Source organism: Pelobates fuscus, chromosome 2 (assembly GCF_036172605.1).
Source record: "Pelobates fuscus isolate aPelFus1 chromosome 2, aPelFus1.pri, whole genome shotgun sequence".
Lineage (NCBI taxonomy): Eukaryota > Metazoa > Chordata > Amphibia > Anura > Pelobatidae > Pelobates > Pelobates fuscus.
This window is the reverse complement of record NC_086318.1, coordinates 370,000,784-370,061,731: the sequence shown is the minus strand read 5'-3', so window position 1 is coordinate 370,061,731 and position 60,948 is coordinate 370,000,784. Positions and strand designations below refer to the sequence as shown.

General features: G+C 41.0%; 1 protein-coding gene across 1 annotated transcript; it reads right to left on the bottom strand.

The window, feature by feature from the left end:
* Positions 1-10,943: 10,943 nt before the first annotated feature.
* On the bottom strand, positions 10,944-43,795 carry ENTPD6 (ectonucleoside triphosphate diphosphohydrolase 6). The gene is made up of 14 exons (XM_063443704.1): positions 43,659-43,795; positions 36,320-36,553; positions 34,034-34,110; positions 30,543-30,686; positions 28,341-28,416; positions 27,968-28,003; positions 25,113-25,201; positions 24,372-24,451; positions 21,300-21,364; positions 21,104-21,205; positions 20,129-20,272; positions 19,335-19,391; positions 15,527-15,639; positions 10,944-14,967 (listed from the first exon to the last, which is right to left on the bottom strand). The coding sequence occupies exons 2-14, from the start codon at positions 36,540-36,542 to the stop codon at positions 14,887-14,889; spliced, it is 1,287 nt and encodes a 428-aa protein (XP_063299774.1). The 5' UTR covers positions 36,543-36,553; positions 43,659-43,795; the 3' UTR covers positions 10,944-14,886.
* Between the last annotated feature and the right edge of the window lie 17,153 nt (positions 43,796-60,948).

Here is a 60,948-nt window from a genome sequence, read left to right as displayed (position 1 = left end):
GAAGTGAGATTTTTCTGTTTCGATGTATCCCTTTATTTATTGTGGGTTTAAATGTCCATGAAGTTAATATACTACATTGACCCCTCCTTTCCTTCTCTTCTATGTCTAGTGATGTACCGAACTGTCCGCCGGCGAACAGTTCCCGGCGAACTTAGCGTGTTCGCGTTCGCCGCCGCGGGCGAACACATGGGCGGTTCGATCCGCCCCCTATTCGTCATCATTGGGCAAACTTTGACCCTGTGCCTCTCGGTCAGCAGACACATTCCAGCCAATCAGCAGCACTCCCTCCCTTCCACACCCTCCAACCTCCCTCCCAGCATCCATTTTCGATTCATTCTGAAGCTGCATGCTTAGTGAGAGGAGGGAAAGTTTAGCTGCTGCTGATGAGATAGGGAAATTGATAGCTAGGCTAGGGTATTGAGTGTCCACTACAATCCTGAAGGACTCATCTGATCTCTGCTGTAAGGACAGCACCCCAAAAAGCCCTTTTTAGGGCTATAACATCAGGCTGCTTTTTTTTTTTTTCCTGTGTAATGTAATTGCAGGTGCCTGCCTGCCAGCTTCTGTGTGAGGTTCACATTGGATACTGTGCCTACTTGCCCAGTGCCACCACTCATATCTGTTTTAACAATTGGTTAAGCTTTAGATTTAAAATAAATAATTTGTTTTCACTGTAATAGAAGAGCAGTTGCCTGCCTCCCAGCTTCTGTGTCAGGTTGGATGCCTTGCCCATTTGCACAGTCAGTGCCACCACTCATATCTGTTTTAACAATTGGTTAAGCTTTAGATTTTAAATAAATAATTTGTTTTCACTGTAATAGAAGAGCAGTTGCCTGCCTGCCAGCTTCTGTGTCAGGTTGGATGCCTTGCCCATTTGCACAGTCAGTGCCACCACTCATATCTGTTTTAACAATAGCTTAAGCTTTAGATTTTAAAGAAATGTTTTTTTTCACTGTAATAGAAGAGCAGTTGCCTGCCTGCCTGCCAGCTTCTGTGTCAGGTTGGATGCCTTGCCCATTTGCACAGTCAGTGCCACCACTCATATCTGTTTTAACAATAGCTTAAGCTTTAGATTTTAAAGAAATCATTTTTTTTCACTGTAATAGAAGAGCAGTTGCCTGCCTGCCAGCTTCTGTGTCAGGTTGGATGCCTTGCCCATTTGCACAGTCAGTGCCACCACTCATATCTGTTTTAACAATAGCTTAAGCTTTAGATTTTAAAGAAATAATTTATTTTCACTGTAATAGAAGAGCAGTTGCCTGCCTGCCAGCTTCTGTGTCAGGTTGGATGCCTTGCCCATTTGCACAGTCAGTGCCACCACTCATATCTGTTTTAACAATAGCTTAAGCTTTAGATTTTAAAGAAATCATTTTTTTTCACTGTAATAGAAGAGCAGTTGCCTGCCTGCCAGCTTCTGTGTCAGGTTGGATGCCTTGCCCATTTGCACAGTCAGTGCCACCACTCATATCTGTTTTAACAATAGCTTAAGCTTTAGATTTTAAAGAAATCATTTTTTTCACTGTAATAGAAGAGCAGTTGCCTGCCTGCCAGCTTCTGTGTCAGGTTGGATGCCTTGCCCATTTGCACAGTCAGTGCCACCACTCATATCTGTTTTAACAATAGCTTAAGCTTTAGATTTTAAAGAAATTATTTTTTTTCACTGTAATAGAAGAGCAGTTGCCTGCCTGCCAGCTTCTGTGTCAGGTTGGATGCCTTGCCCATTTGCACAGTCAGTGCCACCACTCATATCTGTTTTAACAATAGCTTAAGCTTTAGATTTTAAAGAAATCATTTTTTTTCACTGTAATAGAAGAGCAGTTGCCTGCCTGCCAGCTTCTGTGTCAGGTTGGATGCCTTGCCCATTTGCACAGTCAGTGCCACCACTCATATCTGTTTTAACAATAGCTTAAGCTTTAGATTTTAAAGAAATAATTTTTTTTCACTGTAATAGAAGAGCAGTTGCCTGCCTGCCAGCTTCTGTGTCAGGTTGGATGCCTTGCCCATTTGCACAGTCAGTGCCACCACTCATATCTGTTTTAACAATAGCTTAAGCTTTAGATTTAAAAGAAATCATTTTTTTCACTGTAATAGAAGAGCAGTTGCCTGCCTGCCAGCTTCTGTGTCAGGTTGGATGCCTTGCCCATTTGCACAGTCAGTGCCACCACACATATCTGTTTTAACAATAGCTTAAGCTTTAGATTTTAAAGAAATCATTTTTTTTCACTGTAATAGAAGATCAGTTAGTTGTCTGCAAGCGTCTGGATGTCAGGCCTACTTCAGCGTGTGCTCTGCAGACCTGTGCCAGCGTGCTTTGACAGTTGCCAATCATATCTGGTGTCTCTTTAGCGTGCTTTTACAAAGAAAAAAGGTTTCCAGTGTAAGCTAATAGCAGCCAGTCAGTGTCCTTCAAGTGGCTCTGTCAGGCCTTCCTTCAGCGTGTGCCCTGCACAACCCTGCCAGCGTACTTTGACAATTGCCACTCATATCTGGTATCTCTATAGCGTGCTTTTACAAAGAAAAAAGGTTTCCAGTGTAAGCTAATAGCAGCCAGTCAGTGTCCTTCAAGCGGCTCTGTCAGGCCTTCCTTCAGCGTGTGCCCTGCACAACCCTGCCAGCGTACTTTGACAGTTGCCACTCATATCTGGTGTCTCTATAGCGTGCTTTTACAACCAAAATTGTGTTTCCACTGTAATAGAAGAGCAGTTGCCTGCCTGCCAGCTTCTGTGTGAGGTTCACAGTGGATACTGTGCCCTCTTGCCCAGTGCCACCACTCATATCTGTTTTTACAATAGCTTAAGCTTTAGATTTAAAAGAAATCATTTTTTTTCACTGTAATAGAAGAGCAGTTGCCTGCCTGCCAGCTTCTGTGTCAGGTTGGATGCCTTGCCCATTTGCACAGTCAGTGCCACCACTCATATCTGTTTTAACAATAGCTTAAGCTTTAGATTTTAAAGAAATTATTTTTTTTTCACTGTAATAGAAGATCAGTTAGTTGTCTGCAAGCGTCTGGGTGTCAGGCCTACTTCAGCGTGTGCTCTGCAGACCTGTGCCAGCGTGCTTTGACAGTTGCAATCATATCTGGTGTCTCTTTAGCGTGCTTTTACAAAGAAAAAAGGTTTCCAGTGTAAGCTAATAGCAGCCAGTCAGTGTCCTTCAAGCGGCTCTGTCAGGCCTTCCTTCAGCGTGTGCTCTCCAGAAGTGTTCCAGTGCACATTGCCAATCATATCTGGTGTCTCTATAGCGTGCTTTTAGAAACAAATTGTTTTTTTCACTGTTATAGATTGAATAGCAGTTTGAGGCTTTACAGGACAGAGTGCTTCTCCACGGGACATGTTAACTCACGGACAGCTGGCTCATCAAGGAACCAGAGCAGCTTGAACGAGGTGACCTTGCTCGGGTCCCAGGTGTGCGGTTCCTAAAATAGCTGCCATATACACGTCCACTGATAGGAGACGCGGAAGGTATTAAACTGATATGAACAATACTCCACTCCTATCAGTAGGTCCGTCCCATTGTGATTTATGCCCCCCACCCACCGCGCAGGGATGGGGGCCGGGGGGGAGGAAAGTAGGCCCCTCCATTGTGATTTATGGCCCCCACCCACCGCGCAGGGGTGGGGGCCGAGGGGGGGAGGACAGTAGGTCCCCCCATTGTGATTTATTGCCCCCACCCACCGCGCAGGGGTTGGGGAGGACAGTAGCTCCCCCCAGTGTGTATCATGGGCTTTGAGGACAGGTGTCAATCCATACCTGCCAAGTGACCCTATGTAGGGGTAACAGTCCCTATTCTGCTCTGTGTCAGTGTGTATCATGGGTTTTGAGGACAGGTGTCAATCCATATCTGCCAAGTGACCCTATGTAGGGGGAACAGTCCCTATTCTGCTCTGTGTCAGTGTGTATCAGGGGCTTTGAGGACAGGTGTCAATCCATACCTGCCAAGTGACCCTATGTAGGGGGGACAGTCTCTATTCTGCTCTGTGTCAGTGTGTATCATGGTCTCTGTGGACGGTGAACAGTCTCTATTCTGCTCTGTGTCAGTGTGTATCATGGTCTCTGTGGACAGGGAACAGTCTCTATTCTGCTCTGTGTCAGTGTGTATCATGGTCTCTGTGGACAGGGAACAGTCTCTATTCTGCTCTGTGTCAGTGTGTATCAGGGGCTTTGAGGACAGGTGTCAATCCATACCTGCCAAGTGACCCTATGTAGGGGGGACAGTCTCTATTCTGCTCTGTGTCAGTGTGTATCATGGTCTCTGTGGACAGGGAACAGTCTCTATTCTGCTCTGTGTCAGTGTGTATCAGGGGTTTTGAGGACAGGTGTCAATCCATATCTGCCAAGTGACCCTATGTAGGAGGAACAGTCCCTATTCTGCTCTGTGTCAGTGTGTATCAGGGGTTTTGAGGACAGGTGTCAATCCATATCTGCCAAGTGACCCTATGTAGGGGGAACAGTCCCTATTCTGCTCTGTGTCAGTGTGTATCAGGGGTTTTGAGGACAGGTGTCAATCCATATCTGCCAAGTGACCCTATGTAGGGGGAACAGTCTCTATTCTGCTCTGTGTCAGTGTGTATCAGGGATCATTAGGATAGGTGTCAATCCATATCTGCCAAGTGACCCTATGTAGGGGGAACAGTCCCTATTCTGCTCTGTGTCAGTGTGTATCAGGGATTTGACTATCTTTATTCAGATTCAAAAATTACAATTCCAGGAAAAATTTAACAAACATTTACAAGAACATGTTATGCACATCATAGAAACAACGTAAACCTCTTTAAAGCCACAAACTTAAGACAAAAAATACGTACACACAATGTGTAAGGGTTTGAAAGAATATTCTGAATCCTTACATGTTTACTTTATCGTTTGTTTGATTTTTGTGAACCATATATAAACTACAAGCAGCGTGAAAACTATAAAAACTCAAGTGGCCATGCTGATCAAATTAAATAGTATGCTTTACACAGCGTATAAGGGTGATGTCACAGCACAACGGGAATGTAACAGGGGAAGAGGTGAAAGTCATCCTCCCCCTCCCACGACCCCGCCATATCTGCCAAGTGACCCTATGTAGGGGTAACAGTCTCTATTCTGCTCTGTGTCAGTGTGTATCATGGTCTCTGAGGACGGGGAACAGTCTCTATTCTGCTCTGTGTCAGTGTGTATCAGGGGCTTTGAGGACAGGTGTCAATGTTAGGTGATTTCTGCCCTTCATGGATTAAAAGCAGACTCTGCATCAACTGTGCAATTTTCCATGGGAGTTTTGCCATGGATCCCCCTCCGGCATGCCACAGTCCAGGTGTTAGTCCCCTTGAAACAACTTTTCCATCACTTTTGTGGCCAGAAAGAGTCCCTGTTGGTTTTAAAATTCGCCTGCCCATTGAAGTCAATGGCGGTTCGCGCGGTTCGCCGGTTCGCGAACATTTGCGGAAGTTCGCGTTCGCCGTTCGCGAACCGAAAATTTCGGGTTCGCGACAACACTATCGATGTCCATATTTTGTATGGAATACCGAGCATGCAAATGCTATACAAGTACACTTGAAGACTATATGTTTGCCTTTCTATAAGGCCTTTCTATAAGGCGAAGCGCGTTTCGGACGAGAACTCATCTCTTCACCATTATTTTATGGGACTTTTACTTTGTATTTTATGTAAGTGTTTTACAATCAATTAATTTTAGATTGTTCATATGAGCCTACGTCCTGCATCTATTCTCCTGCAAACAAAGAAGAGCAGTGCCCTCTTAAAGGCACATTACCTATCACACTGAGAGCCCAGTTTGGATTGGCTCTCTTAAAGGTGAGCAAGCACTTGTACTTGTTTTACTGCTACATTGGGTTGAAGATAATACACTAGGACTCTGGTCCATTGTTCCCTTTCTCTCCCTTTCTTTGAGGATTACCATACAGTTATTGAAGAAGCTTGGTATTTGCTTTAAAATACCTCTGCGTTTATGACCTGAGCCTATCCCTGTCAGGCTCTGAACCATGTGAGTTTGTTACATACACAGCTCTTTTCTCTAAGAATATCAAGTCCAGATATACTACACCATTGTTTCCATTATATTTTTTCCTTTTAGATTTTCTCGTATTGCATACCCCTTAATACAAGGGTGAGTCAAGTAATTTAGATTAGCGCTCCACTGGGTTTTGTTTGTTGTGACCCTTCTGTTCCACTTTCATTACCCCACTTTCTTGCATGCTATTGTGTTATGGTTTGGAGGTAACTACACGTATGTGAGCTGCTTAGTGGAATCAGGTTCTTCACTATACTATTTTTGAAGCGCCTATACAGCACCGTTTATTTGTTATTACTTTTCAATTGTGACTCTAAAATAAAAATGAAAATTGATAGATAAATATTAAGTACACAGAAATATATTCCGCTATATAATACGTAGAGGTTAGTTCCCTATTCATTTTGAAAATTTGTAGTGATTTGCGTTAGGTGCTAAGTGCTAAAATGTATTTTATAAATGGATTGCTTAGGCATAATGCTAAAATAAGATGTGTAAATATATTGCTTAATTGCATTAATTCAAAGAGAGGAAAAAAATAAAAAACCTGAGAAAGTTATTTCTGTTCTTTTCAGATTTTCTTATCTTCCTTGTCCTCTTCTCTTATATATTTATGATTCATAAGTAATGTTGCTGGAGAAATTATGTTAATTTATTTTTAATGAGCCAATCTTTGGTACTGTCCAGGTCTTTAAAGAATGTTGTTTAGCCATTCCAGATGATCTTCAATTTGTTATGGAAATTCCAGGAGTATTTTATTTGATGTTGTCTTAATATGGAAAGATTGGGACTAAAGCTTTTCCTCCATGTTCGGGTATAGCTTGAGAGATCTTGAAATATTAAAATATCTTTACATTTTTCATCTTTATTCAGTTTTGCGCTGAAGGCTGCCAATATTTTTCTTTAAACTGATAGGAGTGGAATTGCACTATCACGTCTCTAGGAGCTTTTCCTAGGGCGTTTTTTTTTTCGGTTTAAAGGCGCGATGGAATCTTTCTACTATGTAATATGTTTTTGGGAGGGTTACTTCAAAAGATCTAAATAGATCATAGAGATATTCTTCTAATTTTTCATGTTATTTCTTCTGAAATGCCATGGAATGTCAGGTTTAGTCTTCTTGATCTTCCATGTTTGCTATATTTGATTCGATCATACCAGTTCTTTGAGTAAGAGTTATCACATTATTTAATGGGGAGTATTGTGAACTGATTCTTATAACTTTTTCTTCAACGGTTTGCAGTTTTATCTGAGATTATTTTTATTTATGATTGTAAGTTAGTTGTATTTTTGTTTAGCTCTAATTTGAATTTATCAAATAGTTTAGTAAAGCATTTTTGGAAAAAATTCTTGGGTGGCATTGGTTACCTCAGTACTGCTAAAGGATGTTTGTGAATTTGTCATGGTTTGTTCCATGTTGATTAAGTTTGTGTCTCCCTGAGACTTTGTGATCACCCTTTTTGCTTTTTGCTGATGGAAAAAAGCCAGATACCCTTCTTTCTTGTGGTCTCTTCCCCCCCCCCCTTTTCTTTATCCTTTTTAAGTTGAGTTGTTTTTTTTAGTAGCCGTATCATAGAATGGCTTTCTTAAGTGTTTTCAGTATTTTTGTCAGTGGTAAGTTTGTAAAAATGTTAACACAGGTCTAATCTAAATGAGAAAAAATAAAAAGAGTAGTACTTAGCTTGTTTAATTCCAGCTGTCTGTTAGTTATCTGAAGGTGTGAGCTTGTTTTACATGCCCTATGGTTTCAGGAATCTATCTTTAATTTATTAGTCTATGTTGTATCCTTGTTTGCCCCTCTCTCAGGGGAGATTGCTTCTGTCCGCTCTCGCTTCCCTTCACTCTCCAAACCAACCAATGTTTTTTCAGCCACTGCAATAAATCTTTTTTATATTTATATACTCTCTATTACTTTTTCACAGGAGGGGTGAGGGGCCAATAAAAGGTACAGGAGGTGAGGTTGGTCTATGAAAGGTTCAGGAGGGGAGAGGGGAGATAATGAAAGGTTCTGGAGGGGAGGGCGGCATTAGAAGGTACATGAGAGGAGGGAGTACAATGAAAGGTACAGGAGGGGAGGAGACACAATGAAAAGTACAGAAGGTGAGTGTTGACTATGAAAGGTTCAGGAGGGGGGAGATAATGAAAGGTTTGAGAGGGGAGGAGAAACCCTCCCCTAATTGGTCTTCCCAAAAGCCGTATTGCCCCGCTACAGTCTGTAATGAATGCTGCCGCCAGACTGATTTTTCTCTCTAGTCGGTCCTCTCACACCTCACCCCTCTGTCAGTCCTTACACTGGCTTCCTGTATCCTATAGGAGTCAATTCAAAGTGCTAACCCATACCTATAAAGCATTGTCCAATTCTAGCCCCTCATATCTCTTTATTGATGTATAAGTATTCCCCTTCTCAGTCTCTAGGCTCTGCCCGTGACCTTCTACTGTCCGCTGCTCGCACCTGTACAGCCAACTCACGCTTGCAGGACTTCTCGTGGGCAGCTCCCTTCCTATGGAATAGCCTGCCTACCACCATCAGACTTTCCCCTAGTCTTCAATCGTTTAAGAAGTGCCTTAAAACCCATCTCTTTAGGAAAGCTTATTGCCTCCCAGAGTAACCTCTACCTCACATACCTGTCTCTTGCTCTCTCCTAAAGGGCAGCACTTTAATCTCTCCTCCAGCTCTGCTTTATTCCCACTTTATTTGATTGATATCTCCTGTCCGATTGTGTTTTATACCCCACCTTCTATAGACTGTAAGCTCGTTTGAGCAGGGTCCTCTTCAACCTATCGGTCCTGTAAGTTTTCTTGTAATTGTCCTATCTATAGTTAAATCCCCCCTCTCATAATATTGTAAAACGCTATATAAATGGCAATAATAATAAAAGGTACAGGAGGGGAGGGTGGCACTATGAAAGGGGCTGGGGGGTTCAGAGAGGCGCACAGAGGGGCAGCGGGCACAAAGAGGAAGAGAGACTGATGGGGCACAAAGAGAAACTAAGAAGGGGCTGAAGGAGGACAAAGAGGGGGAGAAAGGGACACGCTACGGAGCTGGGGGAGAAAGGGACACGCTACGGAGCTGGGGGAGAAAGGGACACGCTACGGAGCTGGGGGAGAAAGGGACACGCTACGGAGCTGGAGGGGAGAAAGACACACAGAAAAGTGTTATTGGGTGGGGGAAGCAAAATGCATCTTTGCCTGTGTAGTCAAAAATCCTTGCATCGGCCCTGGATATATGGGTGGTGGAATGCATTTTGAAACGCAAGTGAGTGAATGGAGCGGTGGAATGCATATATGAACATAAGATGGTGGACAGAATTTGAGGCACGATCATATGCCACATAAATAGGATTCGATCCACCGTGGAACACAAGCCAAACTAATTGAATGATTAAAGGAGACTCGTGCTTTTATAATGGGAGACAGAGGAAGCCTAAATTGAAGGTGGAACATGTATCTTCAAATTTTTATTGGATTTATAATAAAGCCTTGCCAAATTTGATGCTACACAGAGTCTCCGTTTTTATTACAAGGATATTGCTGCATGATTACAGTTGGAGTGCACTGAAGATGCAATATGCACACAGTTTAGAGCCAAATATATTATTTTGTTGCAAGTATATAAAACAAAGAGAAAAGGTGTATTCGGTTAGAGAGGAGTGGCCGCCATAATGTCCCCAAAAGAACAAATAAAATTGGCTAACTTTTGTTTAGCAGCAGTTCATGTAAGTAGTCATTTTGGACTTTGTATATATTATGATTTAGCTTTGACATACAACTACACTAAAATGTTGTACTCGTTTCTCAGCTGAATCTTCTCTATGACAATTTTGTTAGAGATTCTTGTTCTAAAGAGAAGTATTTGCGCTTGAGTGATTTACATTATGACTGGTTGTAATCGAGCTCCACTATAGCTCAAATTTTTTTTTACTTGTTGGGTGGTAGTAGGGAGACACATGAAGTGTGGTAGCAGCTTGAATTACACAAGTACACATGTCCACTAAATATATAAATATATATTATATAAATAATAGTCTTTATTAGCACAATTTATTGATCTGTAAGAAAAAACATGTGTGCCATAATTGCATTGGCAGTTTACATTCTCCCCTTTATTAATGACTAGAGATGCATCTGGTTGTTAACAGGGCATGGCATTTCGTGGGGTTTAATAGGTAGAGCCCAAAAAGTCAGTGGGAGCAGTGCCCCACCATCTTTAACCCCTTAAGGACACATGACATGTGTGACATGTCAGGATTCCCTTTTATTCCAGAAGTTTGGTCCTTAAGGGGTTAAACTTGACCGGCTGCCACTGCTGGGGACCTTCTTCAGATACTGGTATTTCATCTGACAGAAGCCACATCAGTGCTGTACTCTCGTTCATGTGCAAGAGTACAATACTGAGGTTTTGTACTCTTGCATCCCATGATACCCTCCATAAATGAGTGGGGCTTCCTGCCTCTCTGCAACCTGCAGGAGAGCTGGAACCTCCTGAGAGGAGCTTCCAGTAGCTTTCCTTTGCTAAGCCCTGCTGAGAGCAAAAGATGAACACTATTAGGGTTTACACTGCCAGGATTAACTCAGAGCAGAGAGGCGCTGTAGTGGTTAGGGTGCTTGTAATCTTGAAAATGGGTCATTTGTATTTTAGTTTATCTTATGTATTATATATAAAAACTCTGATACACATAATTAAATTAACAGTCTTTATTAGAATGAAATATTTCAGACACACATTAGCCATTGTTTTAAAACATTTTTGCATCAAAAAATTGTTATCACATTATATATTACTTGGTTTAATGTGACCAATTTACCAGTAAATTTAAAAATAAAATGAAAAAAAGTCTATGGGATTGGACTTTTAACCCCTTAAGGACCAAACTTCTGGAATAAAAGGGAATCATGACATGTCACACATGTCATGTGTCCTTAAGGGGTTAAACAACATTGCAGTACACATTAAACTAATGAAAATGTGCACACTACAAAATGAATATAGCAGTTAGAATATTAAGACAAACAAATTAACCCCCTCCCCCCCCACACAAAAAATAAAACCATTAGCATAGTGGAACCTGTACGTTTGACTGCAATGTTGCCTCAAATTAATCAATAAGCAAGTCCTAATAAGGTTCAATTAATATTGATGTAGTTCTATTTATATTGTGTTCAACCTTGCATTGACCTTAGAGTCACATCTTAAAAATGATAACCCTACAACTTCTGTTTAAAAGATATTCTCAGTAGCACTCACAATAAATTGTGGACATTTCTGGAATTTAAATATTTTGGAGGTCCCTATACTTTCTAAATTTTAAAATTGTGGTTAGTGTGGGTTGCAATATATTTGCAGTGAGATTTAGCCGATGGCTGATGTCTATTACTGTACGATAAACGGTATTGGTATGCAACCTAACACACAAACCAACTCAAATCATTGTTAATGATGATCAGCAAAGAAGCAAATATGGAGAGATCAGATTCATAGGACACACAGATCTATTGGAGAGCAAACTGTAAGGAAGCCATTGCTCTGCCATGAATGCAAAATGTCTTGTGTAGGGAAGACGTAACTGCTGGCTCTACAGCTGCAACACATATCAAGGGCGACTGATCAACCATAGTTCAATGAATGTTATAAAAAATAGTGGCTATTCATTTGCATATGGTCATTTTTCCCCCCCAATTGCATAAGATTCCTCCCATAATTACATAGTTGACCTGGACTTATAGAATGGGGATTTTTTTCCCCTCTGGTTTTCAAAGTAACATACAACTATTTGCTGCTAGGAATCACTAGCTAATGTTAAAAAAAAATTACAAAAAAAAACTCAATGGCATTCTTTCCATCACATTATGCAATCTAGTATCGAGGGATGTGGCTCATTTTCTTGCATAATGCATGGTTTGAGGTTTTGTTCCGGGAGAATCACTTTAAAATAACATTATCAAAACCCATTAAATAATCGATGGGTGCTATGTAGCTGTTTACTGTAGAAAGAAAGAGTCAATAGAGCACTATTAAAATATTTTTTTCTTTTTAATTTTATTGAGGTAGCGCAAGTTATCTAAAAATGCATTAATTTTAGAATTCGAGTGAAATCATTTTATTCTACAATATAAAATAAATAACTGGCACATGTTATTTACATTACACTAAGTATAGGATTACATATAATCATTTGTTCTAAATGCAGCAAGCATATAAATATAAGGAAATCACCAATTTCATTTATTGTGCCTTCATATATGAAGTTGTTAAAAAATGCTCCAATGTGACTTTGTCAAATCTATAAGCGCTTCCAATGTCACAAATTACTGCGGCTGGCAAACATTTACCACGCAACAGATTTGCTCTAAAAATATGCAGAGTTAGGAACACTATAGTGTCAGGAACAAACATATATTCCAGACACTAGTGATAAAATAACAGTATAGTTTTTCGGACCACTTTTCTGTTTTTTAATAACATGTTTTACTCACCTTTTCTTCTAGTCCTGCCCTGCTCCACCTCCGTGGCTGAGATTAATCAATCAATCAATCTTGATGATCTCAGCCAATCCAATGCTTTCCAGGAAAGCATTAGGAGGCTGTTGTGCACGGAAAAAAGCTGCACTGCACCAATCAGCATCAATTCAAAATGATGCATTGAATAAATTAATTTCTATGGGAAGCATTCAGCTTCTCCATGCTTTGTGTGGAGAAACTGAACACCAGTGCTGCATACTGTGCACTGACCTAGCAAGCACCTCTAATGGCCGTCTTTGTGGCTTCCACTAGAGGTGTTACTAGGCAGGAATGTAAACACTTTCTTTTCTATAAAATGGCAGTGTTTACATTTAAAAGCCTGCAGAGAAAAGCGATAGACACCAGAACAACTGCATTAAGCTGTAGTTGTTCTGGTGGCTATAGTGTCCCTTAAATGCAAACCATTTTGCATTTGTAGAACAATATAAAAAGGTTTTCCAAAATGTGATCTTTATAAGAATACTCAAACCATACACAGGGCATTTGCACCAACTGTATTTATCAAAGGTATAATTTGGGTAACATTTTCAACCTCAAAAACAAATACATTGCACAGTATATAAAGTACTTTTCTTGCTTTGTACATGGTTTGCATTTAAAAAAAAAATGTGAAAAACATTTGAGCTGTTTAGAGGCAAAACGTGTAGTGGTGTATTGTTATCGAGAGGTGTAATGCTATGTTACAAGCCCCCAATTAACGGTATGTCAAAAGCGTGTGGTTCTAGGGCTGGTTGTTGCCTTCAGTACATGTCAGAACTGCCTGCAACTTGCAAATCAAGGTTTTGGTCCAGTTACGTTTAGTATGCACCGTGTATCTGATGCACACCCATAAATGTTAAATTTGACAAGTTCACAGTGAAATGTTCTCCGGTTTACAATGGTGTGTCATTTTATCCAGATAGAACTAGAGTACACGCTATAGAAACCAGTGGAATGCCTCTAAAGATCACAATTCTGGGTTACATTCCAAACAGTTCTGCCTAGTTACAATGGGGTGGTAGTGGTGGTCTAAAATTAACAGGTTTGTATTCTGACAAACGGCATCGTCATCTGAGCTAATTGTGCATGTTCTAGGACCCCAATTATAACATTAGTCTAGTAGTAGGAGTAGTAGGAAAAAGTGTGTGATTGCGAGTGAGGTTCAACTTTAGAATTAAAGGGACACTCCAGACCACTTCTGCCCATTAGAGTGGTCTGGGTGCCAACTCCCATCACCCTTAACCCTGCAAGTGTAATTATTGCAGTTTTTACAAACTGCAATAATTACCTTCCAGGGTTAAGTCCTCCTCCAGTGGCTGTCTATCAGACAGCCACTAGAGGGACTTCCGGCTTCTTAAAACACGAAAAGTGTTTAAAATGAGGCTGGACGTCCTCACGCTCATGCATGAGGACCTCCAGCGTCGCCGGAATTCCCATAGGAAAGCATTGAATAATGCTTTGCTATGGAGAGGTCTAATGCGCGCACGGCTATTGTCGCGCATGCACATTAGGTCTCCCCCGCCGGCTGACGGCAGGGGAGGAGCGTGGGCAGAGCCTGACCCAGCGCCAAGGGATATCAGTGCTGGATTTAGGTAAGTCACTGAAGGGATTTTAAACCCCTTCAGCAACATGGGGTGGGGGAAAACAGATTTGTTTTTCTGGCACTGGAGAGTCCCTTTAACCTAAATCAGTTTGTAAAAACAGTGTCCTAATCAAGACACTTTTCAAAATGCATTACACAAACTAGGGGACTTGCACTTGGTAATCATCTAATTCCAGTTTAATGTTCTGTGGCAGTCCTAAGCTTATCCCATAAATACATCTGTACAGCATGGCTTTACTACGAGAGAGGTTTCTGGGAATTAAATTTCAGTTGTTTCAGTGTTTTACTACATCTTAACTACAAGTCGTGGATGCGCCACGTGGTGGACCACACAAGCTGTGTTATTGGAGCAAAAAAGTGAATTACTCCAGGTTGGCAGTGGCATGAACGGAGGGCTTGTTGAACTATATCATTTTTTAACCAAGATTAATAAAAAAAAAATAAACACACATATGTACTTTTCATAATATGTTACCAAAGGCGCAGAAGCTTCGGAGCCATACATTATACCAAAAAGTGAAGGTGGAAAAGTGTAAAAGAACATTTTAAAGTAGTAACTATTACATATATCATAGAGCTTTCTAAGAGGTAAATTGTCTGAACACATACATTAATGAGAAGACTTATTAACTGATCACCTTTCCCTAAAAGTAAACACTGCCACCATGTAAACATGAATTGTGGTGCTGTAGTAAGGAACTCCAGGACGGAAGTCTTGAAGCTGTGTCCTAGAAACCTCAGTTACTTCCAGTTTATTTTGATAATAAAAGTGAGATTCATCTGTTCAAGATATTCATGTAATAAAATGTCGCTCCCAGGGCCCAGCTGGTCTCAACATCGTTTATTTTACTAAACAACTGCAGAAAAGAAAAAAAGGACAAGTTTTATAATTAATCAAAAGTAAATAACATTTGTTTTTTAAAATTGCAATATAATAAAAAGCTATAAGGTTCACTTTTAAGCCAATTTCAATTTATAATTGTAATGAATTATATTAATTTGTTCAATAAACCAACCTTTTAAAGGGAAACAGTAAAGTTAACATAAATAAAAATTCCTTATTTTATTCCTTGCTTTCCCTCTGCCCCCTCACATCAGCTCAGAGTGCACACATGCACTCAAAACCAGTTAAATGGTCCAATCAAAGGATTATCTATGAGAATCCATTTTTTGGACCTCTGCGCAGCTAATGTGATAGACAGGGCGAACAGAGCGATAGATTAAACCCTTAAAATGCCTGAAGCGCACCCACACGCATCTAAATGATGAATATATTTTATTTCCTAGTTTGTAGATGTAACCTTAATTTTTTAATTTTAATATCTTTCATACTTGGGTGTGCATATACAAAGAGACACCTCTCCACTCTCCACATGTTCATGAACACACAAAGTTCCTTAATATCGGCACATTTACCTTCAGGTCTTTGTCCATTGGAAAGCCCAATTTCTTAAGAAGGGATGTTATATATGCAAGATCCATACAGAGGAATGGATTTTGCCCTGGAGTCTTTTTTATACCATCACATGCTAAGGAGAAAAGACATCATAAAATAATTTCTATTAGCTTAGAAACATAGTTTGACTTCGCCACAAAAAAAATAAAAAAAATCTACTATTTGACCCCTTTTATACACAAGCACATCAATGAAAATGGTTGTGGATATGACGGAAAGGCATTGAAGGCAAACCAGTGGTATGGCTCTGACAGATGAGCTCAATTTCAATGGTGTCCTTATTTCGAAGAATACTAGGGCCTGTTTTAAGAAAGTGACAAACTACATGATGTGATCTGCAGCACAATTAATTTGAAAAATACAGTGGGTCACCTGCAATCCTGTAGTTTTAGATGTAGATAATTGCAAAGATCTAACTTGGGGTGGTGGTCTGTACTCAACATGGTGAAATTTAAAAGGCTGAAAGCAAAAAGTTAGAAAGACAATATGACAATAAAGACAATATGATGGAAGTCAAAACAAAAGCAAATGTATATAATATAACAATGATATGGCCATCTTTTTGCCATCTTTTCCCTGTCTGTCATATTGCAAGTTCACATTGTTGCATACAACAATTGAAGAATACCACATCGAAGCAACACACATTCCAAAATAATTACGTCAATACAGGAAAAACCCTGAAAGCCCCAACATAGTCCCCTTTCTAACAGTATGCGATCAGCAAGTGCTGACGTCTCCTTAAATTTCAGACTCTTAAATAGCATCTTTTGTTTCACAAAGTAGGTTTTTATATTAAACAGTATAAAGTTAGGAATACAAGAATATATTACATACAGCCCCCACCAGGGTTGTCACCTGGCTGTTATTTTACTGGCACAGCTGGTATTTGATGCTCTCTGGCAAATATACCAGCAATATTCTGTATTTTTCTTTGAGGAGAATGTTCTGCAATATCGGCACCAGCCACCAGGGTGTGCAGAGCGCTCAGGCCGAGCTAGGAAAACTCGTTTGTGAATGAGCTGTGGTTGAGAGGGTTGAGATGGGGTGTTGCAGCATGTCCCTACCCTCTCCACCAATAGAGTCCGTATGGGAGAAGTGGGAGATACAGGTCAAGGAAAAATAAGCATGGCAGTAGGACCTGAGAGGAAGTACATATGTTCGTGTGTGTGTGTATATATACATACATACATACATACAGGAGTCTCCGTGTGTGTTCAACAGAGTCTGTGTATGTATGCAGCAGTCTGATGAGAGAACGGTTAGAGAAATCAAACCAGAATGTCCATCTCTGTTATAAATGGTATGTTCATGCATTGATATATACTATATATACACACACACACACACTTACTTACACAGGCATAGTAGACGCACACTCACAGTATACAGACAAACTCCGACAACAGTATGCACACACGGTTATACACATTTAGAAAACAACACACTGCTATACACACACACACACACACACACACACACAGTGTTATGCACAGAGTCAGACAACATTGTAAGTAGTTTATTAGTGATTTAGGTAATTTTCTCCTTCCAAGTGTTCTTATTCTTTCCTGTGATGTCATGCATTTATTATTAACTATGCAAATTAGCACGGCATTATTTTCCAAAAAAGGTGGCAACCCTACACCCTTCCCCCCCCACCATCTGTGAGGGTTTGAACGGCAAGTTTTAGTTCCTTTCAGCCATGACCAAAGGGGAACATTGGGAGGATACTACGCATGTGGGGCAAAATTCCATGCTGCACCAAACGCTGCATTATGCAAAAAAATAAAAAAAAATAAAAGCAGATTCTCCAACTACGCCATTTGGTAGCTTGGCTATTTTAGCCTAAATTTTGCAATTCAGTTTTTGGTTCACTTCAATTTGGGGTTTAGGGGATAAAGAAAACTTTGCATGTCTATATATATTTTTTTATTATTTTTAAATCATTATCTACATATAAAAGTAATATAAACCTACTAAAATTGAATTCACAACAAAACAAATGTCCTCATAAACTTTAGCAGAGTTAACAAAATGCCTGGATTAAGTGTCAAAATGCCAAGTAAATTGGTTAGGGGGTCTTCTTCTTAAAAATATATACATTTTGTTTGTTATAGAACGTTTGGGTTCCATGCCAGTAAAACGTACAAACTAATCTCATTTACTTATAGCAAGGCAAAATCTATACTATAACTAAACCAAAAGCAACAACACAAAAGAATTGGTATAATTTTGTTTCAGTAAGGTTTCTTATTTATCAAAAAAAGCAGTCTGCAATAGCGTTTTCTACAGGAGGACATACCACTTAATTTGGCAAAATATTTTTCGATAATGTTATATATAGACGTCATATTCATTGAGACTAAGCACATGTTTAACAGACCAGGTGTTATCTATGCAATGTATTTTCATATGAAGAGTTAAAAAACTAAGCAAAAAAAAATAAAATTACCGACTCAACAACTCAACATACTAAACTTTAAAATATATATATTTTTTAAAATTTTATTTTTCAATTAGGTTTGTAGTAAAATTAACATTTTAGAGAGAGATGAACTTTAAAGGGACACTCCAGGCACCCAGACCACTTCTGCCCATTGGAGTGGTCTGGGTGCCAACTCCCACTACTCCTAACCCTGCAACTGTAATTATTGCAGTTTTTATAAACTGCAATAATTACATTGCAGGGTTAACTCCACCTCTAGTGGCTGTCTACCAGACAGCCACTAGAGGGAACTTCCTGATTTCTAGCAAGGATTTTCCTTGCTAGAGCGTCGCTGGACGTCCTCGCGCTGTGTGAGGAACTCCAGCATCGCTCATTTCCCCATAGGAAAGCATTGAATGCTTTCCTATGGGGAGACCTAATGCGCATGCGCTGCATTGCCGCGCATGCGCATTAGGTGTCCTCGGCCGGTGGGCGCGATCAGTCTCTCCCACCGGCTGACGGAATCAGAAGGAGGAGCGGCGCGGAGGAGGAGACAGCGACGAGTGACATCGTCGCTGCCTCAGGTAAGTGACTGAAGGGGTTTTCATCCCTTCAGTAACCGGGGATTGGGGGGTGGGAGGGAGAGGGTACCTCCAGTGCCAGGAAAACAGATTGTTTTCCTGGAACTGGAGTTTCCCTTTAATATATAATAAGCTATAATAAATGTATGGGGTTACCCCAACCAAAATTACCACTTCAATGATTTGAAGTGGTGATGGTGGTAGTCATCTGAACTTGTTTGCAGGGTGCTAGAAGCAACCCCGGCAAGCTTGCCTTCTGTTATGGTCTACCTAATGTCAATTCTGTGCATAAAATAGTTCTGGAAACCGATGTAGAGCTTGCAAGGGGAAGTGCTTTTCCTCCCCTCCCGGACTCATTTTTTTATTCTCACCACCTCCCAGTCTCCTTCACTCTCTCTCCCCACAGCACAAGCTCAAATTGCATGCTTGCACTCTGATCTGGCAAAATGGTCCCATCACAGGCTACTTATAGGGAAGCCTGTGTTTTCGACCACGCGAGTATCCTAGCTGTGTTTCCACTTCATCCAGCGCTGGATTCCAGGTAAGTAAAATAGGCCATTTTAACCTCTAAAAGTGTTGGAGTAAACATTTCATACAGTAATGCTGCAATATTAAAATAATAATCCTGAATATATGAGAATTTAAGACTCCGACTAAATAATTCTAGAATGAAGTAATTCAATGTTTCTGTGCATATCAATTAAAGCAAATAGATCCTTTATAAAATACCTGTCATAGAGGTTTTCTTTTTAAACGTCTTACCTTTTTTAGCTGCCATATCAAAATCCTTAACCTTGAGAATTCCGCCATGTTGTGAATCTGAAAACAAATGTAAAAAAGGCAATTTATCTCAATCCAATATTTTATCCTGTACATACCATTCTGAAATCATAGGTGTTTAAACATCCCAGCACTTTCTCCAGTCTGTACTTTTGTGTAGACAAGAAATGCATCCAATTAGCAGCCCCCTTCACTGTGTCTTTATCACAAACTAGCATCTGCCAAGTGCAGGGGTAGACCATCTTCGGCACTCCAAATGTTTTAGACTACATCTCCCCTGATGCTTTGCCAGCATTATTGCTATAAGGGCAACCTTTGGGCACTCCAGATGTAGTCCACAACATCTAGAGTGCCCAAGGTTGCCTATCCCTGGGCTATAGTATGTGCACGTTCCTTCACAGTCAGCTAGCTTTAGGGATAAACTGAAAAATCACAGTTTGGCAGCAAAATATTGTGAAAACCTGGGATCTCTGTCAGTATTACAGTGATTACAATTTGCAGATAAGTATTGCAAACATTAAAATATTTACTGGACACGTGGAGCCTGTGTGCACAAAAAGTCAAAGTCAAAATGCTAGGTTCTGGTTTGTAAGTTTTCTCATTAGCATTCATGTTTTCCAACACAATTTTGAGCTTTTGTGGACTTATTCACAGCTCATTTTCATGAGATATGACACCCACAACAGCTGGAGTGCTGAAAGGTTTGCTACAACCGACAGAGAGAGCACAGGTTTCCACTGCATGTATATTTCCAAGAGACAAATTAAACACCGTACCTAATAACTTAACATCCACAGCACGGTCAAAATAATATGAAAACGCATAAAAGGACTGTTTCATGATTTCTGGGATCTTGTGTATTTTATGTTTGTTGAGTATCTTTGATATCCTCTGCGAACATAATTCAAAAGGAGGTATATCTAGAGGTTGTACAAAAAAAAGAAAAGAAAATATTTGATGTTAAAAGGAAAACCGTGAATGCAGCTAATAATAATTTACCAATTTAAAACCATCAACCACATACATTAAGAATGATTCAAGAACAGCATACAATAGTCCTTACACAAGTGAAAAACAATTGGCACTTGTAATATGTATTAATATGTAGGTTTAGCGGTTCTGCAAACTAAGGCAGAATAATCTTTGTGATGGCGGCATAATTCATACTTTTAAAGGCGTTTGCCAAAAATTAAACCTACACTCAAGACTCAAAATGTCAATAGCAATTGAAAATCTAGACCCGGTAAACAGAAATTCACCCCTTGTGAGCATACTATGGCACGCAGTCGTGAGTACCTTTTAAGGCCTGGCTAGTAGCATATGACCGGTTGTGAACTCACTGTGTTTCACTACAGCATGTGTACAAATAGAGTGGGTGTGTGAGCATGTGTAATGGCTATATCTGAATATCATCCAGCTATTATGTGCCTTGTATTGTCCTTGTGGAACACTGTTTATGTGCTGTATGTAGTGTTTAATAGTGGGTGGGGACATTGTCCATTGTATATGTAGGGTAGCTTATCAATTGGACATTCTACCGGCCATCTGTATTAAATCAAAGCATGGGTTGAGGATATACTTATTGGTTTACATGGAAACGCCCCACTGAAAAAAAAAATATCTAATAAGAACCCATTACCCTTATTCCATATTGGTTAATACTGCCGTGGGTTGATCAGGAAATAGATTTTTCCTAAAGAAATAAGCCATGCAAACTGAATTTCAAATTGGTATAAATCTGTTTAAATTACCCGATTGTTGTCCTTTGACGTTGTAAGTAATGCCTGCTTGATAAAAGTCAGTCACGTATCCAGGTGTTAAACAGGGAGTCACCAATTGTTCTCCTTGTTTCACTGAAAAAAACATAAAACAGAGTAAAGCAGCCCTTATTATTGTACATCACCCACAACACAACACATCACACTACAGTTGGAAACAGGAACTTACAAGGTGTGCCCTCCTCTCCTCCCATGATAGCTAGCCTTGCAGACATCAATCCAAGTCCCAAATAGCTGTAGAGAATAAGCAAGCAAATAAAAGATTTTTTTAAAAATTGTAGAAAAACATTTACAAAACAAGTGAAAAGTGGATTAACTAGTCTCTCAGAAAATGAAGAGAGATTTGTGTAACTAATGCAGTTTGCACAATGGTGATGTGTGTTACTAAAATAAAATCACTTCTGCCACGCCCCCTATAGCCAATAATGTATAAGGATTTAGATCGCCTAAAAATGCACACATAAAGGACATTGACAAGTTTGGGTAAATTCATTAGAGCACCATGTGCCTTGTCAGCAATATTATTGTGAATGCTTGAGGTAAAACTGGAAATAATAGGAAACCTGTGACTTCTGTCTAGAATCTGATAACTAAAACAAAAATGTGTCCTGCAAGAGAAACATAGGTGTTTTTACAAAAGTCAAGGTCTCTGGAAATGCAAACACCTAAAAATCAGAAGGAATTTACACAAAAGCTTTTACGGTTACTGATAACATATGAACTCGGATCACATTTTTAAAAATATCTGCTGACTTCTTGTTACATTGGATTCACTTAGGGAAGACCCCAAAGATGACTGGAGTTTTGGAACACATTTTATTTTTCATATTGGTCAACAAATAAAAAAAATATATATATTTTATATATAGCGCTACACCTTCTTTGTGTTTGTAAAAAAAAAAAAAAAGGCTACCTTGTATATAGAATTAAATATGTTTTAGAAGGGAAAATAATTAATTTTGGTTGTTTGCAATATTTCTGGGATTAATCAATTCCTGCAACATACAAATACTGCACAGTGCAGGAGAGCACTTTTCTTTAGTTGCCCCCCCCCACGCCACCCCGGCACAAAATAAATAAATAAATAAATAAATAAATAATAGGTATATTCCGAGGAAAACATGGTGGATTTGGCCACAATTTATACAATAATTCTAACAATGTCTGATTTAAGAGTCACCATGGATTTTAGCTATTGGTGCATAGCTGTCAGACTGTCTACATTAGAGCTATTGATTGGGCAGCCAAAAACAACTTCACAGACCAAACCAGACTTCAGGAGGGTAAAGTATTAGTTGACGCAACCCCCCCTACCTTAGTTAAACGTTTTACATGATACAGAGTAAACAATAAACATAGCACACCAGTCAAAACAGAAAATAAGTGGTTGGCGGGTAATTGAATAGACTGTATCCGGAAGCTGTATCCTCACAAAAATGTATTTAATCTTAATTTTGAATCTAGATTCACAGAAATCTAAGAGGTCTGCTGTGATCTGAAATTCTACAGGGAAAGATTAATTCAATAGTCCGTTTAAAATGAACACCCATGTCAAAATGGCATAACAGAACATATGAACACGAGACTTAACAGATTCTACAGTTTGACCGATATTCAGTAAGGTAGCTTTGACCATTAATGTACAAGAGCAGTCAATGGGCACCTGTCGTGCCCTAAAACTACATTTGCTCTTTTTAAAGTGGATTAAATTTCATTTCTGCTAGCAAATATATAGATTGGGAGAAAAATCTATTAAAAAAATGTGTTTTTCTCTCAACATTCAATCAATATTTCAGCATCAACTCTATGCCGTGGAAATGACTTACAAAGGAGACCCGCAGACAGTTCTTTGGCTTTCCACCCAAAGCAATCACAGCGCATGCACTGTTTGCTATGGTAACTCCCTAGCTGGCGCTGCAAGCTTTGGATAGAGAGTATAGGAAAGGAGTCAATGCTGGAAACAATGCCAATCACATCGGTATCATCTAGGATGTTTTCCCTGTTTTGGAAAATGTCCTCAAGCATGGCAAATCAATAAAGTACCAGAGAAGAGCACAGGCAGATCAAAGCCGGGTCACAGAAGTGTGACACCAACTTCTGTAATGAAATTGCAGCGGAGAGAAGGGCAAGGTAAGAGGTGACATTCGGTTATCATTCAAAATATTTTTTAACACTATTAAACCTTTACTCTAAAAGTAAAAATAACGATCAAACTGATCCACTGCAATATGACCTCACTGTAGGATCTCAGAATACTCTTGAGACACTAATGATATAAGTAACACAGGAGAATGGATGAGGAAGGAAGTGTGGTTCGATGAGGAGTTTGGTACGAACATAAAAATCTTAGTAACTGGAAAGAAATCAAAAAAGCTCTGTCTACTTCTATAATGGTTATTGTCAGTACTTTGAAATCTGCTCTCCTAGGACACTTTGCATTTAGAACGCCTCATGTAAAGTGAATTATTGAGTAAAGCTGTCACAGACATTCTCAAATTGGAAACCCAACACTTGAGAACTAGTGAATGCATTCCAATATGCCACTTTACAGTTTAATTTATAGGAATAATCAAAATCTGATGGTTTCTACCATCCACAAAGTGGTAAGGATTACCTTACCCTACGGAAAACACATTGAGACAACGTCTCTATTAATACTTTACAGGAAAATATGTAATATCATAATTCTTCAAAATCTGATTGCTCGGTTGCAAGATAGTACTGAAATTCATGGCCATTTGACAACCAGGTCAGGAGAACTTAATTTGCTATAAAGAAGGCTGCACAACCTCTAATGTCAGCCAGTGATAGAACATACGCTCTTGTGCCACCATCCTAGCCTCACTCATTTTTCCTCTCTTTTCTAGTGGCTATATTTGGAGTTTAATGACTAAAATCCGAGTTGTAGGACACTGAAATCCAAATGGCAAATTCTAGGCAAAATCTAGGCAAAAATAGCAAACAGCAATTTGGAAAAAAATGAAATTTTTTTGCTTAAATTTTACTACAATTCAGATTAGTGAATGAACACCTATTTATTCTCAAAACCATCCTGTTAACGATCTGTTCACTTTTTTTTCTATATCCTTTTCCCCTAAGAAAATGTGGGAATGAAAACAAAATTGAAAAGGATATATATATCACGCAGACTTGTAATATCATTAAAAATCAACTTGTTACATTTCTCCATATTTTTACATTGGAATCTGAGATGTTAAAAAACAGGTAGTGAGCTACTCACCTGTGTGAATAAAGAGTGTATGTGTTATTGAACAGGTGAAAGGCAGTGATATATCCAGCAGGTGCACTGGGAAAGGTTTCCTAGCACATAAGAGAAAAGCAAGAATAAGCTGAAAGTTATATTCCTTCTATGTGTGTGTTACAGGCACAGGACAAACTATAAATATAATGAAAATACTGATGTCAACCAATATACTAACTCACAAGCTAGTTGTACAACATCAAGTCCTATCCACAATTCTAACACACAGCGTATTACATTTTTTCTTTTTAACATGAAACTTAGGGTTTCGAATATTAAAGGTGCAAGTACAGAATGAAGTGTGAGGGGTAAACACACCGGATGGAGGACAAGAAATAGTTAATAGCTTATTGTTGCATTTTATATTACTCATATTGTAGTAAACCTTCCAGTCTACTATACAGGGAGTTCCCATTGTTTGTATGCACCATATGTGTTGAGGGCATGTCATATATTATTGTAAAGGTGTACATGACTCAGACTGACAGCCATTGGATAATATATAATGAAGCCGCAACACCGGGAGTCTTAGTGAAGGACTCTTCACATTCAGTGTGTCAGTATGCAGGGGGGAGGGGTGTTATCATCTAAACATTGTAAGGAACACTCAAATTTTAATATTAAACATATTAACCTTAGAATGTTTCTTTAAGCTTAGAAGTCCAAAAATGTAATAATAATAAAAACAAAAAAATATATTTTAAATTGCTAAAAACATACCTTATCATAAGGGTAAAAGGTAATTTGTGTAGATCCTCCTCCAAGATCTAGCATTCCAGCAAGTTTACTTGCTCGCTTTGTTAGACTACCTGGGAAATTAAAACGAAACATCAACACATTTCCCAATGGCTATATGCATACAGTGTGTGTGTTAGATCTGCAAACATAGACTTCCCCCACACAACATGCAGCAGCCACCGGACTACACATACAACCTTCACACACAAACCTTTAACACACACAGATTGGTGGAAAGACATGGATAAATGTTTGTTAGCATGAAATATACAGAAAGGAAGTGAGACTGGCAGAGATAGAATATTGAGAATAGGGGGGCGGGGCCTGACAGCCGACCGAGGCAGCCACATGCAACTTGGGCTCCTCCACAAACTCACAATATTGACCAATATTAGGGGTATTTTACCCAAATTATCAGCAGCAAAGCTGCATCCTGACCCCACACAAAAGATTCCTGCACACAGACTGAAGCTAAGCTCCCGGGTAGCCACTACTGAAAGCCTCGGCGGCCTACCAACGCAACCGAGCCTGGGGGGACGGCCGCTCCTCTGGCTCCATAAGAACCACCTATCCAGGACCCTGTTTCACCCCCCCTTTGGACCGGGGGGGAACATCCCGGTCCCCATTACTGGGCAGATCCCACACAAAGCACCAGAAACCTAAAAATCCACAGATCGCTTGTCTCGTGGCGCGACCAAAATGGCCGCCATGATGGCGGCTCACCAATGCGACCCAGGTCAGCAATGAAGGATCCTCTTCGAAACCAGGTTCGATGCTATCTGCTGCAAATTCTGGCAACGTATCGCTCAACAAGCTACTTCGGACCCTCCGGGCACGGGTTTACCACAAGCTACCAACACAACAGCCCGTCCACCTCCTGAGCCGGGGACCCATCAAACACAGCAGCCAGCACAAAGCCAGCGTGCCCGAGAGGACACGCGTAAAGCGGAGACCCGCGGCCAACCTACCCCGAGTGCGGGGGCCACACAGAGGCAGCCTAAGGAGAAACTACGGAGGGGTGATGACCCGGGAGTGGAGGGTCCCCTAACCGGCTTGGGCACCGCCAGACAACCTGCCCAGCCTGGGCTCCACCTACCTAGGCCAAGGGCCTCAAGGGCATTAACCCCAAAGCAGCAAACCCACCGGTGGAGAGTTCCATGCCGCAGGCGGCGATTAAATACCGGGGCCCTGCGTCACCCACGTGGCAAGACAGACTTGGCCTCACTGAGCCTCCAGGTCCATGGTCTGAAGACACTGGCCCCCAAGTCAGCCTGGAGCAGGGGGGATGGAATATATCACTTACATCGGGCAAAAGCCTCTGCCTCCATAAGGAATATCCCACTCGTGGGCATCGGCTAAGACGGACCTAGCTATCAGGCGCACGCTACTGCCGGACGTTCCTATGCTCCAGATCCTTTACAAGTATACAAGATACAGTGGCTCTCCCTTCATATGACTCCAACATGTTGAACACTATTTTGATGGCTATTTCTTTTCTATGTATTTTTAGTTATGCACCACCTTGCTAGACACGATGGCACTATTAGAATAGCATGTCCAACATTTAATATACTCTTAAGTTGCACAGGCATAGTGCTTTCCTCTGTCAGTAACTCCTGCAACTCGCCTGTTATTGCCACTTAGTATATCTAGCCTGTCGGGCAGCATCCCATACATATAATCAGTATGGCAGTTCTGCTAGGTCAGCATAGCCTGTAAATTTAGGTCTGTTTATTTACTATAAAAATGAGGCAATGCCCAACATTATATATGCTCATCCTTGCGACCTTACAGTCACACTTGCCTTCTTGCCTAAGGTTACGCCGTGCACTTAATCCTGTACCTAAGCTTGTTAATGTTTTCATCTCCTAATGCTTTGATGCATGAACCTAGCTAGAAGTTTATAACAAACTTCTCTTATCTGACATACTCTACCAATAGAAAAGCTTTAATTTTGATCACATAGTCAGATAAGCATACCTAGTCGGTCTCTGATACATTCTGTTTACTAACCTTGTTTTATAAAAAAAAATGTGCAAAGTTCTTGATGCCACACTAATGTACTCATATGTTTAACACTGTTTGCACCAGCTATTGTGGCGGTGCAAAACTGCCTGTGTACCTTATGCACAAATAAAAAAGAATTACAAAAAGAATATTGAGAATAAAGACACATGCAGTGAGAATCTGAGGGAAGTCACAGAAGAAGAAGAAAAAAAGAATAGAAGACAAACATTGCGTGAGGGAGAAGCACCCTTTAAAGGAACACTATAGTCACCTAAATTCACCTAAATTACTTTAACTAAATAAAGCAGCTTTAGTGTATAGATCATTCCCCTGCAATTTCACTGCTCAATTCACTGTCATTTAGGAGTTAAATCACTTTGTTTCTGTTTATGCAGCCCTAGCCACATCTCCCCTGGCTATGATTGACAGAGCCTGCATGAAAAAAAAACTGGTTTCACTTTCAAACAGATGTAATTTACCGTAAATAATTGTATCTCAATCTCTAAATTTAATCACATACAGGAGGCTCTTGCAGGTTCTAGCAAGCTATTAACATAGCAGGGGATAAGAAAATCTTAATTAAACAGAACTTGCAATAAAGAAAGCCTAAATAGGGCTCTCTTTACAGGAAGTGTTTATGGAAGGCTGTGCAAGTCACATGCAGGGAGGTGTGACTAGGGTTCATAAACAAAGGGATTTAACTCCTAAATGGCAGAGGATTGAGCAGTGAGGCTGCAGGGGCATGTTCTATACACCAAAACTGCTTCATTAAGCTAAAGTTGTTCAGCTGACTATAGTGTCCCTTTAAGTAAAAACATAAACGTACCTACCAGTCAAGAAGTTCACAGTGATCCATGCGAATATTCCTAACGAGCAGCACAAAAAAAAAAAAAAAAACACAAACATACATTTAGTTGTGTTCATAAATATAGTTGCTCAGACATTACATATAAGACAGGGAATATCTGGTTCCTTTGCATTCAATGGTGTTTTACACGAAGAGCAAAACAAAGTATGTAGCAAAGGATTGTGACAGTTAATTATGGGTTGTTAATTTAAATTCGCTGTATTTAGGAGAAATGAAACCATTATAAATGTGGGACAAAGCAGTTATAAAATCAGAACAGCTTTCACTTATCTAATGCAGTTATATACAGATTTGTTATTCTCTAACGGTTTTAAAAATGACAGAGACTTGCTCACCTTCATCAGTTCCATCCATTATAGAAACTCTGTCCTTTCCTACAACAAAAGGGGATGCCTCAAATATCTCAGTAACCTTGTTAAAAAAAAGAAAAAAGAAAAAAGAAGAAAATGCACATGTAAATTTTCCCATAAGGAGATTGATATTATATACACACAATGTTAATATTAAAATGTATGTTAACAAGAGAATGTCCACATGAATACGCAGTGCAGGTAAGTTGCTTATAATTGTATTTACATTTTTATTACATTGATTAGTTAAAGTATATGCATGGAATAGCCTTTCAGCTGAAGTGGTAGAGGTTAACACAGTGAGGGAGTTTAAGCATGCCTGGGCTAGGCATAAGGCTATCCTAGACTTAAGATAAGGCCAGGGACTAATTAAAAGTATTTTGAAATATTGGGCAGACTAGATGGGCCAAATAGTTCTGATCTGCCGTCACATTCTAGGTTTCTATATAATATGCACAGGTTTTTTTTGTTTTTTTTAACACAACTTGAAAGATGTATTACATATATATTTGTTCCTTTTAATACTGCAGTAGTAAATGTGCTAGATTTTGTGGAACTATGTGTTTTGCTTTCATGTGTACTTCACAAATCACTTTTGGCTACAGCTTATTGTTTTATTATTTTCCATGGTAACTTTATGCTGAATAAATCCTTATACACATGTACATTTTAATATTTAAACATTAACATTTGTGTATGTTAGGCTAGACAAAGGCTCTTGTTAAAGTGGAAACAATGATTTTTGCGTCACAGTAAATCGTTGTTAGATGGTAACTGGAGTGCTTGGTCTCTGTCTACACATTGTCATGCGAACAGTGACTGTCCCAGAGTATGTGTGTGTCCAGTAATAATGGAGTAAAATATTTTATTTAAAAAAATATTAATTTAATAAAAAAAATAAATACACGCACAAAAATTAAAAATCAACATGCTTAATCAGACTGTTCCAGTTTCCTAGGAGAATGAAATAACCAAAAAATAAATAAATTGTAAACATGATACCTAAAATTGTATACTTTACTTTGTGCACGAAATAAAGGGAATAAAAAAGGAGCACTAAATAAATGAATTATCAGATTAATCCACTAGAGGTCTATTTTTGCTAAACAGAAGCTACTGCTGAGTACTTATTGTAAATGGAAGTAACTAGCAAGGGGTAACCAAATCTTCTGGTCTTGGCACAAAATAATTTCAGATTGGGGCCCCTGTCTAGAGCAATACTAACAGGTTATTCACTAAAGTCTGAATATTCACATATTGAATCCATAGGGAGAAAACAGAGGCAAAAAGCTGGAAAAATCATTCCTCTCTGCTATAGTCAGGACTTTCTGATTATAATTTACACATTAAACACATGTGTTGTGGGTGGGGGGATGAGGACTCATGGTTATTTATTTAAACTTGGAATTTTCACAAATAAATGTATAGTGTGTGTGTTGGCTGTATGTACGGTAGGTTCTGCCCCCACAACCAAAGTTTCCCTGTTGCTTGGAAGCACAGCATGCCCTGGGTGTTTGGCAATGGGACATTAACATCTCTAGTGGCAGATATATAAATAATGTCATATTCATTTTCTTAAAGCTTAATTGTAGAAAAATAGCAACAACCTGCATCTTCTGGATGATGACCAGCTGTTGCACAAATACAAATGATATGTTGCTATGAATATTGATATAACCTACTCATTACAGAAGAATTGTGTACTTCTATCACTGTATTAGTTATTCTTTGTTAAAGGAACACTATAGTCACCTAAATTACTTTAGCTAAATAAAGCAGTTTTAGTGTATAGATCATTCCCCTGCAATTTCACTGCTCAATTCTGTGCTATTTAGGAGTTAAATCACTTTGTTTCTGTTTATGCTGCCCTAGTCACACCTCCTCTGACTCTGATTGACAGAGCCTGCATGAAAAAATAAACTGGTTTCACTTTCAAACAGATGTAATTTACCTTAAATAATTGTATCTCAATCTCTAAATTGAACTTTAATCACATACAGGAGGCTCTTGCAGGGTCTAGAGTTCATAAACAAAAGGATTTAACTCCTAAATGGCAGAGGATTGAGCAGTGAGACTGCAGGGGCATGTTATATGCACCAAAACTGCTTCATTAAGCTAAAGTTGTTCAGGTGACTATAGTGTCCCTTTAAACGCAGGTAGACACAAATTCACAAATATATTCATTACCTTGTCCAGTAGTCTCTGTGCTTTGTTTCCTGGCAGTAGACGTAGACCAGCAGTGGCTTTGAGGACCAGTGGGGTAGATCTATGTAAGTGTTCAGGTATTTCCTTTCTTGCAATATCTAAAAGTTCATTTATTCCAGCAGCACTCTGCAAAAATGGGAAGAAGGAAGACGTTAAAGTTTTGACACAAGTTACATGTTCTTACAACAACCAGTATTATACACAGGCAGATAAGATTGAACCAAGATCACGGGTGCTTCAGAAAAAATAAGTAAATTTTTTGGGTGTAGAGTCAATTTTACAACTTACAATTAAAGGGAAACTCCAGTGCCAGGAAAAAAAAACAGTTTTCCTGGCACTGCAGGTTCTCTCTCCCTCCCACCTCCAAACCCCGGTTGCTGAAGGGGTGAAAACCCCTTCAGTAACTTACCTGAGGCAGCGACGATGTCCCACATCGCTGCTTCTCCCTCCGCGCTGTTCCTCCTTCTGACTGCGTCGGCCGGTGGGCGAGACTGATCCCACCCACCGGCCGGGGAGACCTAATGCGCATGCAATAATTACACTAGTAGGGTTAAGAGTAGTGGGAGTTGGCACCCAGACCACTCCAATGGGCAGAAGTGGTCTGGGTGCCTGGAGTGTCCCTTTAATACACATCATACATTTCCACCTATGGAGCGATGTATGAAAGTAGTGCAAAGTTTTTCTTGTCCCTTAAAAATAAAAAATAATTAAAAACCCATTGAAAAAAAGAAAACAAACGTAAGTTTGTAAACTTAGAATTTATATTATTTTGTGCTATGATTAGTATTACCATTTGTACATTTTCATTCATTTTTCTTTAGCCGTTTTACTATTATTTTTTAGTGTTTAAAAAAAAAAAAAACACATTGTTCAAGAAATAAAATATTGTTATAAACCTGCTTATAACCTCTCTTACACTCATACAGTGTTATATACAATAACACTGTATCCACCCAAAAACACAAAATGAAAACCTATAAATATCCACAACAACTTAACTAACTTTAAAAACAAAACACGTAAATTGAATTTAAAGCTATAAAACTGAATCCATCTTCTTTGAAATGGCATCTCAAAATTAATACGTCTGTGGGCATAAACTGATCAGAGTTTATGTATATCACTGCTTAAACATGTGAGAGGCTGTTCTTTTCAGTGACTTATCTTTGCTTAAAGGGACACTATAGTCATCATAACAACTACAGCTAAATTTAGTTTTTCTGCTGTCTACTGCCTGTTCCTGCAGGCTTTTTAATATAAGACACTGCCATTTCAGAGAAGAGGCAGTGTTTACATTAGTGCCTAGGAACACCTCTAATGGCAGCCATTCGGATGGTCACTAGAGGTGCTTCCTGGGTCAGTGTTACACAATGTATATTGCGATATATATATTGCATAGAACATACCGCTCTGTTTGCTTTGAACAGTATGATGTACATCAATATTTTCCAGGATATGCCTAACAACGTAAATAGAGAGACACAGAACAATACTATACTTGTTACTGGATTTAACTCCATTATAACCTATCATCACCACCAGAAGGATTAACATGTACTGTGATCATGCACACCCTTTTCTTCTTGAGTCAGTCCTGAAGGCCCACCAATGGTCCAGGAGTTTGATAGCTACAAGAAAGGTTCTGGGCCAGAAGCAAAACAGATTCACAATTTATTAAATCTTTTATTTAAAAAAAAAAAAAAAGTTTCCATCTGCTGCTTTTTGCACCCTGACATTTTCAAATATACACAATTTTATTTTTTTGGCAGCAGAGCGAATTTAATGTTTTCAACCACTTTTATGTCATAGATGTGGAGAATATTTTTTGGCAATGTAAATTTGGCAGTCTACAGAAAAGGTCATTTATGCCAAAAAATAAAAAATTTACCATAATGAAAATAGTAACTGTTTAGATCACTTTAATACCTACAATCAAAATAATAGTGGGAAAATCAAAATACATGGCTAAGATTATCCATAGGAATGCATTGAAAATACATTGCGCATGCGCAGCAAAACGTCACACTGCTCCAATCAGCATTTCCTGCTTTTTATGCATTGAATCAATGCATCTCTATGGGGAGGATTCAGCGTCTCCATAGGAAAATGGGAAGCACAACTATTGTCCGTCTAAGTAAATGCCATTAAAAAGCAATGTAAACACTGATTTTTCTCTGAAAAAGCAGCATTTTCATTGCTCTGCCTGCAGGAACAGGAGACACACCAGAACCACTGCATTAAACTGTAGTGCTTTTGGTGACTATATTGTCCCTGTAAGAACTAGGGAAATTACTTATTTGAGCCGCGTGTAGGACTAATTTAGCATATATACAGAGCCAAGGCATTCAACTTGCCCTAGGCAGAACTGTGTTTATTGATCTCACAGTTGTATATAGCTTGAAAAGTTACAATTCATGGCATCTTGCAAAACTGCAACATAAGATGCAAAGGAGCTGTGCTGTCCGCAAATAGTTTAAGCATAGCTATGTGCAGCTGCTTCATATTACTGAACGCTATGGATGAGGCCTTCTCCTTCAGTAGAGGTAAAAAAGCAGAAGGAGACCTCAGAATATTTAGAGAAATACAAATGGAGCAACAATACTGGCATTGGTGGGAGATTGCAGAAGAAGGGCATAACATAGCAATGGGATTGAGTAAGCTCGTAACACGGAGAAGGAAAGCGAGTGGAGATACGTAAATTACATTAGAATGCTGTGTGCCAATAAAATGTAGGGCTTAAGTGACCTCGGGAGAGAAGGGGTGTAGATATTCTTTGCACACTCAGACTTTTAAGTTATTATATTAAAGTACATATATATATGTACTTTAATATAATAACTTAAAAGTCTGAGTGTGCAAAGAATATCTACACCCCTTCTCTCCCGAGGTCACTTAAGCCCTACATTTTATTGGCACACAGCATTCTAATGTAATTTACGTATCTCCACTCGCTTTCCTTCTCCGTGTTACATATTATTATATATATAATTGGATTAGCTGTATTAGTCCAGTAGACAATATGCCAAAATACCAGAGTATTGCAGTATGCAATGATACCTTTCTTTATTGAACTAACATAATATTTCAAAGACAAGCTTTCGAGAGTCAATTAGCTAGTTGGAGAAAAACAAAAAAAAATTATATATACATACACACACAAGAACCAAAATGGTTATGGTGGGGAAAAAATTGTGAATGAAAACCCCCTTCCACCTGAAGTCTGTGGATAGTTAATAAAGAATAATATATTATATATAAAATTATATATTATCTTGGCACAGATAACAAGAGGGCAGCTGGAATTACCAATACCATGTCAATAGAATACAAAAACATTTTTTAGATATAACATATTAAATAAATGACAGTTGATTGACCTGAGTGGAATAATTTGTGGTTTGTTTATACATACTATAGTCTGCCTAAATACATTTTTAGTCTGATTAGAAGCAGGAAACAAGCACAGTTTGCACCTTTTCTGGATCCTCTGCATATGCCGATAGTCCTGGTTTTATAGCTTTGAATGTTTCATGTTCCAGGTGAGGGATACCTTGGAAGAAAAGAAAAATGACAAACTAAATTCACATGGCAAAACAGAGGCAAAGGTAGCCAAGTTGGGACTATGACTAAGTTAAAGTTTTCCTGAATTCTGCTATGTGAGAGAAACTTTCCCAAATTTTGTTTCCATTCAGATTTAATTCCTAAAAACAAAATTAAATTATGATTTTGTCAAAGTAACCATGTGAATTCAGACAATTCATGAACATGCTTTCTAATAGATAGTTCCCCATATGAAATTAAAGAATATAGGAATATGTACACAAAGAACTGCATTGCCTTGGTTAGCAGTTTAATAACAAGTGAAACATGTTTGATACATGTAAAATGTCTTTTTTAGATGATTTGCAAGATTTATTTTTTTGATTTTTTTTTACATTTGCCAAAGAAATAGGAATGAAATCATTCTACAGCAGAGCATTCTTAAAAAATTTATTTTTTTTTTTTTTTTGAATAACTCACATCTTTTACATTCTCTGATGGTTAATGCTTGACCAATTTATTGAATATAAAAAAAACTGAACATTTCTCCTTTATAATTTCCACTGTATGCTTGCCTATTATAGAAGAGCTAGTGCATAGCATACAAATTTACTTAACCCTCATGATGCTGGGTGGTTGCATACAAAGGTCTGTACCTCTACAGCACTACTATCCTCAGTAAGACTTCATAGCCTTTTATAGGATAAAGGGTAGAGGAACGGCCACTTCCAGATGCCAAGTCAAGCCAACTGACAACTGCCTTAATTCTCAGCCAGCATAGAGGGAATGTACTTCAGTAGCAGACAAAATAGCAGTCAATATATATATATATACACACACACACACACACACACACGTCTTCCTCAAAAACGCAGTGGGCATGTGGAGAACAACTCTAGAAGTAAATTCTAAGGTAATTACACAAGTGAACACCAAATGTATCATATACCAAGGTGAAGTGCTATGTCTGGTGCTGCTCTGCATAGGCCTTAACTCCCTCAGCCAGACCATCACAAAAAGTGGAAACGGGTAGATGCTCAAGTGTAAACCTACCATCAGCCACCTACACAACATGGGCAACACCAAGCTATATGTCAATACAAAGTGACCCATTGACTCACTAATCAACCTAACCAGGATATACAGATAGGACACTGGAATGTTGTCCGGACTAGATGGGGGAACATGATAGCAAAAAGAGGGAACATGCTCAGGATTGAAAGAGCTGAAGTACCAGAATCCAAAATAGGAGATATAGAGAATAACTACAAGTACTAGGGGATACCACAAACACATGGCAACCACGAGGCAAGGAGGATAGCAACATCCAAGTATATTCAGAGAGTCAGACAAGACCTGAAGTCCCAGCTCAATGGCAAGAACAAGATTTACTCCATCAACACATATGCCCTACCAGTCACCAAGGACCCAGTTGGAAAGAAGGAAGTTGGACCTGATAAATCCCAAGGCCGCAGTTCTTGATGAAACACAGAGCATTTGCAAGTATATCACAAAGATGGCTCGCGAAGATTAACTGCTATTGACATGTCTGAGACAACAACACAGAGAATGCATAAGAGGAGTTTCCATGACAAGACAGGCTTCTGATTGGGATGTACCACACATTACAAAATCTTACCAGTGGTTTAAAAAAAAAAAGGAAGACATTTAACAGCAGTCGAGGTCTACCACACCAGACAGGTCAAAGGTGCAGACTGTGCAAAAAGGCAATCCAGCACATAGCAGCCAAGTGCAAGATGTTAGCATGGACAGCATACACTGAGAGGAACAACCAGATGCTATGATTGTGTACCAAACAAAATCTGCACAGACTATCAGCTGAACCTGCCAAAGTCCAGAAGTGAGGTACCACAAAGGGTACTTGAGAATGACAGGGCTAGGATCCTGTATGGCTTTCTGATCCAAAAAGACAAGCAAGTACTGGCCAACCTACCCAACATGGTGGTGGTAAGACAAGGAATGGAAGACTGCAAAGGTGGTGGATGTGGCAATACCCAGTGACCATAACATCAATAAGAACAGGAGAAGTTGGAGAAGCTAAAAGATGAGCTAGAAAGGATGTAGAAATTAAAGGCAGTAGTACTGTACTCTTAGTTGCACGGCTCAGATCTTGTTATCCGTTCCGGTGTGCAGTATTCCCTAAATGCCCTGTGCATACATATCAATCACCATAGGATACACAGTTACACAAGACTTACCAGTGGAGGTGTCACTAAACCTATAAATGTGGATGCGTGTTCCAGTACTCCCAGCGTCCAACATTATGCCATAGAAGACTTTGTTCTCCAATTTGTATTCAGCTCGATTGGTGGAATCCGAATTAAAAAGTACTACCTCTGAAGCTGGATGCCAGCTAATATAGGAAATTAACAGCGTTATACACAGAGCAGAAAAGAAAATGCAGGGCTTTGAGATCTCCATGGTTGCAGTGTCTGTAAAATAACATTTAAAAAAAAAAAAAAAAAAAACGTTTATTGATCGAAATAAGGGTATATATTTAACTAAAAAAAAAAAAAAAAAAAAAAAAAAACCAAAAAAATACACAACCACACACAAAATAAAACAGCATAAGTTTAGAAGATATGTAGCTAATACTTAGCATCAATTCCTTTCACCAAATAATCATTATGGCATGTCTGAAGAGACAAAGGTTCTGTCTGACCCCTCTAATTCTATACAAATACTCTATAATGAGCTAACGCGAGGTCCAAAACGGAGGGTTGGTTTTGGGTAACAATGAATCATCCTATATCTGTTGAACCACTTGGAAAAATTTTTTTAAAAAAGGAGGGACCGTAACCAGGTTGTCCTTGCACTAAAAATCCGAGGAATATTCAACATGTAAAAAGAACACACTGGGCAACATAACAGCTCTTTCTTAATCAAGTTATTATGGTGCCAGGAGGTCCTGGGTGCTCTCTTACCAAACGGGTTAAACAGCTTACAACAGCTTTACCCACAAAATGGCCCAACACGGTGCAGCAGCTAGGCTGAGAGTGTCAGCTGATACTCTCAGCCAGGCCTGGACATTGGGCAAACCGGGCAAATGCCTGGTGGGCCACGATGGCCATTGGCTGAGGCAGACAGGGAAGATCAGAGGTTCTCCCCTGCCAGGTCATGCAGTGCCCACGTTATCCAATCGTCAGCCCTGCTGTGTGCCATGAGGGTCGCTGGCGCTTAATTGAGGCAGCCAGCAGGGGTGGAAGAATGGGGAGGACCCAAGAGCTCTAACTTGCAGCTTCGCTGGGTTCTTCCTCTCGTGAGGTCAGAGCATTGTCATGGTCACCATGGCAATGCTCCGATTTAGTGAGAGTGAACTCTAGCCAGAGGAGCTGCAGGCTAGAGTTCACTCCCCACTAGGACCATCAGTGCTTGGAAGCGGTATTCCCCCCTCTCAGGTAAAAAGGTAAGAAAGGGGGGGGGGGGGAGGGGAGGGGAATAAAAAGTGTATATAGATTTAAAAAAAAACACACACACTTATTGCTTTAATCTGCCCCTGCCACACAAACTAAACACCACACATGATGCACCCGCACACATAACATTCCAGACACACAAACTAAATTCCCCTTTACATACAATCTCCTACACACACAATATATACCCTATAGCAGTGTTTCCCAACTGGTGTTCCGCAGAACACCAATTGAGGTTCCGCCAAAAGTTTAAAAAATAAAATGGGCGTGGGCGGCAAGGGAGCAGTAATCTCCCTGCTCAGCTACCTCGTGCGCACAGCAGTGATGCTGGAGCCGGAATATGACGTCACTCCGGCATCACTAAGAGGCGCGCGACGGAGCTGAGCAAGGAAATCACTGCTCCCTCGCCGCCCACACGCCAGCAGCCCCACTGGACCCCAGGGACTGCCCGCTCAGCAGCCCCACTGGACCCCAGGGACACCATGCTAGCACTCCTAAAGGTAGGGGGGCTGTGTGGGGTAAAATTTAAAAAAACTAAATTGTATGTGTGTCTGTTAGGAAGTTTGTATGTGTTTGTGTGTCTGTCAGAGTATATGTGTATTTGTCAGTGAGAGTGAATGTGTGCTTGTCAGTGAGTGTGTGAGAGTGTATGTGTGTCTGTCAAAGAGTATGTATGTCGGAGTGTGTGTCAAAGTTTGTATCTAAGTGTGTGTGTATGTGTATATCAGTGTGTTTGTATGTGCATGTCAGTGTGTATCTGTGGGTGCAAGTGTGTGTATATGTCACTGTGTGTATCTGAGTGTGTGTGTATTTGAGAGTCAAGATGTGTGTGTATCGGTGTGTCAGATACATATACACACTGACACAGAGATACACACACTGGCGCATACAAACAAAGATACACCACGATGTTGATACAATATATCAAAGGGAAAATTAGAACAAGAGTCTGGAAGCAAGGGAATGCACTCAGAGAGGGGGAGAGAGGGGGAGAGAGGGGGAGAGAGGGGGAGAGAGGGGGAGAGAGGGGGAGAGAGGGGGAGAGAGGGGGAGAGAGGGGGAGAGAGGGGGAGAGAGGGGGAGAGAGGGGGAGAGAGGGGGAGAGAGGGGGAGAGAGGGGGAGAGAGGGGGAGAGAGGGGGAGAGAGGGGGAGAGAGGGGGAGAGAGGGGGAGAGAGGGGGAGAGAGGGGGAGAGAGGGGGAGAGAGGGGGAGAGAGGGGGAGAGAGGGGGAGAGAGGGGGAGAGAGCCTAAATATAAAATATAGCTTTCAATAGTATAGTTAAAATTATGATATGCTAGCTATACATAGATAAGGAAAACAATAAAGCTTGTCACAAATGTGACGTTATATGTGAAATAAACCGTGAAGGTGAAGAAATCCTGAGGAAAAACTAACTCACACTGATAAATAAACTGCCACCAAAGTCTAAATAAAGGAGTCCTGTTCAAAAGTTTTCAGGATCCTTCTCCTAGCTAGATGCAAAAACCATAAGGTTTTAGCGATAATAGAACAGTATAAATAAAAAAATATATAAGGTGAGTTCCAAAGGAACCCGATAAGCTATATATAATAGTAGTTGGATCAATAAGCCATGTTAGGATGAACACTGAGATGCCTGCATCTAATGCAAATATAGCAATAGGATGCCAAAAAGAAACATTTAGTTACATGTGACAGTGTATAGTGTTCATTGTCACTCTGTATGTCAACAAGCATGGAATATATATGTGGCTAGTACAGATACAAAAGTGTCAGAGCAGTTCAATCTTAACACTCACAGTGCTTATTGGTCAAAGAAAAGCACTGGGGTGTATTATGCAGACAGAAATGTATCTGTGCAATTAAATATCCACACTTACAGTGCTTAAAGGACCACTCTAGGCACCCAGACCACTTCAGCTTAATGAAGTGGTCTGGGTGCCAGGTCCAGCTAGGGTTAACTAATTGTTTTATAAACATAGCAGTTTCAGAGAAACTGCTATGTTTATCAATTAGTTAAGCCTTCCCCCTAATCCTCTAGTGGCTGTCTCACTGACAGCCGCTAGAGGCGCTTGCGTGATTCTCACTGTGAAAATCACAGTGAGAGCACGCAAGCGTCCATAGGAAAGCATTATGAATGCTTTCCTATGTGACCGGCTGAATGCGCGCGCAGCTCTTGCCGAGCGTGCGCATTCAGCCGACGGGGAGGATCGGAGGCGGAGAGGAGGAGGAGAGCTCCCCGCCCAGCGCTGGAAAAAGGTAAGTTTAACCCCTTTTCCCCTTTCCAGAGCCGGGCGGGAGGGGGTCCCTGAGGGTGGGGGCACCCTCAGGGCACTCTAGTGCCAGGAAAACGAGTATGCTTTCCTGGCACTAGAGTGGTCCTTTAAAGTCAAAAAGAAGCACTGGAGTGTGTTTAATTAGTGCACTGTAAAAGATGTATCGGCACTAATTAGAAAAGACTCTATACGAACGGGGGAATAATACCTGATTGAATACAGTATATGGTCGAAAAAAGCCCCCACTATGGTAGTCGGAGTTGGGCTCAGGATCCCAGGGTTAGTGCACAAATAGGTTTAGATATTAGCACCAACCGACGCTATTCTCATCAAAGGATCACCCGTGAGCCCTTAGCCCCTATTATTATTCCCCCGTTCGTATAGAGTCTTTTCTAATTAGTGCCGATACATCTTTTACAGTGCACTTATTAAACACACTCCAGTGCTACTTTTTGACTTTAAAGGGAAACTCCAGTGCCAGGAAAACGATCCGTTTTCCTGGCACTGGAAGGTCCCTCTCCCTCCCACCCACCAATCCCCAGTTACTGAAGGGGTGAAAACCCCTTCAGTGACTTACCTGAGGCAGCGGCGATGTCCCTCGCCGCTGTCTCCTCCTCCGCGCCGCTCCTCCTACTGGCTCCGTCGGGCGAGACTGATCCCGCCCACCGGGCGAGGAGACCTAATGCGCATGCGCGGCAATTCCGCGCATGCGCATTAGGTCTCCCCATAGGAAAGCATTGAAAACGAATTTCAATGCTTCCCTATGGCAATTTGAACGACGCTGGAGGTCCTCACACAGCGTGAGGACGTCCAGCGACGCTCTAGCACAGGTTTCCTGTGCTATGGACCAGGAAGTTCCCTCTAGTGGCTGTCTAGTAGACAGCCACTAGAGGTGGAGTTAACCCTGCAAGGTAATTATTGCAGTTTATAAAAAAAACTGCAATAATTACACTTAATGGGAGTTGGCACCCAGACCACTCCAATGAGCAGAAGTGGTCTGGGTGCCTACAGTGTCCCTTTAAGCACTCTACTCACCTTATATATTTTTTATTTATACTGTTCTATTATCGCTAAAACCTTATGGTTTTTGCATCTAACTAGGAGAAGGATCCTGAAAACTTTTGAACAGGACTCCTTTATTTAGACTTTGGTGGCAGTTTATTTATTAGTGTGAGTTAGTTTTTCCTCAGGATTTCTTCACCTTCGCGGTTTATTTCACATATAACGTCACATTTGTGACAAGCTTTATTGTTTTCCTTATCTATGTATAGCTAGCATATCATAATTTTAACTATACTATTAAAAGCTATATTTTATATTTAGGGGCAATTTATCAAAGGATACGCACTCTGGATCCCCTGTAAGCAAACACATACTACATTCCCTAAATACACACATATTTTTTAACCCCTACACACAATACATCACCTATACACACACACACACACACATACACTACAGCCCCTTTGCACAATATTCCACACACACACACACACACACACACACTGAAACCCATACTGAAACCCACTTATTTGCACAAGGCACCACACAAAAATCCATTCACTCTACACACACACTCACAACCCAAAAGCAGCCTCCAAACACATGTGCTTTCCTGGCCCTTTTGTCCTCTGGTATATCACCTATAGAAACACCAGAGATAGGTCACGAGCAAACACAGTGCAAGCATGTTGGTATATTTACTTCTGCTGCGCAACAAATGTATTGTCCTTTTCTCATTCAAGAGCTCTTCTGCAGGGCTTTGCAGCATTGACTGCCCTGGAAGACCAACACGCTCACTTTGAGAGGGGGCATGCTTGTCATTGCTGATGACAAACCCCCCCTCAGCCTAAATTCAAACATGTTATTTTTAATTTTTTTTTTCAAGTCCGGCCCTGCACTCGGCCGACTATCACTAGCTCCTCAAAGTGTTGGAGAAAACCTGTTTTCCTGGCACTGCAGAATCCTGCCATGCCCTCCTCCCTCCCGCCCTCCATCCCATGTCGCTTAAGGGGGTTAAAATCCCTTCAGACAATTACCTGAATCTAGCGCCGATGTCCCTTGGCGCTGTCAGGCTCCACCAACACTCCTCCCCTGCCGACGTCAGCCAGTGAGGGAGACCTAATGCGCATTAGACCTCCCGATAGGAAAGCATTATTCCTGTGGGGATTCCGGTTACACTGAAAATCCTCATGCATAGCGTGAAGATGTCCAGCATAGTTTAGACGACCAAAAGTTGTCTAAGAAGCTGGAAGTCCCTCTAGTGGCTGTTTGGTAGACAGCCACTAGAGGAGGACTCAACCCTGAAAGTTTATAAGTACTGCAATAATTACTTTCGCGGGTTAAGGGTGATGGGAGTTGGCACCCAAACCACTTCAATGGGCACGAGGACCTCCAGCATCAGATTTTTCCCAATAGGAAAGCATTGAATAATGCTTTCCTATGAGGAAATCCTAAAGCGAGTGCGCATGCGCATTAGGTCTCCCACGTTGGGTGACATTGGCAGGGGAGGAGCGTGGGCGGAGTCTGACCCAGCACCGAGTGACATCGGCGAGGATTCAGGCAAGTGACTGAATGGCTTTCAGCACCGCGGGAGGAGGGGGCGTGAGGGAGGGGGGCACTACAGGAGCCTATAGTGCAAGGAAAACAGGTTTGTTTTCTTGGCACTGTAGAATCCATTTAACCCCCTTAAGGACCAAACTTCTGGAATAAAAGGGAATCATGACATGTCACACATGTCATGTGTCCTTAAGGGGTTAAGGTAAAATGATTCCCAGGGCCTCCTGACAGCATAACAACTGAATTGAGATTAATATATTATGCCTGGAGTGTTATTTTAAAAATAGCCTATAGTGCATCCAGTAGTACTGCAAAGGTCAGTAAATACAATGCAAAGTAAGCTACCCAATTCCTCATTTTTAAAAATGGTTTATTCACAAAACAGCCTTTTTTAGTAAACTGAAAAATAAAGTGTAACATTTAGCCCAAACCAACGAAGCTGTGATTATAGAGTACTGTAGTTCGAGAGATGTTTTAAATCAGGATTATGTCCTTAAGTTTGTCAATTAGGTTTTCACTTCACCCCAATCTGCCGGTTGGTAATTAAACCACATATTGTTTGACACATACTGAATCCTCATTTAGCAACTGAAACTAAACCTATTATTTCAAGCTATTACACAAAGTGATTCAAGCATAGTTCAATGAATACTGGACTATTATGCATTGTATTGCGATTTTGTTGCATATCTTGATGCAATTTACATTATTCCACGAATAGTCATTCATTAGAAAAAGCAACTCCTACATACCACATCCCACAGTATGCGAAAACACAAAACTGCCCTTCATTCGTTGGCCTAAAAGAGGTTAGACCAATATATTACACTAAAAATATACACTTAGGCTAATATATTACATTAGAAATACACTTCTTTTTTTACCCATGCACACTCATGATCAATTATGTGTACAATATGTAATTCTGTAATGACAACAGGTTTATCTAAGCAGAGAACTCTTACAGCTATTGAAATTATTATTTTTTTCCCCCAAGTTTATTTAAGGCTATTTTAACACTAATTTTAACACTATGAGTTTCAATGCACTACAATTTGAAGTTTAGTGAAATCAATCCCTTTTAATTCAATTTAAATTCCTGACAAACAATTTAGTGAATAAGTCTCATAATACAAAGTTTTCTAACATTCATCCTTGTGTATATATTTATTGGGAAACAAGCTCTACTTACCTAATGTGCTATTAATAGGCAGCATGTCAGTGTTCCCCCCACCACTCCAACATTAAAGTTCAAATACATAAAATGTACATGTCTCTATGTGTGTAGACACCCAGACAAGTTACCTGTATGTATCTCTGTAGCCGGCTAGCACTGTCACCACACTGGGAGAGGGACACCGAATACATTACACTCTATGAACTCGTCTACATTCTTACACGGAACCTGCCAACACAGAACCCGGTAGTGCGCTGGTTGGTGACGTCACGGCCAAAGAATGTGCCAGGGTTGGGGCTCAGGCGGCCATTTTGAATGTGGGCAGCCAGCTTTTCAGTATGCCGAATACATTGTTAACGTTTTATTTTGTTTTTTTGGATATAAGCCTGCGTTTGTTGCGCGCTTGTTGTTTTTTTTTTTTTTTTTTTATTTATTTCCCACCATAACTACAAGATCCTTTTTGCCCGAATCAAATATGGCGATTCACTGCAGTGCGTGACAAAACGTCACCACGATTTTTTTTTCCCTTTTTCGGTCACGTGAAGACATTTGAAATGTGATTGGACACCCGCTAGCGAGCGCTGTCATTTGTACCATGGTGATAGCTTGTTTTAGGCTCAGCTGTTGCGAGAGAAATCATGGAACAATATGGCCCCCTGTGTCTCACAGCTTTAATATAAATAAATATTGTGTATGTCACTGAATGAAACCCCTAATAGACAAGTTATTGTTATGGTTTCTTTAAGTATTATCATTATTATTATTATTGGATTGAGGATACCTTTCAAAGCTTATTTATAGGGCTATCTTTTTTATGGCCAATGGTTTCAAAGCAGTTTGACTTCTTACAATGGGGGATACTCCTGGCACCTTAACGACTGCAGCATGCCGTATTGATAAGGGTGTTTGGAGTGTTATTTTAAGTAAGTCCCTAATTTTAATCATATCCTTAAAAGGCCACTATAGTCACCAGGACAACTACAGCTTAATGAAGCTGTTCTGGTGTCTATAGCATGTGCCTTTAGGCATTTTAATGTAAACTCTGACTTTTCAGCCTAGTGGCTCAGATGGCTATTAGAGGTTCTTTCTGGGTCAGTGCTGCATTGTGTGCAGCACTGATGTTTAGCGCCTGAACGCTCTGCATGGAGGCGCTGAATGTTCCTCATAGAGAAGCGTTGTATTAATCTGTTTCTAAGAGCAGATGCTGATTGGCCAGGGTGGCGTTTTGCCGCGCATGTGAAATAGTGTCCCACTGCTTTCTTATGGGAAAGCATTGGATTGGCTGATCTTAGCCAGGAGGCAGGGTGGGGGGGCGGAGCCAGCCACAACAGAGCCACTAAGAGCTGTAATAAACATGAGTAAGATCACCTTTTAAAAAATAAAAAGACGGACAGAAGTCCAAAGAAGAGGATAACAGAAAGGAGGAAGCCCTACCTTTAATAGTACTAAGGATAAAAAATAATTATTATTAAAGAAGCATATACTTCTCACGGGCGGCTCCTCTCCTATGGAATAACTTGTCTACTGCCATCAGACTCTCCCCTAGTCTTCAATCATTTAAGAAGGGCCTTAAATCCCATCTCTTCAGGAAAGCGTATGGCCTCCCAGAGTAATCTCTCCCTTACATACCTGTCCCTATGGGATAGTGCTTTGCTCTCTCCTCCAGCTCTGCTTCACTCCTACTTGATATTTCCTATCCTAATGTTTCTAATACCCCACCTCCTATAGACTGTAAGCTCATTTGAGCAGGGTCCTCTTCAACCTATTATTCCTGTAAGTTTTCTTGTAATTGTCTTATTTATTGTTACATCCCCCCCTCTCAAAATATTGTAAAGCGCTACGGAATCTGTTGGCGCTATATAAATGGCAATAATAATAATAATAATAATAATATACCAAAAAGTGGAAGGGAACAGCCCAAGAAGGCTGCAATTAGTCAGTAAATTTAAACTGCTAATAAGGCTACAGAGGTGCTGCAATTATGACAGCCTGATCACACTGGTAAATAAGGCTAAATGGGGTGATGTAGAGAAAAAATCTCACAAGCAAAAATGTGAGAGAGCCCCCCCTCCTCCCCTCCTGCAGAAATTCCCAAAGCCAAATATAAGCAGAGAAGCCAGGCTGACCCTGAATTACCTCGGCACAGTGGAATATCCACTAATGCCTACCAAAGCCACTATCCCTTCCTCCACTAAGAAAAAACACACACTTAACTACCCTATTTATCGGCGTATAACACGCACCGGCGTATAACACGCACCTCATTTTAAGAAGGAAATTCCTGGAAATTTCCCCCCCTCATCCCATAGTGTCCCCCCCTTTCCATAGTATTCTGCACTCCCTCCCATAGTATTCTCCACCCCTCCCATAGTGTTCCCCCCTCATCCCATAGTGTTCCCCCCCTTTCCATAGTATTCTCCCCCCTCCCATAGTATTCTCCACCCCCTCCCATAGAGTCCCCCCCTTTCCATAGTATTCTCCCCCCCTCCCATAGTATTCTCCACCCCCTCCCATAGTGTTCCCCCCCTTTCCATAGTATTCCCCCCCCCCTCCCATAGTATTCTCCACCCCCTCCCATAGTGTTCCCCCCTCCTATAGTGTCCCCTAGTGCACTTTCCCTCCCCTTGTCCCATAATTACTTACCTGTCTTGAAGCATGGGCCGGCTTCACAGCGCGCACCGCGGTACTGGAACTTCAATTTCAGGTTCCGGTTTCCGGCGAAGTGTGCACACTTCCTTTCAGTCCCGCCGGAAACCGGAACCTGAAATTGAAGTTCCAGTACCGCGGTGCGCGCTGAACACCGGCCCACGCTTCAAGACAGGTAAGTAAATATGGTATATCGGCGTATAACATGCACCTATCATTTTCCCCCTATTTTCAGGGAGAAAAAGTGCGTGTTATACGCCGATAAATACGGTAACTAAAAGTCGTGCATAGTGCTACCTAGTGAATAAGGTGAAAAAAATAAACAGATAGCTCGATGCGCGTTTCGGCGTGTCAGCGCGCCGTCGTCAGGATCACATTTTACATTGCTTACAATGTTTTCATGCATGATTTGTACTCCTGTCACTGTAGTGTTCCTTTAACCACAAAAACCCTAATTCCTAGTGCTCTAGTGCACCCCCAGCCCTAAATTTGACTTTAATGCCAATTTTGGTTACCATGCATGACTTTTACTGATTAGGTAAACAACTTGTGTATGACATTGAAACAACATAAAAAGGTGCCGGTGAATGTCCTTTATTTGTTGAAAATCCTAGTGACTGAGGAGACCTGCAAGGTTATTCAAAGTGAGAATTCAAAGTGGGTTTCAAATTCAAGGTAAAAGTAGTCAGACTGAAAACATTGTCTAAGTCAGAGATGCTTCCAGTTCAGTTGGCCTTTAGTTTGTAAATCACTTTGAATTCTCACTTTAGGGAGTAACGGTTGTAGAATTTTTGAGGCAATCAATTTTCTTCCATTATCCTCAATGATGACTGTGTGCATACTATAAACCCCTACCTATCTTTAATTTACTTCCCCCATTTTGCCATTAAAGGAACAATATATTCACCCAGACCATTTCATCTCAATGAAGTGGTCTGGGTGCAGTGTCCCTGTCACACTTAGTCCTGCAATGTAAAACATTGCAGTTTTTGAGAAATGGCAATGTTTACATTGCAGGGTTAACTCCTCCTCTAGTGGCTGTCATACTGACAGGCAAAGTGCCTATGTAGTGTTCCTTTAAAAGGCCACTTCTTTAATAAAACTTGATGATGGGAGATCTGGCACTTTTATTTTTAGTTCAATTTTTGGGGTATACTTGTATCCTATATTTTCACTGTATTCATTTACTAGTCCTTTGTTTGCTCTGATTTTTTCTTGTCCATTTATATTTCAAAGCTACAGGCCTCTGAAAGCATAGTCCTGAATGACAACTATTTATACCTATACTGCTGTACTTGGTTGGCTGTACTTAAATGAAGAATTTAAAAAAAAAGTTAACTTCTTTAGGAAGACATATCAGCTACTCAGTTAACATATTTCCCCTGACTCCTCTCCCATTTACCTTTATTAAACCTTGCTTTTACCCTCAATTGAAAGGGACACTCCAGGCACCAAAACAAATTCATCTAAATTAAGTTGTTATGGTGCCAGAAGGCCCCCAGAGGCACTCTTACTTCAAGGGGTTAAAACGTTCTCAAATGGTTTAACCCCAAAGTTGCCTCCAGAGGCGATGTCCACTCCCCCTCAGGCTGCATCTGGCTTTCCTTTCCAAGCCAGTTTTGTGAATGGAGAGTCACTGTTTGCCTGAGATTAGCTGAGAGTGGTCAGCTGACAATCAGCCACACCCTTGCCCGGTGGCATTCCGTGCTTCCTGAATCTGGAATTGTCAGCTGCCACCTGGCGTAAGTGGACATCGCCGCTGGAAGCTACTTAGGGGTTAAGCTAATTGTGCCTCAAGGGGCTTTCTGGAACCATAACACCTTCCTATAGATGAAGTTGTTTTAGTGTCTGGAATGTCCCTTTAAAGGGATCCTATAGTCACAAGAAACAAAGTAATTTTCCTGGCACTATAGGGTTAATAGGTCCCCCTGTCCCCTGGGCCCCCTCCCGTGGGGCTGAAGGGGTTAAATCCCCTTACCTGAATCCAGCGTCGATATCCCTCGGCGCTGGGTCAGCCGGCGGGGGGAACCTAATGCACATGCTCGGCAAAATGGCCACATGCGCATTAGACCTCCCCATTGGAAAGTATTATTCAATGCTTTCCTATGGGGAAAATCTGACACTGGAGGTCCGTGAGGACGTCCAGCCTCTGATAACGGACCAAAAGTCCGTTAGGATTCCGGAAGCGTCCCCAGTGGCTGTCTGGTAGACGGCCACTGGTGGCAGGCTTAGAGCTGCAATGTAAGCATTGCAGCACTAAGTGCAAAAGGGACACAGGACCCAGACCACTTCAATTAGCTGAAGTAGTCTGGGTGCCTACAGTGTCCCTTTAAGTCATATAGCCTACATTTCTAATCAGTATTTACTTTGAAAAGGATGCTTGTTGTCTTTACATTTTCTATGGCTTTACTCCATATATTTAAGTTTGTAAACTCTTTTGATCTGGGTCCTCACCACCTCTTGTACCTGTAGGTCAATCTGGTCTTGATATAGTTACTTGTATGTCTCGTTTTACCATTGTGCAGTGCTGCAGAATATATTGGTGCTTTGTACATGATATTGCACTATCAATCAAGATTATATGCAATCGCAGATTCATTTTGAATATTTGACCATGTGGAATGTTGGAGCAATAAGGCTAATGTGAGAATTAGATACTGTATTACATTCAATAAAATAGCCAGAATATTGTTAGATAGCAAATCATTGTTTTTGAACTATGCATGGAAACAATATGCAAATTCTTTATTTTGGAGATTGCACCAGTAGATGGCAGTGTTGTCCACTCTAAAGTGTTTTGGAGATGTCCTTTCAAGTAAAACAATTGTTGCTGTAGATTTTCTTTGATGGCATTTATCATTTGGAATTATCAATGGATTTGATTTTTTTTTCTATTTATTACAACATCAAGACAATTAAAATTTAAAAATACCATAATTTGCTAATGATGTAGAACAAATCACATTTGTAACGGTTACTTTAAAGGACAGTTTTATCACCTTGATCTATGGTTGTCTTTGTGTGTGAAACATAATACAGATATAGTTGTGCTGGTAATATATTGATCTTCGTAGCTAGGCCTCTGGGATCTTGGCAGTTGCTGGAATTGTTCTGTCCATTGACAAAGCTAGCAGAATACCAAGATTGAATAGATGTGTCTTGCTAGAGACAGGCATCAGAAGCGGGGAAATGCAGGGACAAGAAAGGAAAAGGAACTATGACCACTAGAGTACTAAAACAACAAGCTACTTTAAATCAATTGAAAAAGGCCAATGGAGAGCTGATAAGTCTACTAGACAATGCTTTGGTACCTGACAACATATGGTTATGAGGTGACATTGCATAAATATAATTCTGCAGCTAAGTTTCTAATATGATGTAGAATCAAACCACAAGGATAAGGGATTGCATGAATGGTCATGAGTGAGACTACATCATACAATCTGTCATCCAGGATGAAATAATTCACTAGCATAGTTGGAATAACAGAACATAGAGTTGGACACATGCTACAACTTGGCCAAAAAGACTTAACAGCAACAGGTGTGAACTAGCAGGATCACACACAAAATGCACAAGTTACTGTAAGTACACATGAGTAAAAGTGCACAAAAAGGGCAAGTATTTTTACAAATGCAACTTCCTGTTTGAAATTCTAAGGATTTTATAAGGATAGTTTGTGATGTAAGACTAGACTCCTATTATTCCAATGTAAGTAAAATGTCCGGCACACAGATTGCAAACTCGTATCCAGACATGGCCAAGATGGACCTCTATGAGTGAGTCAGGTGAGGTAGTTCCACCATGAAATGACAACAGCATTAATGTTTTGGTGCAGTAAAAATAATGGACAACGTTTTTTATTTCTTGCTTATAAAGTTTTCTTTGTTTTATTATTCCAGACCAGAACTGAACCTTGGATATCTTAATACAGGAAGCACTTTAACAGAATTAACAAATAAAAAGATACCTGTGTAAGCTGTCATTTTGCAGTCATGCCAATAATGCAGCGACTGAGCTGAAATTATTTATTCAATCAGCGATCTATTTGAATACAAGAAGGACTTTATAACAGGCAAATAATGTGAGTCATGTTCATACTCATGAAATACAAATAACAATTTCTAGCAGTGAAAGCATTTAATCGTGCACATTTCATGAAGGTGGATGTGGCGAAACTAAGCATGTTCATACTATTGTATTTTAACTCATTTTAGCATTCTTGTTTTCTGCCAGTTGCTATAGGTTTTATCTGCAGCATTTCTTTATTTTTGGGCTTTATCCTGCAGAATATTTAACCAACTGGGTGATCTGCTGTACAGGCTTATTATGCACTCATCTTGTCATGATGCCTGGAATGTCCCTTTAATTCAAACTCCTATGCTGAAAAAAAAAAAAATATATATATATATATATTTATATATATATATATATATGAGTATATATAATTAAAGTATATGTAATTAAAGGGATGCTCCAGTCACAATAACAACTGTAGCTAGATTAAGTTGTTATGGTGCCAGGTGGCCGATGAGCGCACTCTAACTAAGGGGTTAAACCATCCTCGAATAGTAAAACCCTAAAGGTTACCTCCAGTACTTATCTGCAGGTCCCCCAGGCAGCATCAGGCTTCTAAATATCAGTTACAGGATCACACCGGGCTTCCTGGCACCATAACAACCCGCCAAGTGGCCCGGAGAGTTCCTTTACATGAACTAAATATATGTTAAAGCATCATTAGATTTACAATTGGGTGCTAAAAAGTAAGAGAGAAAATGTAAAAGATTTGACAAATCCTACTTTGCACTACTACACGAGAACATCCTGACAAAAAACATGGCAAACCAGGAAATTTTTACTGAAAATGCACCTGTTTGGTCAGTGATGATTTTTGTTCAAGCTTCATCATGTGTGTGTGTGTATATATATATATATATATATATATGTATATATATATATATATTTCAAAATAAGTCTCTGGAACTTCATTTTAGAACTACATCGGTATATCAAGATGATGGGTTATTGAGGCATTGATGAAATAGGGGAGAAAGAAAAAAATGATTGGGCATCATTTTTTTAACTTGAGAAATGTAAATTTAGAAATGCAAATAACTACATGAGTAGTGTAACCCTGTGGAAAGTAACCACATTTTAACATTTTTACTCACCACCTATGTGCACATGGTTGTGAATGACCTACCTTGCCATAGAGTTTGGCCATTTCGATTTTGGAGCACCAGGTTTGGGATAATCAATGAGTGACATTCTACTTCTTCTACACTATCATATCTGCAGTAACTACGTTTTAGATCAACGTAGGTAGATCTGAAGATAGGTCACTGTAGAAGATGTGTATCCAAGAATGGTGAAGGAATGACAAGGGAAAAGAAGATTTTAGACAACCACAGCTTAGATCGGACCAACTCCAACTTTCTGAATCATGGGTATTTTTTACATAAATTTGCTGTTCTGTTGTCAATTCTCCAAAATCAGGGATTTGGTAAATAAGTCCCTTAAATATTTGAATCATTATATTCTAAAAATTTGTATTTGTATTACAGCATTACAATTAAATATAGACACCGTTTTATCCATGACAAATAGCTGATACATATAGGTATGAGGCCAAGTTGGCCAAAGTCACACCTTTGATTGAACATTTGTGTAGTTAATTATAATTGGAGGGTTTTTAGCTTGACTTTAGATCAGGTTGAATAACTAGTAATGTAAGCACAGCCCTGAAGATGTTTGAAGCTGTATAACAGCTGCCAACCCTCAAAAGCCAGAGATGATTAAAGGAAGGGAAAGAATCCGTTCTTAAGAATGCAGCACAAAATGCATTATCCCTTATCAGAATGGCCTCTGTGAAATCACGTTTCCTATCATTCCATCGTGAGCCAAAAAGTAACACAGAGTATAATGAAACCGTAATTCCGAAACTCCCCTCAATTTACATGCTTGGATAGGATGAAGTAGAAAGTGCTTAAATCCATTTTAATTATCCAAACACTTCAAACCATTTATCCCCAAAGCTTTCTAATTCACTTCCCAGTTGTGCTGCTATCTTGATTGCTGTGTAGTTAGTTAGTTTTCAGATTTGCACGGGTGGGGCTTTAAATGAAAGGATATACTTTAACTAAAATATTATATTGCGGAGGTGCTACTAATTTACCAGGGCTAAAAAAAAATTAAATTAGCATGGGTTGACTTGTGCCTTATTCCATTAAATATCCTGTGTTATGCTGCCACTTAGACAGTACAGTCCCTTTGCCTAATGGAAAATTATAAAGAGAAGGAGTTGACTTAAGTAAGTTTTATTGGGGCATCACAGGTCAAAGAGTTAAGAATAGAGGACGGAAATTGCAAATGACTGTTAAGAAGGCCAAAAGGGAAACATATGCAGCAGAGGTGACCAGAAAGGGTGGTTGGCAAGTTATCTGGGACAAATTAGAACCTGCTTCTAAGTTATATAATATGTATTTGGTTCATTTTATGGCGGCTGTGTCTTGCCAAGGTTCTGTATGAGTTAATATGAAGCCTGGTGTGGAACAGGTGTTCTAAGATGTTTCAAAAGAGAGCAAGTATTTTATAGTCAGTGATTTCAAACAATGTACCAGATCGGTTAACAAAGTAGGTGTAAAAACATTGTTCATGACCTGGATCTTTGCACTTAAGGTGCGTTTTGGCAAAAGCAAGTTTAACAAATGAAACTGAAGTCATACCTACGTGCTTGTTCAAGATATGATCATGACAGTCTTGCGACAGTTGCGTAATGTTGATTGTTTATAGGGTATAAAAGATAGCTGTAAAAGATATTTTATTGGATAGAATTTTGCTAAGACTGCTTAACTATTCCATGTAACCCATATTTACTGTACTAGCATATTATCTTACATTGACTGCCTGAACAGACAATAGATTAAAGACTAACATTTATGTTTGTCTATTGAGAAAAAGTTGGATTTGAAGTAAACTGCAACTTTTTCTTAGTTTGTTAATGTTTTATCACCCTCCATCTTTTATTTTGCCAGGATGAGTTGAATTGTTATATCTGAGTATATTAAAGGGGACACTATAGGCACCCAGAGTACTTCAGCTCATTGAAGTGTTCTGGGTGCACTGTCCCAGGACCCTTAACCCTACAAAGGTAATTATTGCAGTTTTTAAGAAACTGTAATAAATACCATTTAAGGGTTAACTCCACCTTTAGTGGCTGTCTACCAGATAGCCACCAGAGGGACTTCTGGGTCGTTAGGCGACATTTGGACTGTTGCTGGACATCCACACGCTATGCATGAGGACTGCGAGCGTCACCTGCATCCCTTTAGGAATGCATTGTATAATGTGTCCCTATGAAGAAATTCTAATGTGAGCACTGCCACTGCTGCGCATGTGCTTTAGGTCTGCCCTCTGCCTGATGTCCTCCGCTGGTGGACCTGAGACAGCGCCAAGGTACATTGGTGTTGGACTGAGGTAAGTGTCAGAAGGGGAGGTTTTAACCCTTCTGCACCACTATAGTTTCCCTTTAATTTTCTTCTGCCGTGTAGCCAATTTCTTTTAACAAGTATCCACATGAAGGTTTGGCCTTAGCTTGTGAGTGCAATGACTTCCATGGGTTTTAGTGTGTTTCTTCAAATAATATTAAGACATGACGTGAAAACTAGTGGAAGATATAAGCACATGGTGGCAGAGATGGTCAAAGGCAAGCATAAAATATAAAATGCGTTGTTTAAGAGGGTTTTGTTTACAAAGAATGAAAGTTTAGCAAAGAATAACATAACAGAACATATGGGTGCTGAGAAGAAGCAAATTATATTGAATAGACAATCTAGCACCGGTAACCAGTCAATAATGTTTTGTGACTCTTGGCTTGATTTCAAGTTATCACTCCCAATCCATATGTCATAAACCATTTTCTGCTGGTAACACTGTCATAAGGCTGGAGGTAGAGTAACAATTTCATATTTAATCTTGTGATCTTCAGCTTGATAGACCAATATTACAAGGTTATTGAGAAAACAATATTATCTATGATGAATTTTACACAGAATAGGGACTGTTCCCCCTACATAGGGTCACTTGGCAGATATAGATTGACACCTGTCCTCAGAGATCATGATACACACTGACACAGAGCAGAATAGAGACTGTTCCCCCTACATAGGGTCACTTGGCAGATATGGATTGACACCTGTCCTCAGAGCCCCTGATACACACTGACACAGAGCAGAATAGGGACTGTTCACCCTACATAGGGTCACTTGGCAGGTATGGGTTGACACCTATCCTAAGGATCCCTGATACACACTGACACAGAGCAGAATAGGGACTGTCCCCCCTACATAGGGTCACTTGGCAGATATGGATTGACACCTGTCCTCAGAGACCATGATACACACTGACACAGAGCAGAATAGAGACTGTTCCCACTACATAGGGTCACTGGGCAGATATGGATTGACACCTGTCCTCAGAGACTATGATACACACTGACACAGAGCAGAATATAGACTGTTCCCCCTACATAGGGTCACTTGGCAGATATGGATTGACACCTGTCCTCAGAGATCATGATACACACTGACACAAAGCAGAATAGAGACTGTTCCCCTTACATAGGGTCACTTGGCAGATATGGATTGACACCTGTCCTCAGAGACCATGATACACACTGACACAGAGCAGAATAGAGACTGTTCCCCCTACATAGGGTCACTTGGCAGATATGGATTGACACCTGTCCTCAGAGCCCCTGATACACACTGACACAGAGCAGAATAGGGACTGTTCCCCCTACATAGGGTCACTTGGCAGATATGGATTGACACCTGTCCTTAGAGATCATGATACACACTGACACAGAGCAGAATAGAGACCGTTCCCCCTGCATAGGGTCACTTGGCAGATATGGATTGACACCTGTCCTCAGAGCCCCTGATACACACTGACACAGAGCAGAATAGGGACTGTTCCCCCTACATAGGGTCACTTGGCAGATATGGATTGACACCTGTCCTCAGAGCCCCTGATACACACTAACACAGAGCAGAATAGGGACTGTTCCCCCTACATAGGGTCACTTGGCAGATATGGATTGACACCTGTCCTCAGAGACCTAATTGTGTAATAATGGTAATACTATTACCTATTATATAATATTGACAGGGGCAAGGAAATTCCCTCTAAATAGATGGGTATAGGCAGAGAGTATGGAGACCGGAGTGATAAAGTGTCAATAAGGTGATATAAAGTTAAATGTATCACAGACACACAGCCACCCTTTCTCTTAGCTAGTTTCCAGAAATGCTGGATAGGTAGAAGGGCTATAAAGACTCAGAGAGGTCTAAGAAGAATTCTCTAAACTAGCCCTAATCTCCTTAAACACCTTCAAGGGTGTTCTAAGCTAAAGCTCAATCTAAACGTTTAGATGACTGCCTGATTTCCCATCACAGAAGCTGGCTAGGAATAACAGTGTGCAAGACAAAGAGTGGGTCTAAGTGCCCATAGTGCAGTAAAGTGTCCCTAGTGAAGTGAAAAAGAGAATAGCGAGCTGGCACCCAAGAGAATAACGAGCTGGCGCCCTATCAGGGGACGTGTATATGGCATCGATTTTAGGAACCAGGAGATGGAAAAATATGCTTGGTCGGTCCTCCTACTTCAAATTTGGGGCACTGCGCGTGCAATCTAATGTGCCACCAGATAGGAGTGGTGTGTTAAGTAGTACTATTCCTATCAGTTTAATCCCTGTTATGTGCCCTTTTTTTGGTTTGGTTTTTGAAACCACGGTGCAGCACCAGAGGGCCGAAAAATTAGGCATGTACACATGCCTGAAAAATTAGGTATTGTTCCAGCCGCTGCTAGCAGCGGCCATAAAAATTGATGTTTGTTTCCCAGGCAGAAAGTGCCCTAAAACATTGCGGCTTGAACCCTAGTTGGTGGCGGATAAGTCTCGCAAGTCAACCGGCATTCAGAGCTAAAATACAGCAGCGTGTGGACCATTTTTAGCCCAAGGCAGCTCCTCTCATCAGGCCTTTTTTAGTCGAATGTATCGCCCACTGTCTGTCCCTTCAGGATCCATCCTTCATTCATCTTAATAAAGGTGAGGTAATCTAGACTTTTTTGACCTAGGCGACTTCTCTTCTCAGTGACAATACCTCCTGCTGCACTGAAGGTCCTTTCTGACAGGACACTTGAAGCGGGGCAGGCCAGAAGTTCTATCGCAAATTGGGATAGCTCAGGCCACAAGTCAAGCCTGCACACCCAGTAGTCAAGGGGTTCATCGCTCCTCAGAGTGTCGATAGTTAAGGCGAGGTAGTCTGCTACCTGTCGGTCGAGTCGTTCTCTGAGGGTGGATTCCGAAGGGCTGTGGCGATGCGTAGGACTTAAAAAGCTCTGCATGTCTTCCATCAACAACACGTCTTTAAAGCATCCTGTCCTTGCCGGCGTGGTCGTGGGAGGAGGAGGATGACTTACACCTCTTCCCCTGTTAGATTCCCGTTGTGCTGTGACATCACCCTTATACGCTGTGTAAAGCATACTTTTTAATTTATTTTGCAAATGCTGCATCCTTTCCGACTTGTTGTAATTTGGTAACATTTCCGCCACTTTCTGCTTATACCGGGGGTCTAGTAGCGTGGACACCCAGAACAGGTTGTTCTCCTTCAGCCTTTTTATACGAGGGTCCCTCAACAGGCACGACAGCATGAAAGACCCCATTTGCACAAGGTTGGATGCCGAGCTACTCATTTCCCTTTCCTCCTCCTCAGTGATCTCAATGAAGGTATGTTCTTCCCCCCAGCCACGTACAACACCACGGGTACCAGATAGGTGACAACGAGCACCCTGGGATGCCTGTTGTGGTTGGTCTTCCTCCTCCTCCTCAAAGCCACATTCCTCCTCTGACTCCTCTTCCTCACAATCCTCTTCCAGCGTTGCCGCAGGTCCAGCAAGCGATGCTGATAAGGCTGTTTCTGGTGGTGATGGTGACCACAACTCTTCCTCTTCCTCTTCACGTTGATCTACTGCCTGATCCAGCACTCTTCGCAGGGCACGCTCCAGGAAGGAAACAAATGGTATGATGTCGCTGATGGTCCCTTCGGTTCGACTGACTAGGTTTGTCACCTCCTCAAAAGGACGCATGAGCCTACAGGCATTGCACATGAGCGTCCAGTAACGTGGCAAAAAAGTTCCCAGCTCCCCAGAGGCTGTCCTAGCACCCCGGTCATACAAATATTCATTAACAGCTTTTTCTTGTTGGAGCAGGCGGTCGAACATTAGGAGTGTTGAATTCCAACGTGTCGGGCTGTCGCAAATCAAGCGCATCACTGACATGTTGTTTCGCCGCTTGATATCTGCAAAGTGCGCCATGGCTGTGTAGGAATGCCTGAAATGGTCACACACCTTCCTGGCCTGCTTCAGGACGTCCTTTGAGCCTGTGTACTTATGCACAAAGCATTGTACGATCAGATTACACACATGTGCCATACACGGCACATGTGTCAACTTGCCCAACTTCAATGCCGCCAACAAATTTGTTCCTTTGTCACAAACCACTTTGCCGATATCCAGTTGCTGCAGAGTCAGCCACTTTTCCACCTGTGCATTCAGGGCGGACAGGAGTGCTTGTCCAGTGTGACTCTCTGCTTTCAAGCAAGTCAAACCCAAGACGGCGTGACACTGCCGTATCCGGGATGTGGAATAGTACCTGGGGAGCTGGGGGTGTGCCGTTGATGTGGAGCAAGACGCAGCAGCAGAGGAGGACTCAGCCGAGGAGGTTATGGAAGAGGATGGAGTAGGAGGAGTAGAGGAGGTGGCAGCAGGCCTGCCTGCAAGTCGTGGCGGTGTCACCAACTCCTCTGCAGAGCCACGCATTCCATGCTTGGCAGCCGTCAGCAGGTTTACCCAATGCGCAGTGTAGGTGATATACCTGCCCTGACCATTCTTTGCAGACCAGGTATCAGTGGTCAGATGGACCCTTGCCCCAACACTGTGTGCCAGACATGCCATTACTTCCTTTTGCACAATCGAGTACAGGTTGGGGATTGCCTTTTGTGAAAAGAAATTTAGTCCGGTGGGCTGATTGCCCCGCACTCGCTGCGTCCCAGTTCCAGCGCCTCACCTCTTGTTCTCTTCTTCTGATCTTTTACTTCTCTCTCTCCTACAACCACCCCTCATTTCTCGGCATCGGGTTTCGGGGGTAGGTTTTCTCTTTTTATTGAAGGTCTTATTCTTCTTGGTTCCTCACTTTGCCTGTATACCCAACATCTCCTCAGATACGATCGGTGCGATAGGGGAATGCGGAGATACCATATTCTCTGGATGCCTTTTTCCTGACAGACCCTTTGTGGGACAAAGGGTAATTCCCCGAGTCATATACACTTCCTCCGACTAGAGTCAGCTGACTGTGACGATCTGTACGGGGAAGCTCGGGATGGTTTGGCTATGGCTATTAGGTGACCTCTTGTATCACTAATGTGGTTTAACGCTAACCGGACACGTTACCTTATATTCCTGGTCCTTTATTCGAATAGATATTGGAAGACAACAGCCAAAAAGTACAGCATAATTCCAAATCCCCGATGGGGATCAGGCGCCACGGAAACTAGGGATAAGCGTGTCTGGAGGACAACTGTCGTTAAGACTGTTTTCCTCAGACCGATTTCTTCCACTGAGACTTATAAGCAGGACACACAATAGTACCGTTCCTGTTATGACACTCTCGGGCAAAAGTGAGGAATTTTGATACTTATGCTGTATAAACAATAAAAAAACCCCGATGGGGGGCAGGTTGAAAAGAATTATCAAGGTGGCTTGTACTATATGCTGTTGTTGCATTGTTGCATTTACGAAACTGTTTGTGTATATTTTGGCTTCTGCGCAAGCCTTCAAGTTGTATGAATCTTGCCTTACCTATCGTGTGCAAAAATAAAGAATTAAAAAAAAAAAAGAAATTTAGTCCGGTACCTTCCACTGCGGTGTCCCAATAGCTAAAACATTTTTGAACGCCTCAGACTCCACCAGCTTGTATGGTAAAAGCTGGCGGGCTAATAGTTCAGACAAGCCAGGTGTCAGACACTGGGCAAGGGGGTGACTTTCTGACATTGGCTTCTTACTCTCAAACATGTCCTTGACAGACACCTGACTGTGGGCAGATGAGCGGGAACTGCTCAAGGCGAGAGACGGAGTGGCGGATGGTTGAGAGGGGGCAAGGAGGACAGCAGTGGTTGACGTGGCTGAAGATGCTGGACCAGGAGGAGGATGGCGGCTTTGAGTTTGTGTGCTGCTTGTACTCATGTGTTGATCCCATAGGCGTTTGTGATGTGAGATCATGTGCCTACGCAAAGCAGTTGTACCTAGATGGGTGTTGGACTTCCCACGACTCAGTTTCTTTTGGCACAGGTTGCAAATGGCATCGCTGTTGTCAGAGGCAGACACACAAAAAAAATGCCACACTGCTGAGCTCTGCAATGACGGCATTCTGGTGGTGGACCCAGCATGCGTTGATTGGCGGGCTGTCGGGCTGACCCCGGGTGCCGATGTATGCTGTCTGACTGTGCCACTAGCTCCTTGCGACGACCTCCCCCTGTTTCCAACTCGTCTCCTCCTCCTCCTCTCTGTCTCCCCATCTGAACTTTCGCCCTGTTCTTCTTCTTGCCGAGCGGGCACCCACGTGACATCCATGGACGCATCGTCATCATCAACCGCTTCACTTGTATCTGACAACTCAGCAAAGGAAGAAGCAGCGGGTACAACATCATCATCATCACACCGTACGTCCATGTGTGTAATGCTGCCTGCCTGAGATATATCCCTGTTATCTACATCCTCTGGCAATAATGGTTGCGCATCACTCATTTCTTCAAACGGATGTGTAAATAACTCCTCTGACATACCAAGTGAAGCGGCTGTGGTGCTATTGTTGGTGGTGGCGGCAGGCGGGTGAGTGGTATCTTGAGAGGTGCCCGAAGCTAAGCTGGAGGAGGATGGTGCGTCAAGGTTCCGAGCGGAAGCTATAGAAGATTGGGTGTCCTGTGTTAGCCAGTCAACTATGTCCTCAGAACTTTTTCAAGTTCTGGGTACGTGGCCTCTGAAAACTGGGCATTATTCTAGGGCAAAAGGGAATCACAGCACCACGACCACGATGGCCCCTGCGGGGTGGCCTGCCTCTGCCTGTCATTTTTTTGGGGATTAGTGGTACTATGCGTGCAAGCTACTGTGCGACCAGATATGAGTGGCACTGTGCAGTGGTAGAGGTTGGCAAAGTACACGCTGTAGGCCTGACACACCCGCTTGAAGACAACTAACTGCTATTCAATCTATAACAGTGAAAAAAAAAATGTTGTTTTTAAATCAACGCTATTGTGACACCAGATATGAGTGGCAATATGCACTTGCAGAGGTTGGCAGAGTACACGCTGTAGGCCTGACACCCAGACGCTTGCAGACAACTAACTGCTATTAGCTTACAGTGAAAAACTTTTTTTCTTTTTAAAGGCACGCTATAGTGACACCAGATATGAGTGGCAAAGTGCACTTGCAGAGGTTGGCAGAGCACACGCTGAAGGCCTGACACCCACTTTAAGGACACTGACTGCTATTGGCTTACAGTTAAAAACTTTTTTCTTTTTAAAAGCACGCTATAGAGACACCAGATATGAGTGGCAAAGTACACTGGCAGAGGTTGGCAGAGTACACGCTGAAGGCCTGACACCCAGACGCTTGCAGACAACTTACTGCTATTAGCTTACAGTGAAAAACTTTTTTTCTTTT

What these genes read in the sequence shown, in the direction of transcription:
- ENTPD6 (XM_063443704.1), bottom strand. Translation starts at nt 36,542, where the DNA reads ATGGAGATCTCAAAGCCCTGCATTTTCTTTTCTGCTCTGTGTATAACG. An exon ending in AATGGATGGAACTGATGAAG is followed by an intron (nt 28,004 to 28,340) that starts GTGAGCAAGTCT and finishes GCTGCTCGTTAG; the next exon opens with GAATATTCGCATGGATCACT. An exon ending in AGGAGAGGAGGGCACACCTT is followed by an intron (nt 21,206 to 21,299) that starts GTAAGTTCCTGT and finishes TGTTTTTTTCAG; the next exon opens with TGAAACAAGGAGAACAATTG.